At 41.1% G+C, this 72089-nt stretch overlaps 1 protein-coding gene across 2 annotated transcripts; it reads right to left on the bottom strand.

Annotated features, from left to right (window-relative positions):
* Nucleotides 1–11737: 11737 nt before the first annotated feature.
* WFDC1 (WAP four-disulfide core domain 1) lies at nucleotides 11738–62517 on the bottom strand. 2 transcript variants are annotated; one of them, XM_036751806.1, is made up of 6 exons: nucleotides 62053–62517; nucleotides 34794–34989; nucleotides 29458–29541; nucleotides 24422–24562; nucleotides 15217–15258; nucleotides 11738–12094 (listed from the first exon to the last, which is right to left on the bottom strand). In XM_036751806.1, exons 1-6 carry the CDS (start codon nucleotides 62206–62208, stop codon nucleotides 12036–12038), a joined length of 678 nt encoding a protein of 225 aa, XP_036607701.1. In that variant the 5' UTR covers nucleotides 62209–62517; the 3' UTR covers nucleotides 11738–12035. The 2 variants fall into 2 exon arrangements, with proteins under 2 accessions (XP_036607701.1, XP_036607702.1); XM_036751807.1 differs by having other exon boundaries at nucleotides 11800–12094; nucleotides 24422–24559.
* Between the last annotated feature and the right edge of the window lie 9572 nt (nucleotides 62518–72089).

The following is a 72089-nucleotide window of genomic DNA, read 5'->3' as shown; positions in this document are numbered from 1 at the left end:
TTGTTATGTATTTCAAGGAGTCTTGTATAATTTTTACATATGTATGAGAATCACCTTGGAGGAAGAAGGGCCAGATGGTGTATTGCACTACCGAATCAAATGTCTTTTATGGTAAACAAACTAAAAAGAGAGGGATCTTGTACTCTGCAACTTACAGTCCATTGTGTGATGATAAAAAAATAATGCTATAGGATATTACTTTTAGAGTAGTCTGAATTTCTTTATTGTTTGTTCTAAACAAGCAGATATTCAGATCTTTTCCATCTTTCATTTACTTGTTGTCCTTCATTTCCACCCTTAAATGCCCTTAGGATGACTTTGCTTATTTCTGTCTCTTGCCAAGTTCTCTTCAAATTGGACTTTTCCTCCACTGCCATATAACTTCCTCCTATAAAGCTTCTCATTATGTTTTATGATGTAGTGTTACCTATAATCTTGCACCATCCCATCCATTAGATTTTACAAACAAGTTTACATTTTAAACAAATGTTGTCCTTGGCTATATTTAGTCACATTATGAAAGAAGAATCAGAACAAAAGGGAAAAACCATGAGAAAGAAAAAAACAACAAAAAAGAGAAAATAGTATACTTTGATCTGCATTCAGACTCCATAGTTTTTTCTCTGGAGGTGGATAGCATTTTCCATCATGAGTCTTTTAGAATTGTCTTAGATCATTATACTGTTGAGAAAAGCTAAGTCTATCCAAGTTGGTCATCACACAATATTGCTGCTACTATGTACATCATTCTCTTGGTTCTGCTCACTTCGTTCAGTACTAGCTCACGTAGGGCTTTCCAGATTCTTCTGAAATATGTCTGCTCATCATTTCTTATAGAAAATATGTCTGCTTAGTCAAGTATTTGCTGACTTAGGTGGCTTTTAGTTTCTTTTGGTCTTCTTGTGGAATATGTGTAATTACCAGTGATATATAATTAAATCTATTGGATTACATCTGTATAAATCCCCATTGAGATAACTTTATTGCTTTCAATCGAGTTCTTTGTTCTAAGAGGAAGCTATCTTTCTCACAGAAACAAAATTCCCTGTCCTTTTTAGCCAGTCATGAATTTTAGCATTCCAAATATTTGAAAATTATTGATTATATTTTCTATTGTTTCATGAGTTTTAAACACAGTTCTCTGTATTAGGCTGTCAGAAAAAGTGATACTATGAAGGTTAAATTTAATGCATGTAACAGCAACCACACTGGCAAATTCAGGATGACTGCTACTGCAGGTTCTAAGATTTGCTTTACTAGGAAAGATAGCTGTTTCAGGGGTTAACAATTTTCTTTAATCACACAAAATACAAACAGAGAAAATACAGAGAAGAGAAATGAAGACCAATAGATAGGGCTCTACTGTCTGAATCAAAACAAAATTGCTATATGTACTTTACATTCACCACTGGATTGAGAGAGCCTTTACCTCTGAGCAGTTGGAGAGCTCTGAACAGATGGCCACTCAGATTCTTGACCAGGGAATCACAAGGTCCTTCTTGTAAGCAAGCCCTCAAAGCAAAAAGCTCACCTCTCAGAATATATACTCTTTCAGCTAATAGGCTCAGTGCCTAATTAGAAATTAGCAAAAAGTGTGTAAGCCTTCCTGCAAGTAAGCAAGCTTCCCTTAATGGACTCCACATGAGGCCTATTGATGGGCAGGGAATATCTTATTCCCCATTGACCTTGCAATGCATTGAATCACAGCTTTAGGAAGTAATGTCTGCCATAGAGTTTGTTTTAAATGCTTTGGTTTGAATTTATTCCAATAAGATGTAGAATTTGTCTTTTAAAAAAAATGAATGCTTGTGAGTGCAGTGGAAGAGTCTGAGATAGTTTTGCAGATAATAGCACAATGTGTTCTTCTCACAAACTATCACAATCTTTCAATAAATCTGTGATGTCATTGATGGTGATGCTCCTTCTAAGCTTCTTGCTCATCCCTTGCAATTCTTAACCATGTTCTTCCATAAGCTCTTCATATATAGTATCTCCTCAATGTGTTAGTACTTCTAATCTTGTACATATTACCAGTATAGTACTCAAGCTTTCTATTTTTGCACAATGTATGGCCAGCCCACCTCATTTTCTGAGCATATATGCCATAAATAATACATTTTACACCACTTCTTGTCTGGCCATGTCATTGCTCTCCCCTATTCAGTAAACTCCAGAGGCTCCTTATCACCTTCAAGAACAAATACAAAATCCTCTGACATTCAAAACCCTTCTTAACCTGACCCCTTCCTACCTTTCTGATCTTCTTACAACACAACCCACCCTGTACCTTTGATTCAGTGACACTGACTTCCTTGATATTCCTCAAACAAGACATTCCATCTTTTGCCTCTGGGCATTTTCTTTGGCTGTCCCCCATGCCTGGAATGCTCTCCCTCCTCTGCTCCTATCTTCTATAGGAAGCTTTTCCCAACCCCTCCCCTCTTTTAATTATTTTGTATTTGTATATATTTGTTTGTTGTCTCCCCCATTTGACTTGAGAGCAGGGACTATCTTTTACCTCTTTTGTACTTCTAGTGCTTAAAACAGTGCCTGTCTCATAGTAGGTGCTTAATAAAAGTTTACTGATTAATCGGGAAGAGGCTAGGGCCATATATAGTGGGTGTAAGTAGGCAGCAGCATATTATTAATGACTGTATTCTAATTTAAATTATATGTATTTGTGTAATCATCTTGACCTTACTGTAAGCTCCTTGAGAAAAGGATTAATGTCTTTTTAAAAAATCTTTGTATCTCCTCAGCTCCAGAAGAGTGCTTGACATGTTAATTAGGACTTAATAAAGGTGTTCTGAAATAACGAATGTCATTAGAAGGTAGTAAGCTAAATTTCAAATGGGTTGTTTTTAAAAGGATTGACTGAATTTAATCTTTTTCATCCCCAAACCAGTTTTATATGTGTCAACCCCACCTGACAGTGAGGGAAGGATTTTCAGGGACTATATGTGCCTGAATCCCATAAAGCAGCAAATTTATGTCTAAATCATGACAACATCTAATTTTTAAGCACACTTTAGATGGATACTTGGCCATGTTAAATGATATTTGTTAGTAATCAGAGACCTTCTTGTTTGTTGTTTAGTCATTTCAGTTAAGTCTGACTCTCTGTGACCCCACGTGGTGTTTTCTTGGCAAAGGTTTTGGAGTGGCTTGCCATTTCCTTCTCCAGCTAATTCTACAGATGAGGAAACTGAGGCAAACAGGGTTAAGTGACTTGCCCAGGGTAACACAGATAGTAAGTATCTGAGGACAGATTTGAACTCATGAAGGTCAGTCTTCCTGAGTCCAAGCCCAGTCCTCTATCCACTGTGCTACCTAGCTGCCCCAAGACCTACTACAAAGCTGTAAATCATTAATATACCCAAGACTAGATATAGCCATACATTAACTAGATATCAGGATCATAGATTTAGAGCTGGAAGGAACCTTAGAGGTTATTTAATCCAGCCCTCTCATTTTACAGATAAGGAAACTGAGGCACATAATAAGTAACTTGTCTAGAGTATGCTGCTAGTGGGTCTTTGAGGCAGGATTCAAACTCAGGTTTTCCTGATTCTTTTTTTTAATTTTAATTTAATTTTTTTAAATTTTTTGAGGTGGGGAAGGCAGAGCAATTGGGGTTGAGTGACTTGCCCAAGGTCACATAGCTAGTGTGTGAAGTGTCGGAGACCAGATTTGAACTCAGGTCCTCCTGATTCCAGGGCCAGTACTCAACTCACTGGGCCATCTAGCTGCCCCAGGTTTTCCTGATTCTAAGCCCAGTACCCCATCCAATATACCACTTAGTTCTCTATCATGGCAATGGTTACTCCCAAACATGAAAGTATCTGAAGATATCAGATGTAGAAGGGACTTAGAGGTGATCGAGTCCAATTTCATTTCATAGATGAGGAAACGGAGGCCTGGAATAGGAGAAGTGATTTATCCAAGGGCACACAACTACTCCTCCCAGAGTATTTTCCAGCTCTCATGACCTCATGTTCAGTTCTGCCTTGTGGACCCACTGTTATGCAGTGGAACCCTCAGTGGGGCTGGAGTTCAAGAGATATCTGGTTTCACATCATAACTGGAGCATTCTTTTTGTGGTGGAAAAGAGTTGGAAATTAAGGAAATGCCCATCAGCTGGGGAATGGCTGAACAAGTTGTGGTATACGATTGCGATGGAATACTATTGTGCCATCAGAAATGAAAAACAGGATGGTTTCAGAAAAAGCTGAGAAGACTTATATGAACTGATGCAAAGTGAAGTGAGCAGAACCAGGAGAACAATGCACAGAGTAACAAGAATATTGTCAGGACTATCAACTGTGAAAGACAGCTACTCTGATCAAGACCATGATCTAAGACAATTCCAAAGGAGCCTTGAGAAAAATGCTGTCCAACCTCCAGAGAGAGAGAAATGATGATCTCTAAGTACAGACAGAAGTATGCTTTTTAAACTTTCTTTATTCTTCTTGGATTTTTTCCTGTGTTTTCTTTTGCAACATGTCTAATATGGAGATATGCTTTGCATGACTTCATATGTATAATCAATATCAAATTGTTTGCCTTCTTAAAGAGAGGGGGAGGGATGGGAGGAAGGAGATAACTTGATATATTAGGAAGGCAGAATTTATGATTTCAAAGAGAATCTCATATGTGCCTAAAAGGTCCGGAACCTCAGGATATAAGGAATTCTCTAGGCAGAAGGCAGGAGAACTAAAGCATGTATTTACACTCCACAGTAACAAGCCCACAAACCAGCGTCCCCATTTTGATATTTTCATCAAAAGCTTCCAGGCCCAACAAGTCCGCCTCACAAGGGTAACCAGGAGGCCACAGAGAAGCGAGATGGTATAAGGCAAAATCATATACATGCTTCCCCTCTATGGTAAGAAGATTACCCACTAGCCTCCAGTCAGCTCTGCCACCCACAGCTCAGCTTCGGCTGTAGGCGTCTCTGGCTCCAAATGGAAAAGGAAGAGAGAGTCTTCAAGCTGTCCTCTCCCCTCTTATAGAGTTTTCGACATCATCAAGTGCCACCTGAATGACCAGGGCCAATTGGTTCTTGACTTGGTCCCTCCCCCTAGTGTAGACCAGCTTAACACACCTCCCCTCAGCCAGCCCCATGACTCATCACACAGGAAGTTCTCTGATTCCTGGCATGGTCGCTGGGCTTCCTGCCCCGGAAGAGCAAGCCCCAGTGTCCAGGGAAGCTCAATGAGGTAAGCTGAGTCATTCAAAGAAAACAAAGTCCATTCTGGTTACACTTGAAACTCAAAATTTGTGAAAATGAATGTTAAAATTATTAATGTAATTGGGAAATATTTAACAATATATTGGAAAAAATAACTTGGACATTTACTATCTGTGTAACCTTCATTAATTCACTTACCCTACTTCGTGATCAGTTTTCTTTTCTCTCAAATAGAGATAGTAATCCTTGTACTACCTACCTACCCCAAAGGGTTGTTGTGAGGAAATGGATTTTTTTTTCAAATGGACATTCTATGAAAAGATAAGTTACTAATTATTGTTAATCATAAATTTGTAAGGTATAAGAGGATGCTTCAGGGAAGGCAGGGAAGTTACAAGGCTATTATTTGTAATGCTGCAGAAATGGACAACTTTGAAAGCCACATATTAGCTGTGCTCTCTTGGTTTGAAGTTAAGGTGGGGGTGGGGGTGAGCATTAAAACACTTCAGGGCCTGTATAAAACTTACAATTACATACATGCCTTATACAAGTGCCCCTCCTTTCGGAGGCATACTAGGAAGGTCTCCATTTCAGGAAAAATTAAATTCTAAAATTTCTTTTTAGGACTTATTCATTAAAATGTTTCTTTTTGAATCACTGCCTGATCACATTAGCCCTTGGAAACACATTCTTTAAAGTATATTGAAAACATATTTTAAAAGTCAAAAATTTGTCAAAACAGTCAACAAAATTTCAATGATAGTCAAATCAAATGCATCTGAAGAGAATTCATGAATCTTATACCTTCGTTTTCTTTTAATTGGCAGAGTCAGCTGTGGTATAGTAAAAATTGTGCTTATACTCAAGAGCCCTGAATTTGAATACTAGCTCTGCCAGTGTTTCACTTTGTGGTCCTGGAAATATGAATCACTTGTCTTATCCATGACAGTTTCTCATCTGTAAAAGAGGGATAATAATGGTTTTACTTACAACACAGGTTTCTGAAAGGACTTTTATGTTTTGAGTATTACTTTTGCATTTTTGTCTAGTAAATATTTCACATTTAAGAGTTAATGGTGTCATTATGACTGATTTGTATAAATGGGAAGAACACTGGTGGGGGCTAAGAAGTTACAGTTTTTAGTGTAGATATGTAATTGTCTTAGACCAGGATTATCCCCAGGAACCTGAGAATGAGTTATAACCAAATAATAGCCATGCCAAAGCTTTCCAAATGAGAAAATCTCCCATACTTAGCATTTTGAATATAGGTTGGAGTGAGTAAGCCAGTCCATAGAGAGAGAAAAGGGGAATGTGAGTGTGTGTATAAGGGAAAAGATAAAAATCCCATCCATTTTCTGTAAACCGCCTGAAGATGTACAACATTCTAAAATAAGACTTTCAGAAAGCAATTGGAATCTGATTAGCATGACTTTCACAAAAGAAAAGAAGACATTACATAGAATTAAATGTCAATTAAATTATTAGATTATTAGAAATAAATTGGAAAGAAAAGCTATTTAAAACATTATAGACAGCTCGAGATGAGAACTAAAGGAGGAGTCAGTGACCAAAGAAACAGAGTCTAGGAGATAGATTAAAGAAGCCAGGACATAAGAAGGCAGAAGAGAAAACACTTTAGCCTACACAGCTGTGAAGCCAAGGAGCTGAGAGGCTGACCAGGAGGTGCTGCTGTTGAGACAGGGAGCTGATCTGATTGGAGCTCTGCTGTTTGAAAGAAATGGTTGGAAGGAGGGCAAACTTTCTGGGATGAATGAAGAGCTGTCTGGAGGAAAGGATTACTTGTTCTCTAGCATCTTCAGCTTGAGAGAAGCTAAATCCCTCAAAGACTTGTCTCTTTCACCATTTTCTACATTCCATGGCTTGAGAAAGCCTCAAAAGCCTATAGAAAACAAAAACCTGAATAGCTTCACAGATCCCAGATGTAAAGGGTCCCCCTTTTCACTGAATGAAGGTCACACTCCCTCATGACCTAGCCAAAGGAGCAGACCTTGAAAACTCTGAAAACCCCAGGTCCAAGGCTGCCGTTAGCTAAAGAGTGTAATGCTACTTTAGTGGTCCAAGAATAGTAAAGAAGTGTCTTCAGCCAGCTAGATAGTGGAGAAGCCCAAAAGAGGACTGGTCCCAACCAACAAGTGACACATGGTGCAGACCATTCCCTAAAGAGACCCAGGCTCACAATCTAGAGTTATGAGTTGCCTGGGGCTTGTGGGTTTCCCTATTCATGTATCTCCCTGCTAGATTTCTGTAAGTTTTGTCCACTTCTACCTCCTGTGCCCTGACATTGTGTGCGTTGGTGGAAAAAGTATGAGCCAGGTTTTTGGGGAGAATGCTATCTTTGAGTAGTCTTGATTTTGTCTTCTATTGTAATTTTTATGATTATTTTTGCTTTTGTCTTCTCATGTAGCAAATGTTTGTGACTGATTTAAGTAAATGGGAGCTATGCCTATGAGTGCAGACATGTAATTCCCCCACACCAGAATTACCCCTAAGAGTGAGTTGCAGCTGCAAAATGACCATGGTATGCCTCCTCCCCGCCAAAAAACTTTTTATACCTGGCATCATGAAAATAGGTTAGAGAGAGTGAGCCAGTACAGAAAGTGTTCAAAGGGCAGTGTGGGGGCCATGTGGGGCACATGCTACCTCCTTTATGGGGCTGCTTTAAGGGAAGCATTCTGCAAACTTCATTAAATTATAGGAATGTGAGCTATTATTAGATATGGGATTAATATTTCTTCCAGGTGGCATGGTGTAGTTGAAAGACAATCGACATGGTGCCAGGGGATCTGGGCTCATGATATAATGAAGAGAGTAATGGATCTGGAATTATAGAGGTGAGAAGTGGGAGTGCCCCCTCATTGGAGGCCTGGAAGCTGAGGCTGGACTGGATGATAACATGCTGGGTGTGATACAGTGAAGATTTCTTTCATGTCTGGTGTGGGTTAAATGGCACCTGAGGTCCCTTCCAATTCTCTGTGAAACTGAACAGGGGTTGAGTCCAAGCTCTGTAGTTACTCCCTGTAGGGTTTGGAACACGTCACTGGATGACCACCCACCAGGCATATTGTAGAGGGCGACATGTTCAGGAATGGGTTGAACCAGGTGACTTTTATAGTTTAGTCTTTTCATCAGATGTTAATAACTAACCAGAAAAGGAAAAAAAAAACCTTTAATCTCCAAGTGCTGTTGATTTTATTAAGATTTTAATAAAAGATACACAAAGAGACATTCTGATGTCCTAAGCCACTCTTTCCCTTCAAGGTCATAGTTGAAAGAGTCAGGAGGCTTCATTCACTTTAACTGATTACTTAGTTAGAACGTAAATGGCCCTCGCCTTCCTTCATGATGGTTGGGGAACCAGGTTGATCAAATATTCTGGTTAACTTCAAACCCTACTCTCCTTGCCTTAAATGACCTCTTCTCTACTACATACAGGGATGTCAGGGGAGGGGATCTCAGAGACAGTCTCTGGTGGGGAGCAATGAAAAGAAGACTGGGTCCAGCATTGCAAGAACTGGTTTCAAATGGCAGCTCTGCTATTCATCTTTTTTTTTTACTTTGAAAAAGTAATTTCCACCTTCTGAACCTGAGTTGGTTCTTCCAAAAAAAAAAATAAAAGTATTTGATTAGATGATGATAGGGACAGAGCCAGTGTAACAAAAAGGCAGATTGAGAGACAAACCACACAGTGCGATTTGGGAGGATCCATCTAAAAAGGGTACCCAGTCCTCAAATTATCTTCCCAGTGACCTGAAATTCTACCATTAGAATCATTTCTTAAGATCTGGTAAATGCCTTATTATGCTAGAACTTTGGAGAAAGGTTATTTATTGCTACCCATTCGCTTTTCAGTTATGTCCGATTCTTTGTGCCCCTTTTATGGGGGTTTTCTTGACAAAGATACTAGAGTGCTTTGCCATTTCCTACTTCAGCTCATTTTACAGATGGGGAAACTGAGGCAAACAGGATTAAGTGAAAGGTCATACTTGGAGGCTAACACAGGAACTAGCTGAATGAGGAGACTCAAGATGAGTAACAGGAAAGGCAGGGACACTCTGACGGAAAAAAAGAGACAGGAGGGAATGTCTCCTTCACCATCATGTTGAGGGCCAGCATTCAAAATGGCATATAAGTATGTGTGTATCCCTAGTGCCCATAGGGCACACGTAACCTGAATGACAAATTTAGGTATTCATCGATAGGAAAGTGGTTTAAATGCTGGGTTTTTTGGGGGGGGATTTTCCTTTTATAAATTCATTGTTTCCTCAAACAAAGCCTGAGCCTTCCTAACATGCCTTTGTTCATGATGTACCCCCTACCTGCAATCCCTTCTTCCCTATTTCCTACTTATTGAAATTCTGCTCATCCTTCAGACTCAGATCAATCCCCCCCACCCCCTCCTCCATGACTCCTTGCCTGACGACTTCACCCTCAGGTATTCTCTCCTGTTTGTGCCGTTCTTTGGGCACTTGGTCATACTCCTTTTTACTTTGTGGTATCTTTTCCTGAGTTAGTTTCTGGAGTCCCCCAACTGGACTGCAAACTCCTCAAGGGAAGATACTGTTTCTGATGAAACTTTGTATCTTGCCTCCTATGCCTACTGCCTAAAGCACAAATTCAACTGAGAAGACCATCTGGTGTGAAGGCAAGAACACAGATCTGGAGTCTGGAGTCAAAGGATCTGAGCTCATTTTCCAGTTCTACTATTTGCTATATTTGTGACCTTGGGGAAAATGCCACCTGGGACAAGGTTTCTCCTTGTAAAAAATTGGGGCTGGACTAATTCTAAATCTTACAGTCTGATCCATTTTCTATTTCTCTCCTTGCCCTTTCTCGCCTCTCCCCCAGACGAACATCACCCTTTCAATTCACCAGCATTCAATATTCAATTTAATCTGGAACAAACTGTGAAAGTGGAGGAGGCACACAAGAGAGAAAGGGTTGAGTATAAAACGACCTTTCCCCCCTTTTTGTCCAGTGTCTAAGTAGCCACAAGTTAGAAACGGGGTGTTTTCATATATTTGGCCTTAGAAAAATCCAGTCTGGTGGAGTTTGCTCTTTATGAGACAGAGCAACAGCATCCTTAATAAATCATGCTGGGTGGGGCAGAAGGGGAAGGGAATACGTATTTATTAATCCCCTACTGTATGCTAGGCATCATACTAAACACTTTACAAATATTATCACATTGGATTCTCATAACAATCCTGGGAGGGAAGGTGTTATTATGATCCCCATTTTACAGTTGAGGAAACTGAGGCAAACAGAAGTTCTGCCTGAGGCAGAATCTGAGCTTGGGTCTTGTTGACTTCAGGTCCAGTACTCTCTCCACTATACCGTCTAGCTATCTTCTGCTAGAAAGAAGCCTGGGGTCCCACTGACCCTAGAAGAGGTAGGAAGCTTGGTAAAATGAAAAGAACTGTCCTCGGAATCCAAAGATTTAGAAGACTCAAGTTGAGGTCTCAACTCATATTGGGCACATGACTATGGTCAAGTTATATAGCCCCTCTCCCGGCCTCAATCTTCTCAAGCGTAAAATTAAAGACTTGCACCAGATGACCTCTAAGATCCTTTTCTGTCCTAACACCTTGTGGGATGGTCAATCCCCAATCTGGCCCCCAAATCTGAATCAAGGGACTGTTGTTATCCTCTCACATTTGTGACAGTGGGGTCAGTGGTCATCCTATTCAGGAAGGATACAAGGAAAAGGAAGGAAAGAGCCAAGGAGAGTTAGAGAACATCTTGAGATGTAGGTCCAGAAACATAAAGAATCTCTTCATTCTTCAAGACTCAACTCAAGTGCTACCTTGTCCACTCTTTGCCCCAGGGGATTCATGTCTCATCTACACAACCCAAGTGTTTACTTTTCATTATTCATATGAGGGTAATGCATGGTTTGGGGAGGAGTTTAATGTGATGACATTTAAAGGGCTCTTCCATTCTGAGATACTGTGACTACAGCATATGGAATGTCTTATAGCTACCCCATTAACTCCTCTAAGGCAATAATAAAAAGTTGGCCTAACGTAATGGAAAGAATTTAGAGTCAGAAGAGCTGAGTTCAAATCCTGACTATACCACTCTACCATGGAACTAAGTCATTTACCTCTTTAGGGTCTTCATCTGTAAAATGAGAGGGTTGGGCTAACTGGTCTCTAAAGTCTCTTCTGACTTGAAACAGACAATCCTGAGTTTATGGACTGTTAGAACTCAGAGTTGGAAGAACCTAAGAAGATGTTCTAATTTCATCTCTCCTCTTCATGGAAAGAAGAGATTGAGATTCAGAAAGATAAATGAACTTGCCCAAGGATTCAAACCAAGCCCTCTTGTTCCAAATCCTGCGTGATTTCCAGAAACCTCCATCAGGTCTACCTGTATGAAAAGCACCTACTCATTCAGGAATCTCCAAAATGATGACAGACGCCTCTCCTATTCCTCTATTGGACAACGAAGATCTTAGGTTCTCTTTTATTGGCCAAAACTGCCCCACGATGAAAATTCCTTCTTGGTGTTAAAATTCATACCTTTTGATTTTAAAACAATTTTATTAATATCTTTGCTTTTATATCATCTACATTTCTCAATATGCCTTTCCCTCCTCCCCCATCGAGCTATCTTTAGAATAAAGAATTAAAAACTGGGGAAAAAATACTTCAGCAAAGCTAGCCAATGGACAAATCAAGTTCAACGTTGCATGAAGTGCTTTGTACTCATAGTCCCCCGCCTCTACAAAGCAAGGAGGGTCTTGCATTCTCATATCTCTTCTTTGGGACCAAGCTTGCATAACTTCATTTGTTCACTCATTTTCAATTCGTCTGTCAGATTAATGCAAACGCTTCTGTTGTTCTTTCTCATAGCCGACCACATGATTTGAATTACCTCCTGCAAAATAAACCATACTTGTAACAAAATAATTGCATCAACTTTCCCCTCTCTCCCTTCAGTCTCCCTTCAAAACAAACAAACAAAGCCTTCAATATCTCCCTACGACCTACAGAACAGTACAGCGAAAAGAGCACTGGGTTTTATACTGGAAAGACCTCATTTTGAATCGGTTCTGATATTAGTTGTATGGCCCTAGGTGAGTCACTTCATAGGCTTCGTGCCTCAGTTTTATCATCTGAAAAATGGTATAATACTAATAACTAGCATTTACACAGCATTTAAAGATTCGCAAAGCACTTTGCATAGGTTAAGCCCCTCGATGCACACAGCAGCCCACGATTTAAGTGTTACTGTCCACATTTAACAGATAAGTAGTGGGTAGATTGTAGAGAGACCCCGGATCAAATATCACTTCTGATATTTAGTGGCTGTGTAACCAAGGATAAGTCATTTGTAAAAGATCTGTAAGCCTCATTCCAAAAGTAGAAGAATATCTATTCTACCGGCACCTTTTAGGGCAGTTGTGAAGTTCAAATGAGAAAATGCATGTGAAGCATCTTGGAAACTTTAAAATGCCATACAAATATCAGATAATTATTATCAACAACATCATGGGGCGGTTTTGAGAAAATTCCTTTTGCAAACCATAAAATACTACAGAATGGGAACTATTTTTGTTACTATCACCAAAATAACTCCTGTTCTTGGCCTTCAATGCCCTCAGTGCCCCGGCCTCATTCTGCCTTTTCTGTTCTCTGTTGCGCTCTACGCTCTATACAACCCAGCCTTTCTAGACTAATGACATTCCTTATTCCTCCCTGACTTGTCATTCTCATCACTGGAATATCCCTCCAATGTCCTCCCAAATCTCTGCCTATTAAACTCCTTTGAGGCTTAGCTCAAATGCCACCACTTCCAAGAAGCCTTCCTTTATTGATGTCCTCCTTCTCCCTTACCTACATGCATTCCTATAGTTTCTGGTGCTAATGCAGGCCACATCACAGTCTGCTTTGTATCCATGTACTAGTCTTTATATATATATATATATATATATGTGTGTGTGTGTGTGTGTGTGTGTGTATGTATGTATGTATATGTATATATGTACATATGTATATGTGCACGTATATATATACTTCCCTATTAGACTGTCTCAATGAACCCCAGATGCTCTGAGCTGCAAGAGCCCATTTCTAATATTCTATTCTCTAACTGATGCACTGTGATTGGGAGTCATGGAACACTGTAATCCCTGAGGAATCCCAATGACAGACAATACAACGGACAAGAGAAAGGAATGGGGTGTGTGTAAGTAGGAGGGAACCTGTCCCTAGGACCATGGCATCCTAGATTTAGAGCTAAAAGGGGCCTCAAAGCTCATCTAGTCCACATCTTCATTTTGCAGGGGAAGAAACTGAGGCCCAACAGTTGTGACTTTCCCAAATGTTCTGATACCAAGTAGCAGTGAGGAAATTTGAGTCCAAATCTTAAGACCTCAAATCTAATGCCATTTCCACTGTACTTGGTGGAAAAGGTATCCTGAAGGACAGCGATTTCTGGGAAAGGAGGTAGGATGGGCCCAATCAATGATTAGCAGATTGAAAGCCCAAATGCCATGCCGGTAGCCATGAAATATTAAAAGAACTAAGGCCTTTTGGAGCCTTGGATCAGTCATCCAGGGAGGACTTATGGAAAGGCATGGATGAGAATCACTCACAGTAAGACATGGAGAGATTCTGATCTGCACTGGGGTAAGGAGTGCCCACACTGAAGCACTTAAATAAATGGCAGACTCTAAGTTCTGTGAGGACACAGCACCCAGCACAATGCCTTGGGTACAGTTGGAACAACACAGATAGTGGCTGAATGAACAGAAGGAAGGAAGGAAGGAAGAAAGGAAGGAAGGAAGGAAGGAAGGGAGGGAGGAAGGAAGAAAGGGAGGAGAAAGGAAGAAAAGAAGGAAGGAGGAAGAAAGGAAGGAAGGAGGAAGGAAGGAAGGAAGGAAGGAAGGAAGGAAGGAAGGAAGGAAGGAAGGAAGAAGGAAGGAATGCATGTAGGAATGGAGTGAGGGAGGGATGGAGGAGGGAAGGAGGGAAGGAAAGAAAGAGAGAAGAAAGGATGAAGAAATGAAGGAAGACTGACTAGAAGACACAAATGTAAATAGAAAGGCACTGTGGTCTGATGCCAAGAGCAATGGACTGGATGGGAGAAGACTTGAATTTTCTTCTTGTTTCTGCCACACATTAGCTGTGAGGCCTGGGCTAAGTGATCTCTATATATTGAAGGAGGTGGACTAGATTAGCTCTAAAATTCCTGTCCCTTTTCACACTCAGTTAAAATTATGGGATTAAATTTAATCACAGATCTTTAAAAAATTGTGTTTTCATTTCATTCTAGCAGTATCAATTCACACAGGCTTTCCATTAATCTTAAGAAAACTGGCTATATAAGAGCAGTTTCCAAAAATAGGTTAGCTGGTGAATTTCATTATTTCAGAGGCTTCTTCCCCCTATGAGAGGGAAAGGGAAGACGAGTGAGGATGGAGGAAGAGAGGAAGATGAGAGGGATAGTGAGAAGGAGAAGAAGAGTCAGTTGGTTGATAAGAGCACATATTAAGCCCCTAAGCATTAGGATCATATAGAAAGACACAAACATGGTCCTCAGGTGACAGCTGTAATGTCATTCTCTGGGCAGTAATTAAATCCCTCCTAGCCTGGCAGGACCTTATAAGGTTATGCCTAACTGATATTGCCTTCCAGAGCCCAGGGTCACTCCCATGTCATAATGGGATATCAGAGGAGGACTTTAAGAGCAGGTTGGTGACACACATTATCCTAATTGATTCTTCAAACAACCCAGTGAAGGAGGTTTTGTAAGTATTACCACCACTTTATAAGTGAAAAAAGGGAGGTAGGGGTCAGACAAATTTAATAACTGATCAAAGGACCAGAGCTGGTCAGAGACAGCCCTGGGACTCAAACCCAGATCTGTTTGACTTCAAGTCTTTTTTTTTTCACTTTGGCAATGGTCATTTCATTCTCTAGCCAAAACAAGTCACTCTGCCTCCTTTCATGTGCTCACAACACAGGAATAAATAAAAGAACACACTCTTATCTTACCCACAACTTCCTTGTAAGATTTATGTTTGAGGTTTTGTCCATCTGGAAAATCAACAAGAAAGACTTCTGGTTAGAATGGTAACTTGAAAGGTCCTAAAGAAACCTAGCTCCCCCATAAACACCCCAAAAAGATCTAAAAGGGCACCAGATGGAATAAAGATAAAGGGGAACAAAGAGAAACATCAATAAACTCCTCCATGTAGCCTAGGAAGACACACGAATATGGCCAAAAGCCTGCAGGCACTTGGAGAGGGGATGGTGATTGGGGTTGGGGGTGGGAGTGGGGAGACAGCATGGGTGCTGGCCAACAGGGCCTGAGGCCAGACACATAGGAGAAGGGGGGGTTTGGGGAGGAAGCATGAAGCTAGGACAATCTCCCATAAACAGGATCTTAAACCGGTGGGATCTTGGCCCTCATCTCTTAGAACAGTTGTGTTGGTACAGCCCTCAGTAGATTATTGTACAGGGAGTCAAGGCTAAGCAGAATATGCTTTGGAGCACTCATTGCTATGAGCAGGAAACAGGGAAAGTTCAAAGACCAGGTATATGCTCCAGGAGACCTTCCAGGAAACCGGAGAAATCTGTGACATTATATTGTAGCTTATCGAAGCAGAGCAAGGGATGAAGCCCACTACAGATGATGGATTGTACAAGGATAAAGAGACAGAGACAGGTCAAAGTAAGCAGCTGCCTTTGACCAAGAGGAGATAAAGGCAGAAGCCTAGGATTGTGGCAGAGGGTGTTGCATTATCCCAGCCACCAAATCCAGAGGTAGACTGGTGGCAGCACCCAGACTAGGGAAGGAAACAGGACCTGAAGAGGCCTGTCCACCACCTTCAACTGCTCAGGATGGAGTAGAGCCTGGAGTCTTAGAGACCCAGAGGCTGGAAATATGAGGAAGTGGAGTAAAATTCTGAATACATTATAGAAACACTAGAGACTAAGAGAAGTCTGAGAGTCGACCAAGAAGAAAAGTCACTCTAAAAGAAGCTGCTAGCAGAGTCTCAGAGAAATGAATAGCTTAACCACAAGGGCTTTAAGAGTGATTAGAAGAAATGAAACAAAAGAAAAAGTAAAATTAGAGTACTTGTGGAAAAAACTGGAAGGAGAATAAAATGGTTTAGAAGAGAAGGTGGGAAAGCTTATCCAAGTAGTAGATTCCCTGAAAAATAGAATGGAGCAAACAGAAAATGATTTCATGAGACAATAAAAAAATAGAAGAAAGTCAAAAGATAGAAAAATTAGAACACACAAGGTATCTACTATTAAAAACAACTGACCTATCAAAAAGTCAAAGAAAGATAATTTAAAAATTACCGTACTAGTATTAGTATTAGTGTATGTTTTCACATAACCAAAGGAAAAAAAACATGATGCTATATTTCAGAAGAGTCATAAAATAAATTGCCCAATTCTATTAAAAGGCAAAATGAACAGAGTGAAAATAGAAAGAATTTACCACTCACCCCCGAAAGAAAACAAAATAGAAAGAATTTACTAGTCAAACAGGGTGCAGTGACTTACCCAGGGTCACACAGCTCGTAAGTATCTGAGGCCAGATTTGAACTCAGGAAGAAGAGTTTTCCTGGCTCCAGGCCCATCATTCTATCCACTGAACCACCTAGCTGAGTAAAGCTAGGTACAGCAAGGTCAGTATTAGCGAGAACTCTAATAAGGCAAAATTTAATTTGATGTGAATTATAAAATGATACCAGGTCACGTTTAATGTGACACAGTTGATGTGAACCAAAATTCAATAAATGCAATCTGTGTAAGCTTGTCCCATCAGATGTTGTGCGCTCTTCCATTAGACTGTAAGTTCCTCGAGGTCAGGGACTGTCTTTTGACTCTTTTTGTAGCCTTAGCTCTTAGCATAGTGTGCGGTGCATAATACACTCTTAAATGTTTACCAATTGATAAATTAAGCGTTTTAGTGTTTCCTTAAGTTGTTAGTGCATGCATATTTATCAACTTGTGTGGATGTGTACCATATTTCCAACAGTTATGTTATTTTTTTAAAGAGCCCTTAACAAAATAGACAAAAAGAAGAATACTTCAGAGGGAAACATTGCCAGTGTAAAGAGGAAGAGGCTTGTTATCACATTAAAACAGGAATGTGATGCCATTGAATAGCATGAACATGATCATAGTAACTCTAATAGAGAATGAGATGTAAGCATGCCTAAATCTAGGGGACAGAATATTTAAAAACATGCAAAGAAACAAAAAGGAAAAGGCAGAATTGCACCTGCTTTTTGTGGTTTGCAAACAATTATAAGGAAGAGAAATGGAGCTTCTTTTACCAGTGTGGATTGTCATAAAAAATGAATTCCTCTTAGCAGAGTGGCTTTTCAGACTAAAGTTTGGAGTATATTTAAGGTAGTGAAAGAAAAGGGAAATTAAATGGACGGTGAAGAAACTTTACTGCAAGTGTTGATTGGTTTGGTCACTTTAAAAATCGAGTTCTATTGTATAATGCTAAAATTACTGGAGAGGTGTCTGGTGCAGATGAGGACACAGCAACCAAATATCCTGACGTTTTAAAGACAGTAATCAAAGAAGGGGGATACACTGAACAACAAAATTTTAATGCTGATGAAACAGGTTTATTCTGGAAAAAGATGCCTTCGAGAACTCACATTTTGAAGAAAGAAAAAACTCAACCTAGATATTAAATGTCTCAGGATGATCTAACGTTTTTATTGGGAGGTAGGCCTCAGACATTTCTTAGCTGTGTGATGCTGGGCAAGTCACTTAACCCTGTTTGCCTTCAGTTTCCTCATTTGTAAAATGAACTGGAGAAAAAAATGGCAAACCACTCCAGCATCTCTGCCAAGGAAACCCCAAATGAGGTCACGAGGAGTCAGATACAGCTGAACAACTGACTGAAATGCAGAAGGGGATCTTGAAATCAACTGGTTTTGAAATCCTTGCTTTGAGAGGCTATAGCCCATAACCCTTTCTGTAATTTGGTGGTCAAATAAGAAAGCACGGGTGACCAAAGCTGTTTTTAATGACTGGGTTACAAGTATTTTAGCCCAGCTACTGGAAAACATTTCAAGGACAATGACATCATATTTAAGGTATTTCTGATTTGAGATAAAACCCCAGGTCATCTGATTATACTTGGTTCATTATATGAGAATGTGAACGTGTAAATTCCCTTTGATGTATATAAAACTCTCTGCACTGTTCAGTGTATCTGAAGATTTCAAGAAAGAGAAGACAGTTCAGTCTATACTGTTAAAATATTTTAAACAAAAAAGCTGTTTGTGCCATATCATCAGTGTAGGCTTATCTTCAAGTACAATATTCAATCATTTTTAATTTTGCTTTCCATTACTCCTCTATTACTTTGTAATAAGACTGGACCAAAGATACATTGTTCTTTTCTTTTGCTGTTATATCATATTAATAAACATTAAAACATTCTTTAAAATATTCATGGCATATTTTCATTGGGCTGGAACCAATGATCACATTTTATACATAATCATAACTTCAAATAGTGGAAATTTAAATAATGTAGCTACTTCAGAAGATTCATTATCTTACTAATTGGGACCTAGCTATACAAATTATATTCTTGGTAGGACAAAAATAGTAAAATTGAAGCATATTGAACATACCATCTTTATGTGAAGTAATAGAAATAGTAAATCCTCACTCACAAAAGATATATTTTGGATAATTATATTTCCCTGTCATTTTGGTCTCTTTGCCTTAAAGTGTTCATGATGACCCACAATAGATATAATTGTAGCTTATGACTGAACATCCATGACAAAGAACAAATAACAAATCGCATGAAGAATGTGTCGCTGTTATTCCATCGTGTTCAACTCTTGGTGACCCCATTGGGGTTTTCTTGGCATAGATACTGGAGTGGTTTGCTATTTTCTTCTTCGGCTCATTTGACAGATGAGGAAACTGAGGCAAACAGGGTTAAATGACTTGCCCAAGGTCACACAATTAGTAAATGTCTGAAGCTGAAAATTTGAACTCAGTTCTTCTTGACTCTAGGTTCAGGGTTCCACTCTGCTGTGTCAAGGTTCTCCAAATCAGTGTAGATATGGGGAGGATGGTAAATATTATGTTGGAAAAAAGGATTTAGAACTAACAAACGAAAGAAAGTGGAAGCTTGTAAACTGGGCTGGAAACTCAAGTGTATATATTGTAGAATCTCCGAGCTGAGAGGGGCCATGGAGCCATCAAGTCCAACCTATACCTGGATAAGAATGCTCTAAGACACACTGGAAGATTATCACAAATATTTCCTTTATGAGAGAGCCAGAGTGCACTGGACATGGCAAGCAATGAACACCCTGACAAAATATTATTATAGTCAACGTAACTGCCCATATCTCATTGGACAAGTACAAATGGTCACTGGTAAGAAATTCTGAATCGGCTATTATTATTAATTATTATTATTATTAATCTACATCTAGAAGGGCCATCACGCAATTTCCTCAGGTTATCAACAAGCACGCCAGAAAAGGCCCTAAAGATCCAGCATTCTGAACTTCAGAGATCTAAAAAGGCCCAACCCTGGGAGGAGTAAGAGGTCGGTGTAAGAACCAGTGTGAGACCGAGCAGGGCCAACCATCTGATCCAAAAGGGTAGCTGATGCTGAGCCTGGTCCTTACACGAAACCCCAATTCAGGAACTAAAGCTGAAGAGATGAGTAAATCAAAGATGACACTAGGAGATATTAAAAAAATATTCTGAATTAGAGGTTCTCCAAAATGAGATAACTCATCAACAACCGTAAACAGATACCCAAGGGAAAGAAATGGATTTTCTACAAGGACTACACCAAATAACTAGAAGAAAGGAAGCAATAAATAAAAAATAAAAGTTCTGGAGGAAAGAAATAGAAGGAGAATCAATAGTTTAGAAGAGGAAATGGTAAATGTGAACCATGAAATGGACTCCCTGAAAATCAGAACAGACCAAAAGAAATCATTGGCTCCATCATATAACAAAAAGAAAATATTAAAAGATAGGAAAAAAAATTTAAGATCTGACATAAGAAATAATTGACCTGGAAAACTAGTCAAGGAGAGACAATTTAAGAATTAGTGGACTTCCTGAAAACCACTTTTTAAAAAAGTCTGGATACTACATATCAAGAAAGTAAAAAATGAAAATTGCTCAGCTCTGTTAGAACCAAAGGACAAAGTGAAGATAAAGATCCCTGATCACTTCTTGTTATGAAACAAGAACCAAGAACAAGGAAGGTCCCAGGAATGTTATAGCTAAAATCCAGAGGTCCCACATTTTAAAAAATGCTACGTATACCCTGAAATAAATAATTCAAGTACCAAGGAACCACAGTCAGAATCGCTCAAGACCAGTCAACTTCTACTATAAAACAGAGGAGATCTTGTAATTCAATCTTCCAAAAAGCAAAAGAGAGGCTTACAGCCAAGATTAATTTACCCTGCAAAACTGAATATAATCCTATGGGGGGCAGGGGAAAATAGACTTTTAATGGAACAGTGCACTTTTAAACATTTATGACAAAAAGACCAGAGCTGTGGAGGAACTTTGAAATACAAATATGAATGCAGAGAAACCTACAAAAGTGTTTTTTTTTTAATTTGAGCAACGATAATGTATTCTTCAAAGAGCATTGAAAGAGTTAAATTAGAAAAACAGAAGTCCTGATACTGGTGTGAGGGTTTGGAGAGGGAAAGGGGGGCAGGGGCAATGGGAAGGAATACATTAGTATAGAAAGAAGGAAGAAGGGGGTGGACTTTGTTATTTCTCATAACTGGGGCATATGAGAAGAAAAACATACAAACATGGAGGAAGGAGTGGGAGAGTAACCATCAGGTAAAATGGACAAAGGAGAGTTGAACATACTTATACACATTCAGGCAAACAGTTTAATATAGAAATACATCAGTCTCAACAGAAAACAAGCAAGGGTGAGGAAAGGGTCAAGAGGGAGCATAATGGCAAGGAGGGAGCAGTCACAAGCAAAGCAAACTTCTTGATCCTAAGGGAGGGATTATAAAGGGAAAGAGAAAGAAAAGAACAAGAATCTAAGGAGGCAACTTAGGTCATCTGTGTACTAGCAATTTAGATTTGAAGATCTTTCCCACCCATTAATAGGCTATACGACCTGCTTACATCACAGAAAGCCTAAGTCACATGTGACGGGGAGAGCTTCCTGATAGGAAAAGGAAGTTATGTCACAGGAAATGATGGGAGAGGGAGAGGGAGAAGAGGGAGAGGAAGAGGAGGGAGAGGGAGAGGAAGAGGAGGGAGAGAGAGAGGGAGAAGAGGGAGAGGAGGGAGAGGGAGAGGAGGGAGAGGGAGAGGAAGAGGAGGGGGAGGGAGAGGGAGAGGAAGAGGAGGGGGAGGGAGAGGGAGAGGAAGAGGAGGGAGAGAGAGAGGGAGAAGAGGGAGAGAAGGGAGAGGAAGAGGAGGGAGAGGAGGGAGAGGGAGAAGAGGGAGAGGAGGGAGAGGGAGAGGGAGAGTAGTTATGGCTGCTAATGGCTGCTGATGGCTGCCGTTGTGATACTTAGAGCTGAGCAGGCTGACTTAGCCGCACTGTGAGTTTGTTTTTGGGAAGACCCCAGCAGGGGGGTCCAAGAGGTTTGGGGATGATGAGGCTCCATGTTGTGATATTGTGTATTGAGTGTTTTACCACTCTGATAGACCGGATAAGTGGCTTGTGGGATACGGTTCTCTGGTGTCTTAATAAATGGTTCTCCTCTTCTGCCTTCTATGTGGAGAGTCTCATACTTTGCAATACAGAACTACATAGACATTTTGACAATTATCATCTACATTGTTTTTATTGCCTTACTGATACAATCTCTTAGACACCGGGGGAGTGGCCGAACAAATTGCAGCAAGCCAATGAAATGGAATACTGTCGCACCATTAGAAATGATAAAAGAGACGATTTCAGAGAATCCTGGGTAGTATGAACTGAAACAGTGAAGCGATCAGAACCAGGAGAATCATTTACACAAACACAGAGACATTCTAAAAAAAAGCAACTGCGAAAGACTTAAGAACTCGAATCAACGCAATGACCTGCCATGTCTGCGGGGGACCAGTGATGAAGCATGTTGTCCATCCCCTGACAGAAAGGGGACGGACAGAAGGTACATTAAAAGGTCTATATTTTTGGACATGGCTACTGTGTGGCCTGATTATGTTCATTTGTTACAAGGGTGTTTTTATTTTTCCTTTTCTTTTAGCTGGAGAGGAGGAACTTGAGGGGGCAAGGGGGCAAAAGTGATTTTTAAAAAAGGAGGGCCACAGAAATATTTTTTTAAATGCACAGAAAAGAACAGAAGGAAATTAAGAAGGATGTGCAGACAAGCAAGACAGTTTTGAAAGTTATGTGTAAAATTTATTATATGTTTTTTTAAAAGCACCTAACACCCAAAGTTATATGTAAAATTTATTATATGTTTTTTTAAAAGGGTACACAGTGAGCACTCAATTAATGCTTGTTCATTGGTTGATTGTTCCATAGAACCAAGGAAACAAAAGCAAGACAAATTTTTAATGGGCTTTTACATAATTTTTAAAGATTCCTTATTTCCAAGGTATCACACTTGACTTTTCAAAGGAGTTATGGTGGCACAGAGAGAGAGAATATTTGGCTTGGAGTCAGGAAGTCCTGAATTTAAGTCCATCCTTAGACTCATACTAGCTGTGTGACCCTGAAAAAGTCACTAACTTGCTCTCAGACTTAGTTTCCTCATCTGTAAAACAGGGATAATAAGAACATCTACTTCACAGTGTTGTTGTGAGGATCAAATGAGGTGCTATATGTAAAGCGCTTTTGAATCTTTGAGGAGCTATTGTAATTAATAATTAATCAAATTAATTGTTAATAAGAAGGTTGAATGACCTGCATTATAAAATGCAAGTAATAAAAAAGTATCATTCATCTGCAAAGGGCTCCCATATCACTTGACTCTGGTCCTGCCGTCAGGGAGCTTCCAGTCTATCTGAGAGGTGGCTGATGGGAGGGTGTCTGGATTCATACAGGGAACAATTGGAGAACAGGTACTTGATCTTTGGCTAAGGTCTAGAGGAGTTCAGGAGTGTGGGGCAGAATAGAAGGATTGGGAACTCTTCACAGGGAAGGTAGAACCCTAAATCCTCTGATCCTGTGAGTTTAGTAGAGCTGTGAAGGATGGAAAGAATTTACAAGAAACAAAGGTGGGGGCCAGCTGGGTGGAGCAGTGCATAGAGCACCAGCCGTGGAGTGAGGAAGACCTGAGTTCAAATTTGGACTCAGACACTGACTAGTTGTGTGACCCTGGGCAAGTCACTTAACCCTGATTATCTCTGAAAGAAAGGAAGGAAGGAAGGAAAGAAGGAAGGAAAGAAAGAAGGAAGGAAGGAGGAAAGAAAAAAGAAAGGGAGGAAGGAAGGCAGGAAGGAAGAAAGAAAGAAAGAAGAAGAAGAAGGAAGGAAGAGAAGAAAGAAAGGAAGAAAGGAAGGAAGGAAGAAGAAGGAAGGAAGAAAGAAAGGAAGAGAGAAAGAAGAGAAGGAGAAGAAAGGAAGAGAGAAAGAAGAAGGAAGGAAGAAAGAAAGAAAGAGAGAAAGGAAGGAAAGAGAGAAAGAGGAAGGAAGGAAGGAAGGAGAGAAAGAAAGGTGGAAAGGTTTGGGCTAATGAATATTGGAATTAGAAAAGGGCTGGAGTAGAAACAGATCAGTGTTTTCTGACCTGCCTTAGGAACTAGAACTTCAGTAATGGTCAAGTAAAAGGTCTTTGAAATCATTGAAAGGGAAATTAAACAGGCCAGGTTGAATGTCCTTCTGTCCCCGATCACCCATTCTCCTTTTTCACCCAACTCTGTGCCTTTCCCAAGCCATCCTCATTCCTGGAATAGCCTCCTTTCTCCATCCCTCTGTCCTCCTATGTTCCAATTCCTTCTTTTCTTAAAGGCCCAGCTCAGATGCTTTCCCATCCATGAAGCCTTCTCCAGTCCTCCCAGTGTGAGAGTGTTCTCCTCCATTTCCCTTCGACACTTTGTCTGGATCTTTCTTTTGCCCCATCACATTCTACCTTATATACTGGCTATCTGAGTGTGGCCTGCACCTGCCTCCTTTCCCTCATCAGACTGGAAACTCTTTTAGGGCAGGAACTGGGCCAACTCTGTCTCCTCTGTGCTGAGCTCAATGCCCCTCATGTGGGAGACGCCATTGTTGATGAACTGACCGGAAGCCTTCCGCTGCTTGATGCACTGCCCTCTGTTGGGGATGCCCTCCGCAGAGTTGCCAGGGTTTAGGATGTGACATTCATAGCCTGTGGGGCAGTGGAGAGGCTCTGCCCCATCCTCTGTGGTGCTGCAGGCCTCTGCTGGAAGAGACACAGAGAGAAGCCCCAGCTTATTGTACAATGCAAGGTGATTCTGGTGAGGTCTGCCATGCCTCCCCTTTCTGCAGAGGTTGGCTTCACCTCATTCAGCCAGTCCCTCAGGCTCCCATGGACAGCACAAAAAACTGGGAGGGCACTCAGGGTCATCCAGACCAGAGGTTCTTAACCATTTTTTGTGTCCTGGACCCCTTGGTAAAGCCTGAGGACCCCTTCTCAGAATCATGTTTTTTAAATGCATAAAATAAAACACATGGGATTACCAAGGAAGCCAATTCTATTGAAATACAATTCTCAAAATATATTTTTAAAATTAACCCAAGTTCACAGACCTCATGCCAAGGACCCATGATTTCTAGTCCAACCCATACCTAAGCAGGAATTCCCACTACAACATTCCCAAAGAGCGAACATTGAGCTTCCACTTGAATACCTCCAACGATGGGGAACTCATTATCTACCAAGGTAACACATTTCACTTTTAGATAGCACTAAATGTTAGGAAGTTTTTCTTCACAAAGAAGGCTAATGCCTCCTTTCAATTTCAACGCAGTGTTCTTGTGTCCGCTTAGAACAAGTCTATTCCTTTTTTCCCATAAGAAGATAGGGATTTGGACCTATGATTTCATTGATACATGTAGGGAACACCCAGATGAACAAACTCCCTTTGACCATGCAGACTGGCACCTTCTCTGCAGTTTATAGACTCGGTTGTCTGGGTACACCAAGTGGTTAAGTGACTTGCCCAGGGTCACACAGTCTGCCAGGGGCAGGATTTGAACCCAGATCTTTCCAACTGTGAAGCCAACTCTCTATTCACTGTGCCACTTTGGCTCTCATGATATCCTTTCAAATACCTGAAGACATTTCTCATCTGCCTCCCAGCTTCCTTGGCTTCCTTCAAGTCTCAGATGAAGTTCTACCATCTATAAGAAGACATTCATAAGAAGACATTCCCTATCCCTTTTGAGGCCATCTTCTCTCTAATTATCTCCAATTATCCTATCTGTATCTTGTTTGTACACAGTTGTTTTCATATTGCGTCCCTGCTCCAGGAAAGGTGCTGTCTTTGGTCTTTCTTTGTATCCTTACTGCTTAGCACAGCACCTGGCACCTAATTGGTGCTTAGTAAATGCTTGTTGACCAACTGATCTGCTGCGGCCTGAAATTCCACCATTAGAGCCTCAGTCCTCTGGCTTAAGATTTTGACCCCTATTACAGTGAAGTGTTTCCAGCTCCCCTACCCCAAGAATCTCTCTCCTTTATCATCCATTTACACATTTAAGGTAATAAATTTATCAACTGCTTTCCAGAGGATGGCTTCTGAGGAGGCCCTGGAATCCCATGACTCTGGAGGAGAGAGTGAGGCAGACGACTTTGCCCAGCCCTGCCTCAGTTAAATCCAATTCACCGCAGGTCAAGACATCCCCTGGTGCTGGGTCCTCTTCAAGCATAAAGGATGAGCAGGAACAATAGCCAGGCGCCGTGCTAAGCTCTTTACAATCATTGTCTCATTTGGCCCTCACAACAACCTGGGAGGGTGGGTGTGATCATTATGTTTATTTTACAGGTGAGGAAACTGAGGCAAACAGAGGCTTGCCAATGGTCACACAGCTAGGTCGGATTTGAATTTAGGTCTTCCTGACTGCAGGTTTCTATCAGAGGATGCTGACCCCCCTGTGGATGAAGGAGAAAGAAGGGGAGAAGACAGAGAATTGTCCAAATCACAGAATGCTAAGGACCTCAGTACATAACCTGTCAGAGAAGGAAAAGGACCTGAGAACATAGTCAGTGCTCTTACAGATGGTGCAAGGGACCCATTGTATAGATGATGAAACTGAGGGAAGTGAAGGCAAGCTTCCTCCTCTGAACACTTACCACCTAGGAGGAAAAATCCCGAGTTAAAACAGACACCAGAGAGAAGAGAAATGTTTCTCTCCTTAAGAGCAAGGTCTGGGGTGTGTGTGTGTGTGTGTGTGTGTGTGTGTGTTAGTGTTATGCTTAACAGATTTTGATGTAAGTGTTCAAGAAGTGCACATGAGGACCAAAAGGGGGCATCAGCTTCCCATCTTCTCTTCCCTGGTCTCTCTGCAGTGTCTGGGTGAAGGCAGCCTGATAGGGACGGGCATCCCAGGACTCTTTTTTTAAAGCACCAGCCCCTTGAACAATTTCTCCCTCCCCACTGGCTGCCCCACTCCCTCAGCCCAGTTACCAGTCGCCAGGATGGGGAAGAGAGAGGAAGGAAGGCAGCAGAGCAGCCCGCCCCACCCACCTCAATAGAGATGGTTTTGAGTTCAGAAAGTAATCCAAGGCAGGCTTCAATTCCTATCATTCATGTACATCAGAAAAATCAGGGGCCAGCAGAGGCTGGCTTAGACTGGAAACTAAGACCGGAGCTGGAACTAGGAATTTCGAAACCAAATTTAAATTCAGTTTAGCAGGGTTGGAGGGGCACAGAGAACAGTTTGACCAGGGGTGCAATTGTGCTGGAATGGGGGCATCCCATTCCCCAAAGGCAGCCAGGTGGAGCACTGGGTCTGGAGTCAGGAAGATCTGAGTACAAATCTGACCTTAGAGACTTATTTACTAGCTGTGTGACCCTGGGTACGTCATCTAACCTGTTTGCCTCAGTTTCCCTAACTGTAAAATGAAGATAATAATAGCATCTATTAATGCCTACTATTAAGCAGCTAGAATGGATGGAGTACCGGGTCTGGAGTCAGGAAGACCCGCCTTCCTGAGTTCAAATCTCGCCTCAGACACTTACAATCTGGATGACCCTGGACGAGTCGCTTAACTCTGTTTGTCTCAGTTTGCTCATCTGGAAAATGAGCTGGAGAAGGAAACGGCAAATCGCTCCAGTGTTTTTGCCAAGAAAACTCCCTAGATGGCATCATGAAGAGTCAGACATGACTGAAAAACAAATGAACAGCAACGCTGACACCTTAGGCAAAACACCAGGCAGGGAGGTGAGTGAACTGTGCCAGATGAGTAAATAACGCCACTGAATCCTACGCCAATTGTTTGTTTGGCATTTCAACCTTTGCCCTAAGAGGGCGCTGCTCATTTATAACAGGTAAGTGCCATGGGCCACATGTCTGTATTATCTCCCCTATGTTCCTTGATACCAAGGCCACGAGTGCCATCAGTGAATTGTAGACTTAGAGCTCATTTAGCCACTACCGGAGGGTGGGGAGAGGGGGGTGGCGATCCAGCAATATCTCTAACAGGTGGCCATCCAGTCCCTGCTTGAATACGTCCAACAACAGGGAACTCACTAACTAATGTGGCAGCCCGGTTCCATGTTCCTAGGACAAGTAAGATGTAGTGGAAAGTTCTCTGGACCTGTGTCCAAATCCCAGCTCCACCAATTACTGGTTGGGCAAATTTGGGCTAGTCATCTGAAGTCCAAACCTCAGTTTCCTCATGCAAAAAAAAAAAAAAATAGATTAGGTGAAGTCTAAGATCCCTTCCAGTTTCAAATCTAATGTCTTTTCACTTTTAGAGGCAATCGGGGTTAAGTGACTTGTTTAGGGTCACACAGCTAGCAAGGGTCTGAGGCTGGATTTGAACTCAGGTCCTCCTGACTCCAGGGCCAGTGCTCTATCCACTGTACCACCCAGCTGCCTCCTCAAATCTGATGTCACTGTAGGACAGCTCCATTTAAGGAAGGTGCCCACACCAGCTGTGCCTTCATTTCCCACCATGCTGTGATCATCTGGACTTCTCCATCATATCACACACCAGATCCCTCCCCTCTCCCCCACCTCAGCTTCCACATTAGAATGTAAGCTCCTCGAGGGCAGGAGCTGATTTTTTTTTTGCTTATATTTGCATTCCCAGCGTTTGGCTCGGTGTCTGCCTCATTTAGTTGTTCAGTCCTTTTGCAGTCATGTCTGACTCTTCATGGCTGCATTCAGGGTTTTCATGGCAAAGATACTGGACTGGTTTGCCATTTCCCTCTCCAGCTCATTTGACAGATGAGGAAACTGAGGCAAACAGGGTAAGTGACTTGCCCAGGGTCATACAGCTACCAAGTGTCTGAGGCTGGATTTGAACTCAGGAACAGGAGTCTCTCTGATTCTAAGCCTGGCATTCTATCCACAATGCCACCCCGTCTGTCATATAATAAGCACTGAATAAATGTTTGTTGACTGACTGATTGAGCTGTATTGAGTTGAAATCTACCTCCCCACAGCTCCATACACTGTAGCTCTTTCTGCACTCTGGGATTAAGCAGAATAAATTTAGGTCTTTTTTCAACTCAGCTCTTCAGATAACTTGAAGACAGCTGTCATATCCCCTCCCCCAAATGGTTTCCTCTCCAGGCTAAGCATCCCTTCAGTGGATCCTCATGAAGCACGATCTGAAGGCTCCTTACCAATTTGGTATAAGTAGCACCCAAGGATATCTGCAAGCTTCCAGCAAAGAACAGTTTTCTTTCTGTTTACTGAGATGACTAGATGGCTCGGTGGTAGAGTGCTGGGCCTGGGTTCAAATTCAGCCTCAGACACTTACAAGCTGTGTGGTCCTAGACAAGTCATTTAACCCCTGCTTGCCTCAGTTTCCACTTCAGTAAAATGAGGATAATAAAAGCACCCACTTCCTAGGATTGTTGTGAGGATCAAATGCGATAATATGCACAAAGTGCTAAGCAAGTACCTGACACATAGTAGGTGCTTCATAAATATATCTTGCTCCCTTCCTTCTTTCCTTCCTTCCTTGCTGGAGATGTACTTTACAATGGCTTCCCAAGGGTTGCCAGGTCCATTCTGCAATTTTCACTTGGCAGGCCCAGAATCTCTACATACGATCAGTGACATATAAGCTACGGACAAGCCTGATTGGTTACACCATGGAAGACCACACATTCATTGTACCTTGTAAAACCTCCTCTGGTCCATCAAGCAGCCAGCCATTGCCTCCCAGCCAGCGTGGTTTGGGCTGCACCAGCCAGTCTAGAACTAATAAAACACATGGTCATGTTAGTAACTTGTCATATCATGGCAATTCCAATGAAGAAGCCTTCTTTGTTGGCTCAGCCCTGAAGTCATTTCCAGGAGCACCCCCCAATAACCCCTAGTGGACTTAGAGAATGGGAAGGACCTTTGGCTGGAGGGCAAACAGGGTCTATGGGGCACAGGGGCTGGGCCGAAGTGATGGGATGCAAGGGCCCTTGGGAAGGTACACTGCCACTAACCAGCACGTTTGACCACTGAGACCCAGAATACAGGGCTAGGGATTCAAATGAACACCTTCGACAAGTCACTAGACTTCTCTGAAATTTGGTTCACTTAACAAATAAATGTGTTCATATAACCTATATCAAATTGCTTACTGTCTCAGGAAAGGGGAAGGTGAGGGAGGGAAAAAAAAACTGAAATTCAATTTTTAAAAAATGAATGTTAAAAATTATCTTTATATGTAAGTGGGGAAAAATAAAATAATATTTTAAAAAACATATAAATGTGTTGAACTAAAATTTGGTGAGTCATTGCTTTGAGTTAAACACACTCCCTTCTCACTCCTCTTTTTAAAAATACAAATAACTCTAGAGTCCTAACACATGAAATTCCCCACATCTTAGTAGGGAGGCACACAGCACACAACAGGGGCAAGATATGTTTGCTGAACTGAACAGAATGAATTTATCAGAAGCAACAGCTCACTTTTATGGCTCTATAAGCTTTGAAAAATGCTTTACATATTGTTTCACCTGAGCCTCACAACAACCCTGGGAGGTAGGTGCTATTATCATCATCCCGATTTAAAGATGGGGAAACCGAGGCAGGCAGGGGTTCAGTGACTTGGCCAATATCACGCAGCTAGTAATCGTTCGAGGTGTGATTTTGAGCTCAGGTAGTGAGATGATCTACTTGGTAACAAACACATTTGTGTGGATATGTGCACATCCATATATACACGTATATACACGTGTGTATACATACATACATATATTATATACATACATACATATATATATATACAGAGAGAGAGAGAGAGAGAGAGAGAGAGTGTGTGTGTGCTGGCTGTGAAATCAGGAAGATTCGAATTCAAATCCTGCCTCAGGAATGTGGCCCGGGGCAAGTCACCTAACCTAGCCCGGCCTCAGCTTCTTCATTGACAAAATGGGATGAGAGTATCTACTTCACAGGGCTGTTGTGAGATAGCACATGACAACATATTGTGGTGCTTTGTACACCTTAATGAGCCACATAAGTGCTGGGTGTTCTTATAATTGGGTCTTGCTGGCTCTAAATCTAGCCCTCTAGTCCCTGGACTGCCTAGTTTTATATACACACAAGTATGTGTGTATACACGCACACACACAAGCATGTATATATATATATGCATATATATATGCATACGGTATGTGCATGCCTACACATGTGATTATATACATGTGTATATGCGATATGTGCCTATATTTATATACACATGTGTATATGTATGTGTATTATATATGTGTGTATACATACACACACTCATTTGATCCTAACAACAAACCTATTAGTTCCATTTTATAGAAGAGAAAAAGTGAGGCAAAGAGAGAAGTTGTTTCTTATCCAGAATCTCATAATTAGTGTTTAAAGCAGGATTTGAATTTGGGTCTTACTGACTCAAAATCCAACCCTCTATTTCACTACACTACCTAACTGCCTCCCAAGGCACTGAACATCCCAGAAAGGAGAGCGGAGGATTGAACTTTGCCCGGTTCCTCATTTTGCCAACGTCTGGTCCTACTCAAGTCCTCTTTCTGATATAAACTAGTCCTCATGGCACCTCTAGCCTGCCGCCTCACATCTTAGGTCCCGAGGTTATTTTGGGTGTCCCAAAAGTGTTGGTGCGGTAATGTTCAGGACACCCTAAACAGTCCAGGTCTCGCTAGGCAGGGGAGGACAGTAAGACCTAGAGGAGGGAAGAATTTGCTCGTTCAAAGGAATCAGGAAGGAAAGAGAAAACTAGATGGTCTCTAAGGGCTTTTCCAGCCTTACAATCCCATGACTCTCCTTTGGTTTAAACATTGCCCTTTCTCGCTCCTCTTAAAATGTGAACATGTCCAAGGTCTAACAAGGAAGTCCTAACACTTTAGTAAGAATGTACCCAACATGATGGCCTCCCCATAATAAATGTTTCTTCCAGCACTCTCCCTCCTGAAGCTTTTCTCCCAGACTTTGTGGCACAAAGTCTGTGTATCTCAGGTGGAAACATTCTTAGCCTTTGAGTGCAAGGAAGTGACCCATGAAGTAAAAATGCCAATGGAGTAATGCCAATATTCAGAGCTGATTCCACCACCAGGCACCACTTCCAAGAAGACTTCCCTGGTCAAACACTTACTGTGAAACCCGTTCCAACAAGCTTTGTTTACTGAGGATTTACACATGTGTCTTGGTGCTATCCTAATTTGTATCCCCCATTCACAATATGAATCATATCCATATTTATCCAGTCCCTGAGGCATGAAGTGTCTTCTTCAAGGAACAGCCACTAGACCCGTGTACCTAAAAGGGAAGGAGCTTTCAGGAGAGGGAAGAATAAGAAGAAAGACAAGACTGGAAGTAGCCAAGTTAATGGGACTTTAAATGCTGAGTAAAAGACTTTATATTTGATCCTCAAGGTAATAGGGAGCCATTGGAGTTGAGAGTGAGGTGTGACTTGATCAGACCTCTTAGAAACATTACTTTGGAAACAAAGTGGAGGATTGATTGGCATTGGGAAGAGATGAGGTAGGGAGGCCATTTAGAAAACCACTGCAATCATCCAGGTGACAGGAGATAAGGGACTGCTCTAGGGTTGTGGTTGTGTGAGTGTAGACACCACAGATGAGGAAGTCATGAAGGAAGGTATGACAAGGTTGGACAACAGACTGGATATGTGGAGTGAGTGAGGAGCCGGCGGAACAGCAACATTGAGAGGCTGGATGAATGCATGAGAGTGGCACCTTAGGCTAGAATGTCATGAACCTCAAATGAGATAATGGATAATAAGCCACTCTGCCACCTTTAAAGTGCTATGTAAATGTTAGTTATCATCAACATCATCATCCTCACCATTGTTGTTGTTAGTAATAACTAGCAAAGTCTTTCTAGGAGCACTGCCCTGCTTAGAGGTGGAACTAGAGGCAACTGAAAATCCACTCTGGTTCCCAGGCTTCCACTCTGGGGATGATCCCTTCCCCAAGCCTTCCACTGGACTCCCATTGAATTCTTAGGGCAATGTTCATGGAGCAACACAGAGATGTGTGGGAAAACAATGAATAGCTGGGCTTTTGGGAGAAAAAAGTATAAAGTGTATGGACACACACTTTGAAGTTTACTATGCATTGCTCACACTTTCTTAAGTCTAGTAGATTACAAAACAATAACCCAAACCCTGATTTATCACAATTGCTGATTTCTAAGGTATAAAGGCTCTCACTGAAAATCTGACAATTGGCTCTTGCAAGCTGTTTAGAGCTGGTTCCAGTGCACCCCTGCCATCTACAATAATTGGAAAGTTAGGAAGAAGCAGGGCAGGGAAGAGAAAAGTTCTGTTTAGGAAATGTTCAGTTTGAGATGCCTAGGGGACATCTAGTTCAAGATGTCCAAGAGGCAACAGGTGGTGAGGGACTGGAAGTCAGGTGACAGGTAGGGTTGGCTCTACAGACCTAGGAATCATGCACATAGAGATGATATCTAGACCCATGGGAGCTGATGTGATCACCAAGAGAGATGGTATAGAAGGAGAAGAGAAGAAGGTCTGGGACAGTCCATGAGGAATAGGCACAGCCAATGCAAATATTATGTCAATTTTATAGATGGGGAAACTGAGTCTTGGGGAGGGTGAAAAGACTAGCTCATGATTGCACAGTTAGTGAGAAAGAGAGGTGTGACTAGAATCTGGGTCTTCTGACTTAAGGTGTATTTGTTTCTTTGTTCTTCCTCTCTATACTATACACTAGGCAGAAAAGAATAGGGGTTATGAAGGGGGAAGAATTCTACATAGGGGATACTTGTGAATATATAGAAATAAATTTATTTGACATCCCTTTGAGCATGAACAATAAAAATGGCTCACATTTACATATGTCTTTAAGTTTTGGAGAATGCATTACACATATCTCATTTGATCCTCAAAACTACCCTGTGAGATAGGGGGCTATTAGCCTCCATTTTACAGATGAGGAAAGTGAGGAAAACAGGGTTAAATGAGTTGCCCAGGGGCACATAGCTAGTAAGTGTCTGCTACCCTATATACCTTGCAGGAATTTCTCAATAATTTTTAAAACATACTTAGAGAACCAGTATATCCTAGTAGGCAGGGGACTGGCCAAAAATTGGCAATGGGAGAAGGGAATAAGGGAACCACGTCCAAACAGCCCGCCATCTTGTAAAGCCAAGAACACCTGCTTGCTGTAGTCTTGGCTTACAGACCTTGTTGCCCATGTGGGAAACATGATATAGTGAAAAGGGGGCTGGACAGGAATCAGGAGAGCCAGGTTCTAGCATCTGGCTCTGTCACTTCTTAGCTGGGGAATTTGGACAGTTCAATTTTCCTTTTAGAACTCAAGTTTCCTCCACTGTACGATGAGGGGGTCAAATTACATGATCTATAAGGACCCTTCCAGTTCTCTAAAAATTATATTCTAGGAAAAAACAAAGGCATCAAGGGAAAATGTCCATCTCACATGGCCATGGGAAGCCTTGGGCGCTCATTTGTAGCAGTAGGAAGCTCTTATTCTACCTTGGCCCTCTGTAGGTCTAGACAGAGCTTCATTCAACATTAATTCATGATAGAATGACCCAATAATGATGACAATGGTGATGCTGATGATGGTGATGGTGATGATGATGATGCTGATGATGATGATGAAGATGGTGATGATGGTAAGGGTGATGGTGATGATGGTGAAAGTTCAAAAATGATGTGCCCTCGCCCTGGGTTTAAAAAGTTTACTTCTCAAATACAGTTTATTTCCCTAGGCTTTGAGCTTCCATTTCAAAACATGGGATTTGGCTTCATTCATGCATGTATGCATCATTCATTCATTTATTCATTTATTCATTCACTGCCAGATGTATCACGGAGGGTGGTATTTTCAGGCATTAAAAATACTGCAGCTACAGAAAGATATATTAAAGGCTTCGGGCTTCTCCCTTTGCCTCATTCCCCACCCTCCAACCCCATTATGGAGCTGAAGGAAACTGCTCCCCTTGACCCTAGCTCTGACCCTTACCTGGTGGAGGCTGCACTGATTCCAGACAGGCGTAGGTACACCCATTAAAGCAGCAACGTTTGTGCCTTTCACACACTGAATCTGAACGGCAGCTGGTCACTTCACAAGCCCCTTTAGGTAATGTTTGGGGGGGTGGGGGACAGCGCTCATTCCGGGGATGGTGGCCACCATGAGAATGGAGAGGGTATTCATAATCCTTGATTCCGAGAGAGAGAGAGAGAGAGAGAGAGAGAGAGAGAGAGATTCATTTTAAGTAAAATAGAATTAAATGTGTATCCAGAAATAGTTAATACCTCTTCATACTATCATTTATGTGGGTATGGACCACCCTACTGCAGCTATCTCAATATCTCAATTTAGGCTCTCATTCCTCCCTCTTCTCCCCAGTCTATTATGATGGATTCCCAACTGTTCTTACTGCCTCCAATCTCTCCTTTTTGTAATCTATCCTTCACGCCGGTAGCATTGAAGAAATCCTCCTAAATCATAAAAGTCTGAATTCCTGATCTTGGCATTCAAGACTTTCTAGAATATGGTTCCAACTTACCTTTCCATATTTCTCTCATTTGACTTCTCTTCACGTACTTTATATCACAGCCATTCTGGACTATGGCAGGTAGGTAACAGTGGACTTAAAATCCCAGAGATAAATTCAAAGTCTGCCTCAGATACTAGTTATGTGACCATGGGCAAGTGACTTTTAACCACTCAGTCTCAATTTCCTCATTTGTAAAATGGGGGTATTAACAGCACCTGCTTCATTAGGATGTTGTGAAGATCAAATAACATGGAATAATACTTTGCAAATCTTAAGAAGTTAAATAAGTGTTAGCTCTCATCATTACTATTTTCAGTCTCTGGTATCCATCCTGCCTTATCCTGTTTCTTTGCTCATACTGTCCTGATTATAATGGTTTCTCTGTTTCTCAAAGTCCCTCTCTTTTTCTCAATGCTCAAGGCAGATGTCACATCCTCTCTAAAGTCTTTGCTAAGCCTTCCTAAAATGAATGTGATTTCTTCCTTATTATATAAATAAGCACTTTGCCTGTACTTCTCATTCACACTTAGGTCTATGCTCATGTGCTCATTAATGCATCAATCTGTTTGTATCATAGTAGAAACATTCTTGTGACTTAGAGTTTAAAGAAAACTTAGGGATAATCTTGTATAATTTCTTCATTTACAGATAGGAAAACCAAGGCCTAGAAAAGCTAGGTGACTTTTCTGTATGAATATATATCTTTCTCCTTTTTTAAAACATAAACTCCTTGAGGAGAGGATCTGTGTCAAATCTATCTTTATAGCCCTCATGCTAAACACAAGGACCTTATGGACCAGAGGTATCAATCACAGGGCCATATGCACCCCCATTCCTATTTGAGTTTGACATCACTGTTGTAGACAGAGTTGTTCAATGAGGATTTGTGGGTTGCTTTAAAAAAAACTCAATTTATCTTCACCATTAGGGAAGGCTATGTTTTTTTTTTTGTTGTTCTTGGAAAGGAATAATAGAAACATCACTCCTTCCTCTGGCTCTAAATCAGGGGTTCTTACCTTTTTTTGTGTCATGGATACTTTTGGTAGTCTGGTCAAGCCAATGGACCGCTTCTCAGAATAAAGCTTTTAATGCACAAAATAAAATGCATAAGATTACAAAGGAAACCACTTTCACCAGTTCACAGACCTTTCAGCTCAAGAATTTCTACTCTTAAGCTAGGGTCCTACAAGAAAAACAAAGCCCCAGGCAAGAAACTTACATGAAAATAGTTGTAGAGCATATAAGGAATTAGGGATCTGGGTATCCCCAAGCAGGGCAATGTCCTAAATGTTCCAGTATGGCTATAGCCCTGGACTGAAACATTGCTTACTTTATTTATTTGTTTGTTTATTTATCTATTCATTCATCTATTTATTTACTTGTTTATTTATTTATTGAAGCAATCAGGGTTAAGTGACTTGCCCAGGGTCACACAGCTAGGAATGTCTGAGGACAAATTTGAACTCAAGTCCCCCTGACTCCAGGGCTGGTGCTCTGTCCACTGAACCACCTAGCTGCCCCTCCTTTATTTTTTAAAATTGTTTTTTTCTCAAACAAATTCATTACAGAGTCATCAGATGGCAGAATTGATTGAGACCTTTGGAGACCCTCCAGTTTACAGGTTCTAAAACTGGGATCCATGAATTCAGTTTTTAAAAATTCTATATATTTTGATGACTATATTTTAATAAAATTGATTTGCTTTGTAATCCCATGCATTTTATTTTATGCCTTTGAAAATATTATTTTGAGAAGGGGTCTATTGGCTGCAACAGACTGGCAAGGGTGTCCAGGACATATGAAAAAAAAGCATACGAACCCCTGATCCATTCCAACCATCTCCTACGAGGATACTGAGTCCCAGGCAGTTAAGCATATTGTTACTTTTTAAAGTAATGAATTGTGACCTATTTTCTTTCTCTTCCCTTTTCTCTCCTCTGAGGCCTTCACTCTCATCTCCGGTAATGTCCTGAGAAGTCAGCAGATCTAGCCCCATTCTACTGTTTAAAGGACAGGATGAGGAGTCCGTGTCCTCTGAGTATCCTCTGACCCTGGAATCCATTCCAAGATGACAGAAGGAGGTGCCATGAATGGGGTCTGGCTTCCTCCCTGGGGAGCCTCTAGGGAGCTGAGACCTGCTCTGATTCCAAGTTTGCTCCCAAACCTTCCCTCTCTGAGGAAACCAGCACAATGCTTGTCTGAGCTCATCTGGCTTGGTGGTTATTAATAGCAAGCAAAATTCTTTCAGAGAATTTCTGAACCCCAGCCACCAGGAACTGAGGGAAAGTGCCTGCTCCTATCTTGTTACAAGAAAGAGAAATCTGAAACTGTTCCCTTCACTTACCTACCTAAGCTTTATTCTAGCTACTTTGTTCCTGTGTGCTGGTCCTTCAATAAACGTTTATTAATCACCAGGCACTATGCTAAACTCTGGGGGAACAAAAAGAGCAGAAAGATAATCCCTGCCCTCAAGGAGCTTACAATCTAATGAATGTACTTGGAGGAATTGGTTCCTCTGATGGGGATTGCATTGCAGTGAAACCTTTCCACCATAGAAATGTAGGATTTCAGGTACCCCTACCAGCCAAGCGAACAGCTCTCAGCTGGTATCTATCTCCACATCAGAAAGGGTCTGGTTCCTTTAGTGACTGTGTCATCTAAACCTACAAACTCTTCTACCTTCTGGCCATTTGTAGCCTGTGACTGACTGGCTAAGAGACTGGAAGAACTCAGAGAGAAACTCAAGAGTTGAGGTTTTATCACTCTGTGGAGTGAATTTTGAAAAACCTGGGGCAGTATGGACACATTTGGGATCAGACAGGACCTCGTTTAATAGATGAAGAAATTGATGGCTGGAAAGGTTAAGCGCTTTACCCAAGGAGTCATAAGTAATAAGAAGGAGAGCCTAGAATCTGAACCTAGGACCTCCAAGCAGTAGACTTGTTTTTTTCAGAATGTACCCAGGTTTGAATACTGCCTCTGAAAGTGCGTGTCCTAGAGAAGGTCACTACTACCACCTCCACCCCCATTTTATAGATAGAGAAACTGAGGTCCAGGATAGTGTAATGGAAGAAGCACCTGACATAAAATCAGAGGACCTAAGTTTGAATTCTGACCGTTGCTACTTGTGTAAATTATTTGACCTCTCTGGGCCTCAGTTTCCCTATTTTTCAAATGAGGGAGTCAGAATAAATGTCCCTTCTAGCTTTAAGCGCATGATCCTTTGGTCTGGATGTGAACCCTCTCATCTCCAGGGTCCCTTTAAGATCTAAATCTCGTGATCCTGCTTCCTATTATCTCTGAGCCCCCACCAACATAAACTTGGGAGATCCAGATAGCAATCGGAAGACCTGGGTGGGGAAACACCCAGGAAATTAAGCAAGAAGAAAAAAAAATATTTTTTTTCCTGAAACTTAAATAACTTTTAAACTAAATAAAACTTAGACTTTTATTTCCTGGAAATATTTAAATATCCCAAAGAAAAGTTCATCTGTATAACGCAGGATGATAGGACTTGGGAGTTGAAAGGGACCTGGTTCTTTATTTTATAAATGGGCAGAGCAATGAATTATCCCAGGTTATAGAGGTGGCAAGCAAAAGAACCACAATTCAAACTCAGGTCCTCCGACTCCAAATTTGGTGTTCTTGCCCTCCAGCTAGGGGACAGCTGTGGCCCAGCAGAAAGAGCAGTGCAGTCAGAGTATCTGAGTTCAAATTACTACCTCTAGTGACTTCGGCCACTATTGACTGGATCCTCAATTTCCTGGAGGTTGGACTAGATGGCCCTTGAGGTCCCTTGAGTTTGCCAATATTTCTTTTTCTTCCAAGTTTTTCCTTCCCACCCCTTTACCCCTCCTCCCTCCCTGCCCCCAGCATGATATAATGGGAAGAATGCTGGATATGGAACCAGAGGAGCTGAGTTCAAAAACTGGCCTTGACTAGCCATATGACTGTGGGTAAGTCATTTCATCCTTCTCCCTCTGCAAAATGAAAGGTTTGGACTAGATTAGTTCAAAAGTTCTTTCTAACTCTAAATACCTGATCCTTCCCTTCTGTAGGTACCAGCGCTAGGATAATTTTAGCTGACATTTATGCAACATATAATAACATATATAATAATGGCAGTAGCTAGTATTTATGTAACAATTTAAAGTTTGCGAAGCACTTCCTATGTGTTCTCTCCTTTGATCCTCACAATAATGCTGGAAGTGGGGTGCTATTATTGTTCCCACTTTACAAATGAGAAAACCAAAGTGCAGGGATGTTAAATGACTTGCCCAGGGTTACACAGCTAGTAAGCGTCGGAGGCAGGATTCAAACTCAGGTCCTTCTGACTCTGTGCACAGAGCTCTATCCACTGTGCCACCTCGCTGCCAAAGTTTTTGGTACAGTGCTTATGTTTTTTGCAAAACACTCCACGCACATTATCTCGAGTACCCCAAAAGTCACGTTACATGTATTATGAGCCTCGTTTTACAGAGAAGTTAAGTGATTTGCCCAGTCACATAATTCTGGTCAGCTTCAGACACAGGTTCCTCCTGATTCCAGGTCCAGGATTCCACCCACCATAGCAGAGAAAAAAAAAAAGACAAATAACTCGATGCTTGTCAGAAAAAGACAATGTTGATATCAGGGGAAAGATTGGCTTATGAGTCCAGGCAGAGGTGAAGGTGGTGATGGAGAAGGGACAGGATGGGAGGAGATGGGAGAAGGGTGCAGCCAGCCACCTGATTCAGGAAGGGATCCCTAGCCAATCTGTGGCAAAGGACCGCTTTCTGCATTTTAAAGGAGGCTTGTCTGACTATCCAAAGAGAGGATTAACTGACCCTCTCCTATCACCTTTAAAAACAAGTAGTGTCTGAGAGGTAGGGCTGCCAACAAAGCTGGGGGATTGCTCTCAATGCTCTGCAGATGACTTCAGTTCACAGCCAAGGAGGGTTTGGGCAACTGCGATTTTGTCAATGACTAAAAACAGACTTATACAACGGAAACGGAATTTCTACCTAGTCCAAAACCAAGATTTTGCAGGAAATTATTGAGGTCATCGTGGGCTCAATAGAAGGGAAAAGATTCTAACAATCAGAGCTCTCCCAGCATGGAATGGACTGCCGCTGGAGGCTGTGGGCTCCTCCTCATTGGAGGTCATCAAGCAGAGGATTATTGATACATTGAGCGAGAGTCTTACAGACAGCTCGCTGGTACCGCGGACAGAGCATTCAGCTTTGTGGCAAGAAGAATTAATTTCAAAGCCTGCGGGTGACACCAACAAGCTGGGGAACCCTAAGAAAGTCACTCAACTTTCCTGTTTCTGCCCTATAAAATGGGCATAACAAATAATAGCATTTTACGACCCAGGGACATTGTGAGGCTCAAACGGGATAATACATGTAACGTGCTGTATGAGTGTTCGTTATTATTTATCAAGATTCAAGTTGCATTTAGTTCCTTCTCAATTACGAAATTCTAGGATCCTACGGATTCTGTGTCTTGTCTATAATCACACAGGTAATGAATGAGGAGAAGATACAGGATTTGAATCCAGGCCTTCGGCTCCTATAGCCATTGCTTCCCTGTGCTCATTTCGATGAATCGAACTGATTTCCTCAAGGTCATTGGCTAACCAGTGACAAAGCAGGGATACGATGACCTTGAATCCCTCCTAGACCCTAAACTCCAGAAAAGGAAGGGCTGGGTCTTATCTGAACTTTGTATTTCTGCTCCATCCCCCGTGCCTGGCAAAATGCTCTACATTTCATTTTGTTGCTGTTGTTGAGTCGTTTTAGTCTTGTCCGACTCTTCATGACCCCATTTGGGGTTTTCTTGGCAAAGATGCTGGAGTGGTTTGCCGTTTGCTTTTCCAGCTCCTTTTACAGATGAAGAAACTGAGGCAAACAGGGTTAAGTGACTTGCCCAGGGTCACATGGCTAGTTAGTGTCTGAAGCCGGATTTGAACTCAGGAAGATGAGTCTTCCTGTCTCTAGGCCCATATAAAGTCCATAAAGTTGAGGAACTTTATGCACTGCACCACCTAGCTGCCCATATACATCATAGCCACTTAATAAAATTTTGTTGAATGATTTACAGAGTGTACGCATACCCACTTTTTGAAAATTATTTATTTTTTTCTGAACATATTGCAAGCACTAAAGCAAATGGGCTTTAATACAAGATAAAAGAGGGCTGTTCATGGCCATCAGCCATTCTTAGAGTTAACTGACAACAATCTCACCCTTTCTTTAAAAACTGTCACCAGAACATTACCTCACAGGATATGAAACAGCAAGAAATACTCAACCCTTTCCTCATACCTCCCTGGACCACAGTACTTCTTGGTCATTCATCACCATCCATTGTCATAGTAAATAAGTGGTAGAGATTTTATTTTTAAGATGCTAACCTCATCTGTGCCATAAAGTCAGAGGAGACGCATTGGATCTTTCCCCTAAAGGACCAGGGATAATATTCACAGGCTCATTTTTGCTGTTCTTGCACAGAAAAACCATCTCACAACATTTTAGCAAATTAAAAACCGTTTTAGCTTCTAATCTTCATTTACTTGGAACTTCCAAGAGATAAAGCTTGATAAAAACACACCAAGCGGAAACCTTAGCCTCTCCCTCCTCGATACATATAGGCAATGCGCTCTTTAATCGTCTTCAAAGCAGGGCGCTTAGCCTGTCAGATTAACATGCAAATAATATTGTGATGATCTTGTTTGAGCCCCGTTTCATTAATTCTGTAGGAAATGAGCTAACAGGGAAAGGAATTGAGTTGTTTCTCCTATTCATACTTCGGAAATTACCGACTGCAACCTAGCAATTAGGCAGTCAATGACTAGTTCTCCAAGCCTTGGAAAGTGTGGTAGATAAAATGCCGGGCTGGAGTCAAGAAGAGTCATCTTCATGAGTTCAAATCTGGCTTCAGACTAGCTGTGTGACCTTGGGCAAGTCACTTCACCCTGTTTTCCTTAGTTTTCTCATCTGTAAAATGAGCTGGAGAAGGAAATAGCAAAGCACTCCAGTATCTTTGCCAAGAAAACCCTAAATGGGGTCGTGAAGAGTCAGACGTGACTGAACAACAACCGATGAACCCATGTGGTTTCAAGGAGTTTCACATCATGTGTTCTCATGTCATCCTCCAAACAGTCTTCTGAGGTGGGGCAGGACGGCTTATCATATTCATGGCATACAGGAGAAAATGGAGGCTAAGAGAGGTTAATGACTTCCTTCAGATCATACAACTTACAATTGGTGAAGCCCAGACTTGGCCTTAGGTCTGTCTCCTCTGCCTGTGCTTTTTTCTATTATCCACTGAATTCCAATGAACAAATGGGTTTTTGCATCTGAAGACTAAAATCACAGATTATTTATTACAGGTGAAAGGACCCTTCGAACTTGGAATGTTAAAGCTGAAAGGAGCCTTAGAACACAGAATGTCAGAGCTGGGAGTGCCCTTACGGGACTGAAGGTTAGAGCTGCGAGAGGCCTTAGAACACAGAATGTCAGGGCTGGGAGGGACCTTAGAATACAGAATGTCAGGGCTGGGAGGGACCTTAGAACACAGAATGTCAGGGCTGGGAGGGGCCTTAGAATACAGAATGTCAGGGCTGGGAGGGACCTTAGAATACAGAATGTCAGGGCTGGGAGAGGCCTTAGAACACAGAATGTCAGAGCTGGCAGGGCCTTAGAACACAGAATGTCAGGGCTGGGAGGGATCTTAGAACACAGAATGTCAGAGCTAAGAGAGGCCTTAGAACACAGAATGTCAGAGCTGGCAGGGCCTTAGAACACAGAACATCAGGGATGGGAGGGATCTTAGAACACAGAATGTCAGAGCTGAGAGGCCTTAGAACACAGAATGTCAGAGCTTGGAAGGGAGCTTAGAACATAGAATATTGGATCTGGGAGGAGCTTTGGGCTATAGAATCTCAAAACTGGAAAGAATCTTAGAACATAGAAGGAAGAGCCCTTCAAATTCAGAATATCAGAGCTGAATAAAGAATGTCAGAGCTGGGATGAATCTTCACCCATAGAGCACTGGGACCGGCATCAGCAAGACCTGAATTCAAATTTGTCCTCAGACACTTAGCAGCTGTATGGCCCTGGGCAAGTCACTTAACCTTTGTGGGACTCAGTGCTTCAACTATGTAACAGGGATAATAATGGCACCTCCCACCTAGGGTTGTTGTGAGGATCAAATGAGATCATATTTATAAAATGCTTAATACAAGACAAAAGAGGGCTGTTCGTGGCCATTAGCCATCCTTAGAGTTAACTGACAACAATCTCACCCTTTCTTTAAAAACTGTCACCAGAACATTACCTCGCAGGACATGAAATAGCAAGAAATACTTGACCCTTTCCTCATACCTCCCTGGACTACAGTACTTCTTGGTCATTCATCACCATCCATTGTCATAGTAAATAAGTGGTAAAGATTTTATTTTTAAGATGCTAACCTCATCTGTGCCATAAAGTCAGAGGAGACGCATTGGATCTTTCCTCTAAAGGACCAGGGATAATATTCACAGGCTCATTTTTGCTGTTCTTGCACAGAAAACCATCTTACAGCATTTTAGCAAATTAAAAACCGTTTTAGCTTCTAATCTTAATTTACTTGGAACTTTCGAGCGATAAGGCTTGATAAAAACACACCAAGAGGAAATGTTAGCTTCTCCCTCCTCGATACATATAACACTGATCTGTTTCTACTCCAGCCCTTTTCTAATTCCAATATTCGTTAGCCCAAACCTTCCCACCTTTCTTTTCTCTCCTTCCTTCCTTCCTTCTTTCCTTCCTTCCTTCCTTCCTTCCTTCCTTCCTTCATTCCTCCTCTCTCTCTTTCTTCCTCTCGTCCTCTATCTCTCCCTTTCTTCCTCTATTTCCTCTCTCCCCCTCCCTCCATCCCTTCCTTCTTTCCTTCCTTCCTCCTTTTCTCCCTCCTTCCCTGTCTTCTTTTTTCCTCCCTTCCTTACTCCCTCCCTCCCTTCTTCCTTCCCTTTCTTCCTTCTTTCCTTCCTTATTTCCTTTCTTCCTTCTTTTTTTCTTTCCTCAATCAAAAGAAGGAAGAAACTGGAAAAGGTCCTAAAAGTGTGTGGAAAAAGCAAACCACCCTCAAATAGAAAGATGAGGGCACATTGCACCCTGTGATGACAGCGACCACAAACTAGAAACACAACATTCTCATAGGATCCTAGGCTCTGGGTCCGAAAGGGAATTTAATGATTATCTTCTCCAACTTCATCCTTTGATGGATCAGGCTGGCTTAAGCTCTTTGCTTGATGGGACAGCTTCCTGAAGTTTATGTAACGCCTAGACAGTTTCACCTCTGGGAAATTAGGTAGAGGATGCCATATTTTTCCATGGGCAATTAAATATGATTACTCAGTAATTTTATAAATTCAAAGGTTTGTTAGATTTCAAATTGGATGGAGCTGAGTATCAGTCAGATCTTCTGACTCCTATCCATTGATTTTTCACTCTACCACCTATTTCTTATGTACAACTTGGAAACCGTGCTCTTCAACTGACTTCATTTTTATATGTAGTTGTGATACCCCCTTTGGAATATTCCCTCCACCCTGCACTCAAGAGTTGAATCTCCAAAGGGTGGCTTCTATCTCTGGTTCTAGGAATAGTCTTGTGGGTGACTACTCCTATTCCCATAGTTCATGAGCCCCCACTGGTGCTTTTCCCATTAACAATTACCCAGGAGGATTAATTAATTCTTAGCAAAGGCATTTACTCAAGGGACATAGTAAAAAAAAAAAAACATGCCCTCTCCATAATCTGGAATATACACTTCCATCAATATACATTATGTCTGTAGGAAAAGTGAACACAAAGTAGTGAAGCAGACATGTAAGAAGCACATATGGACCAAACAATTCATGACTCTTGGTACTGCAAAGCATAGTCTGCTTCCAGAATTTTTACATAACTCCCCTTGGGTATACCAGCTCTGTTGGGGGGGGGGCACAGCTGGGCTTCCAGCATCCATTTCTTTCTTAAATGCATAGCTGTTTCTCTTCTCTGCTGCAAAGGGTGACATTCTTTGAATCCACTTCTTACCTTGGGTGACTCTCTCTCTGTCTCTATATTTGTCCTCAGGTATGTGTTGCTGCTCCCAGTTAGATGCATTATTTGCCGTGGGCCCAGTAGTTCTGGTGACAAGGTCAATATGGGGTGCAGGAAGGGAAGGGAAGGAGAGAAAGTCCTCTCCTCTGCCCATATTGTGGTTTCTTCTACAAAGCCCCCGAGCCAAGACTCTTCAAGGGCTAAACGACTTGTTTCTTTTTTATATATGGCCAAGGGGCATGGCATATTTCCTGTGTGGTGTCAACTGCTTTAATCCAATGGCCAACCTTCTAGAATCCTCTTGAGTTGAAAAAGGAATTTATTCCCACATTGTTGTGAGATTATAGACAGGCTCTTTAATATCTCCTTTCTGCTTTATGATTACATTCTAGAGCTTCATTGATCTCATCAATTGGATAGGGTCCCCTCCATGTTACAACCATGCTACAACAATGCCTCCCTGTCTTGTAGGATGATCACCTGGCATCTAGGTGATGCAGTGGCTAGAGTACTGGGCCAGGAGCTCTGTGTTCAAATCCAGCCTCAGATACTTACTAGCTGCGTGATCCTGGATGAGTCACTTGGCCTGGGCTTGCCTTAGTTTTCCTCAACTGGAAAATGAGGATAATAGTACCTGCTTTATAGGGTTGTTGCGAGACTCTATTCGTAGACTCCCAAATATTTTATAGTGTCTACAGTAACTTTAAATGGAATTTCTCTTTCTCTCTCTCACTGTCGGGCTTTGTTAGTAATATACAGGAATGCCGAGGATTTAAGTGGGTTTATTTTATATCCTGCAACTTGGCTAAAGTTGTTTATTATTTCAAGTAGTTTTTTATTTGATTCTCTAGGATTCTCTAAGTAAATCATCATATCATCTGCAAAGAGTGACAGCTTAGTTTCTTCTCTGCCTTTTCTTATTCTACCTGCCAAGACAAACCCAAGGCCTATATGAACACAACCACAAAATACTTTTCACACAAATAAAGTCAGATCTAAATAAATGGAAAAACTTCAGTTGTTCGTGGTTAGGCTGAGCTAATATAATAAAAATGACAATTTACCTAAATTATTTTACTTATTCAGTGCCATACCAATCAAACTACCAAAAATTCATTTTACAGAGCTGGATAAAATAATAACAAAATTCATCTGGAAGAACAAGAGGTCTAGAATACCTAGGGAATTAATGAAAAGAAAGGCTAGAGAAGGTGGCCTAGCCATACCAGATATTAAACTGTACTACACAGCAGCAGTCATCAAAACTACTTGGCACTGGCTAAGAAACAGAGCTGTGGATCGGTAGAATAGGTTAGGTACACAAGACACAGTAGTCAACGACTATAGCAATCTACTCTTTGATAAACCCAAAGAATCCAGCTTCTGGGCAAAGAATTCACTATTTCACAAAACCTGCTGGGAAAATTGGAAATGGCAATGTATGGCAGAAACTGGGCATAGACCCATATCTTATACCGTTTACCAAAATAAAGTCATAAGGGGTTCATAATTTAGGAATAAAGGCTATAAGCAATTTGGGAGAACAAGGAATAGTTTACCTGTCAGATTTATGGGAAAGGAAAGAATTCATGACTCATCAAGAGATAGAGAGCATTACAAAATGAAAAATGGAAAACTTTGATTATGTTAAACTGAAAAGTTTTTGTACAAACAAAGCCAATGCAATAAAGATTAGGGAAGCAGAAAATTGGGAAAGAATCTTTACAACCAGTGTCTCTGATAAAGGCCTCATCTCTAAAATATACAAAGAACTGAGCCAAATTCATAGGAATACAAGTCATTCCACAACTGAGGATTGGTCAAAGGGTATGAACAGGCAGCTTTCAGAGGAAGAAATTAAAGATATCTGCAGTCATATGAAAAAATGCTCTAAATCACTATTGATTAGAGAAATGCAAATCAAAACAACTCTTAGGTACCACATCTCTCCTGTCAGATTGGCTAACATGACAAAACAGGAAAATGATAAATGTTGGAGAGGATGTGGGAAAATCGGAACATTGTTATATTGTTGGTGGAGTTGTGAACTGATCCAGACATCCTGGAGAGCAATTTGGAACTATGCCCAAAAAGCTATTAAAATGTGCATGCCCTTTGATCCAGCAATACCACTTCTGAGGCTATACCCAAAGAGATCATACAAGTGGGAAATGGACCAGTATATACAAAAATATTTATAGCAGCTCTCTTTGTGGTGGCAAAGAATTGGAAATAAAGGGGGATGCCCATCAATTGGGGAATGGCTAAACAAGTTGTGGTATATGAATGTAATGGAATACTATTGTGCTACAAGAAATGAGGAGCAGATGGACTTCATTATAACCTGGAAAGACTTATATGAATTGATGCTGAGTGAGGGGAGCAGAACCAGGAGATCAATATACATGATTACAGACACACGGTATCTGTAAGGACTAACTCTGATAGACTTCTCATCAATACAAGTTTCAAAGACAGCTCCAAAAGACTCATGACTGAAAAAGCTATGCGCATCCAGAGAAAGAATTACGGAATCTGAATGCAGATTGAGGCAAACTATTTGCTCCCTTTTTTTCCTTCTTTTTTGGTTTCGTTTCTTCTTTCTCATGATTCATTCTGTTGGTTATAATTCTTCTTTACAACTGGACTATTATGTAAATAAGTTCAACGTGAGGGTATATGTAGAACTTAGATTGGATTACATGCCATCTAGGGGGGTGGTAGGAGAGGGAGAGAGAGAACATTTGGAACCCAAAAACTTGTGAAAACTGTGTGTTGCAAACTAAAAATAAAAAATAAACATAATTTTTTTAAAAAAGACTCTATTTGTAAACTGCTTAACACAGTGCCTGGTACATAGCATATAGATACTTTTTCCCTTCCCTTCTTTCTCCTCCTCCTCCTTTCCTTCCCCCTGTTCAACTCTCATCCATATCCTCCCAGAAGCTCACCACAGGGATCCACCCAACATAGCCGAGGCTTTCCTCCTTCCATGACTAAGTACATAGAGTTATCCTCTGATTTTTGCTCCTCTCAAAAATCACATTATCTCTTCTTGTACCTTGTACTGGATTTTAGAAGGAAATGTAGTCTTATAATGATCTAATCTCAAGTTTACCTTTCCCTATATATCTCAGATTCAATTCAGAAAATAAGTATGGGGGACCTATTAAGTGTAAGATATTGTGCAAAAATGAGCGTAACATACAAAACCTGGGCTCTGCCTTCATAGAATTTACAGTTTGACAGGCAAGATAAAACAAGCTTACAATAAACTATAGTGTGGCAAAATGTGAGAAATACATAAGAGATGGAAAATAAAGAGTGAAAAAGGTTCAGAGAAGACACTGAGGGTGAAAAATCTGGTTGGGGGTAGCAGAGAATGATCAGGAAAGACTCTTGGGAAGTGGGGATTTTAAATCCCAGCTCTGCTGTTTAGCCGCTTGTGTGGTCTGTGGGGGGGATGGGATTACTTCCCTTCTCTAGACCCTGGTTTCTACTTCTGTAAAATGAAGGGGTTAGATCAGATGAGTCTGGGGAATGTTCTAGCTCTATATCCCGTGAAATCTATGAGATGGGCCCTGAAGAAAGGATGGGGAAGAGCATTAGAAACAGAGGGTTGGAATGAGCAAAGGTGCAGACACAGGTTATGTGGGAATAATTAAACTTGATGAGAAAACCAGGAAGGGGAGCTAAGGCGATATTGTTCAGAGCCTTTGGTGCCATGTTGGAGAGTCTGGACTTCATCTTACCTACTTGAGGTGAGGAAAATACTCACATCCAGGTCAAGTCTACTAATTGTGGGTGTCCCTCAGGGCACTGTCCTCAGCTCCCTTCTCTTCTCCCTTAATATTATTTCACCTGGCAATCTTATCAGCTCCAGTGGATTCAATTATCATCTCTATGCTAATGATTCCCAATTTACCCCTCCAGCCCTAAACTCTCACCTAACTCCAGACTTACATATCCAATTGCCTAGTGGACATCTCAAACTGGATGCCCCAGACATCTTAAACTCAACATTTCCCAAACTAAGCTCATTATCTTCCCCCTAAAACTTGACCTCTTCCTAGCTTCCCTATGATTGTTGAGGGGAGCACAATCCTCTCCATCACTCAGACTCAGCCTTGAAACCTCTCTCTCACCCTACCCTACCCCATATCCAATCTGTTGCCAAGTTCTACCATGTCTACTTTATAGCTTCTCTCATATATGTCCCCTTCTCTCCTCTGATGATGTCACCACTCTGGTGCAGGTTCTCATCACCTCACGCCTGGACAATTACAACAGCATGCTGGTGGTCTGCCTCTCCCCATCACAGCCCATCTTCTACTCAGCTGTCAAACTGGTCCTCCTAAAGTCTGACCATATCAATGCCTAATAAGCTCTAATGTCTCCCAACTATCTCCAGGATCTAATATAAAACTTTCTGTTTGGCTTTTCAAGCTCTTCACAACCTGACCCCTCCCCCATTTTTCCAGTGTTCTTACACCTTACTCACCCCACGTGATCAGCAATACAACAAGTCATGGCAAATCTGCCATGATTGGCAAAGTGAGACTTATCGCCTTGCTGTTTCTTGAACAGGATACTCCTCCTAATTCCATACCTTTTCTCTGTCTGTCCCTCATGCCTGGAACTCCCTCCCTCCCCAACACCACTTCTTGGCTTCCTTGAAGTCCCAGCCAAAATCTTACCTTCTACAAGAAACCTTTGCCCAACCCTCTTAATGGTAGCATCTCTCTGAGCTCATCTCTAGTTCTGCCTGTCTGTACATAATTGTTTGAATGTTGTTTCCTCCATTAGATTATGAACTCCCTGAGAGCAAGGTCTGTCTTTTCCCTTCCTTGTATCTCCAGTGTTTAGCATAGTGACTGGCATATAGTAAGTGCTTAATAAATGCAGTGTAAGGAAAATCTACTGACTAAAGAAAGACAGCTCATAATGAAAGGGGTTCTGATGGGAAGGAGGTTCCCCTCACTTGAGGTCCTCAAATAAAAGTCAGATGACAGCTTTCTGGGATTGTTGTAGAAAGGATTCTTGGTAAGGTACAGGGTGGACTGGAGAGCTTCCAAAGTCTCTTGTAACTCAGATATTCCATGACTTGATAATGTACAAAGAAAAGGAACAAGGGAAGAGGATGAGCTGGCTCATAGAGTACAGGAAGGGGAGTAACACAGAAGAAGACTAGGAGAGTAGGAAGGAGTTAAGTTTGTGAAGAGCTTTGAATGCCAACCAGAGTGTGTTAGGGAAAAGCTGGTTATTTCTCACTCTTATTACTGTTTATCCAATGATAGTTATCTATGAAGACATCCTTTTTTGTTTTTCCTCCTGGACAATTCATTGTTCGTTCATTTGTCCCTTGTTACAGCCTGCACACACCTACCACGGGCCTCTTCATTGCCCTTTTGGTAACCCTCAACTTAAATTTTTCAGAGACTCTACTATAATAGGGCTTGAAGCCACCCAGCATCAACATTGGTGTTGAACAGATGGACCTTTGTTTTAAAGAGAAGCTTGAAGTAGTTAAAAACCCATTTGGAATTATGCAAATAAAATGACTAAAATACCCCTACTCTTTGACTCAGAGGTTCCACTGTTAAGCATGGAACTGAAGGAAGTTACTGACAAAAAGAACATGAAAATATTTATAGCCACACTTTTTGTGGGAGCAAAGAACTGGAAGCAAAGTAGATACCCAAAGATTGGGGATGTCTAAATAAATTGCGATACATGAATGGAATGGATTGTTTTTGAGGGACAGCTTGGTGACTTAGTTTTAAAAGATAATATAATCTATGTTTTATTGCATCTTCATTTATTTTAAAAAATATTTCCCAATTACATTTTAACCTGATTATGCCAAACTCAAGAGGGTTTCGGGTGCATATGGTCATGTGTTTAACATCTTTGCCCTTCACTTCTACTTCTATCGTTGGCAAAATCCTGCCTGTTCCCTTCCTGAATTTTCATTCAGAACATTCTCAGGGCATGTGAACATCATCCTCATAAGAATCTGAGAAGATGGCCACTCTGAAATGTCTCACTCTGTGGGTGGATTTGTTGCTGTTGAGCTTTCTTCTCCAAAGGAGCCAGTATTCTTCATTCTAGGGCTAAGAAATTCTACATTTTATTCTCTAGTGTGCTGAGGGTATTACTTAAGGACCCAGTTCTAGCCTGAACATAACTGCTACTGACATCTTTTTATGAGCTTTGTACTCTTCCTTCTTTGAACCTCAAGATTTGAGATGAGGGGCTGCTAAGGGGGGGGAGGTCCATTGAGACAGAAAGTGGGGACTCCACTGTTTGCTATAGTTTGATCTCTCCTGAGAATCCCAGAAAATCCAGGAGAAAAGGAATGTGGGATCAACAATTTGGCTTGGAAGCCTTAGAGTAAATGGATCATTAGGGCTGGAAGGCGCCTTGGAGATTATCTAGGACACAGCTGAAAGAGCCTTGGCCTTGAGTTCGGATTCCAATTTCTGCTCTTTGCTAGCATTTCCTCATTTCCCACTCAGCTTCACTCATTTTGAACTTCTTTCTTTGACCTCTGCATCAGGCACCCTCACTGGGTACCTCTTTCCTCCATCCCTTTTTAACTTCCTTTTGTGTGTTGTTTTCTGCCATTAGATTGTAAGCTCCTTGAGGGCAAGGGCTTTTTCATATTTGTATCCCCAGAGTTAGCACAGCACGTGGCACATGTTGTTCAATCATTTCAGACGTGTCTGATTCTTGGTGACCCCATTTGGGGTTTTCTTGGCAAAGACACTGAAGTAGTTTGCCATTTCCTCCTCCAGCTCATTTTACAGATGAGAAAATCGACAGGGCTAGGTGACTTGCCCGGGATACACAGCTAGTAAGTGTCTGAGGCCAGATTTGAGCTCAGGAAGAGGAGTCTTCCTGATTACAGGCCTGGCCCTCTGCCCACTGCACCACCTAAAATTGTAATTTACAATACTGTAAATGAAAAGAATCCTGAACTAAACTAAATGGGGTATATTCTTGGCCCTGAGGAAAAGAAGAAGAAATATGCTTTCTCTGTTTCACTGGTGAGGTAGGGGAACATGGATGGGTAATGTTACGAGCACAGTCACTGAAGTGGTGACCATTCTTCTTTGTTAAAAGACAATTGTTTTTCTGTTACAAAGAAAAGCTAATTGCTTGTACTGCATAGGTGGCTATATCGAGAAATGACTGAAATGTAAATAAAGGAACCAATAATTTTTAAAAGGAATAAATAAAACTCATTCTGCACATTTAGAGTCACAAAATTCAGTTAGCATGCTTCATGCACTTACATTGCATTTCCCACATCTGTGGGTTTGTACTGACTTCCCTGAGCTTGGAGTCGGCTCCCTCTTCACCTTCACCTTCACCTTCACTTTCTAGGAGCCCTAGTCCCTTAAAACTCAGCTCAAGCATTACCTTTTACACTACGCCCTTTCTGATCCTCCCAAAGGCTGATGGCATTTTTTCCAAAAAATGTATTTTGATTATATCTAAATATGTTTAATGGGGGTTGAACAAGGCATGTACAAAGCTCCTCTTCCTGCTGAGCACATGTTCCATCATGACTTAGGACTGAGAAGGCTACAGATAGCATCCTCTTATTGGCTGCTGAGCAGGAAGAGCCAATGACTCATGGATCTTTAAAAAGGTGATGACTCTGCCTTTGTCTCTCTCTTCTTTCAGCTCCCTCCATGGTGTTGAAACCCTCCGAGGGGTGGGGACAGGCCTGCCCCTTCTCCATTCCAGCAGAAATGTCATTCACAGCTAAAACACGCCTTGCCCAAGTGAGCCTGGGCCTGGGTTTGGGGCTGCCTCTTTCGATTTTGATCTCAGGTAAATGAGAATGGATTCCAATTTGGATGTGTCTAGGCTTCAAGGTCACCTTATGAGTTTGAAAGGTTCAGAGGTCTTGGATCCTTCAAGTGGAGATGACTGGGAGCAGGGGACATTTTATATTAAAGAGGATATCCCAGCATCAGAAAAGATACCACCAGCAGGGGGAGGATTTCAATACCTGGCTGGATGGTTAAAGGACATAAAAGTTGAGGGAAACAGTACAGAGGCGAGGTGAAATGGGAAATACCTATACAGTAGTTTCACAAAGTGCTTCATGTTCTGATGTTTATGACTCAACCTCTGGGCAGATTTTAATAGCAGTTAGATGTTATGTTTAACTCTTAACATTGTTATAGGTAAATCTTTAGCATCTTTTATCACTCCTTTAGTGTATAGGAAATACATTCACCATACCTCTAAGTATCTTTCTACTTTCCTTCTGGGGAGACCCTAGACAGGAGCCCAAATCTCAGCTATAAGTTAGTCTTCCCCGAGGTATCAATGTGGAAGTGTAATGAATACAGTAAGAATGTGAGAAAACATACCCTGCTCTTCTCATTAGAATCCAGGTTCCCCAAAGACTGAACCTGGTCTGAACTGTGTGCATGGGTCCAGACCGAAGAGGGGACCATTAGTAGAAAGGGGATAGGTCTGGTGCCTCAGCTCCCTGGACCCACCAGTTGTTATCAGTATTCAACACATACAGTCATCCCCTCAGATAGAATGTAAACTCCCTGCAGGCAAGGACTATTTTTCTTTTTTCTTTATATTGACAGCACCTAGAGATCATTTAGTCCAGGGGGTCTTAACTGTTTTGTGTTCTAGAGCCCTTTGGTAGCCTGGTAAAGTCTATGGACTTCATCTCAGAATCATATTTTTAAATGCATAACAAAAAATACACAGGATTACAAAGAAAATCAATTCTAATGAAATACGGCTATCAAAATATTTAAAAGAAAAAATGTTCATGGACCCCTGTGTTAAGAATCTCTAATCTAATCCAACTCTGTCATCTTACAAAGGAGGAGCAGACTGGGTACAGACTGGGAAGTGGTTTGCCTAACATCACACATCTAACAAGGAGCAGGGCCCAGTGCCAAGATTCTAACCCAAGTCCTCAGATTTCCAAATCCAGGGCTCCTATAACTGGTTCACTCCATTCACACTCCCTAGAAGGATTTGCCTTGAGAGTTTATTTTCAAAATGCCTTGTGAACATAAAACACTGCTTGTTTTTGACTGGATTTCCTAGCCTCAAATTCTGGGCTCAGGTTTACTTGGGATTTGGAACCTTCTGGATATTTTTCATTGGTTGGAGGTCTTTGAGCTTGGGGAAGGACCAATCTCAAATTCCAAGGAGACTTCCAAAGTGAGTTCTTTATAGGAGGAAGAATTCAGCCAGGGAAGGTCTAATTCAGTTACTTAACTCTTAGGCTAATAAGGAGGGCACATTTGGATAAAACCACAGGAAATGACAATCTGCCCTCCCCAGCCTCTTTACCTCCCCTGAAGGAGGCCCTTGACCTTCTTTGGAAGAGTATAACAGACCTAACAATCCATCTAATAAAAACACAACCCACAACAATCTTTCCTGATTGTGAAAGCAAGCCAGTTTTCCTTCAAACGTTATTTACTCTTGTTCTGGAATTCAGACGTCAAATGCCTGAATACATTTCTCCACAGAACAAAAGTCTCACGGGTCAGGACAAATTCACAAACAACTACTGTGCTATTTTCCAAAGACCAGGATTTACCAAGGGGCTGATGGAGGTTGGAGCCCACATAAGGCGAAATTCTGTACTCACTACTGTGAAACAAAAACCATGAAAGACTGGGAATCTGGAGAGATGGTTCTTGCCCAGGTCCCTACCTAAATAGCTGTGTGACCTTGGGTAAATCATTCCCCTTCTCTGGGACTCCCTCAGTTTCCCCATTTGCAAAATGAAGAGGTTGAACTATTTGACATAAGATCCCATGTAGCTCTAATAGGCTATGATTGAGTGAGTGTTCTCATTTTCAAGTTCCCAAGTCAGGCTGTGCTCCTAACTCTCCAGAGTCCCTCTGCCAAGCCACAGAAATCTTTTCACCCTGACTTTTCACCCTGGAAGTACCTTCTGCCCCTGCAGCCCCTTTCTCTGATTGGCTGGTTCCTCCCAGAACCTCCATATTATGGATAGCCCTGGCCAGCCATGTCTTCATTTTTCTCCAGGCTGAACTCCCAACCCTTTACACTTTCTCTTATCACTGGGTACCCTCCTTCTCCTTTCCAGCTTCCTTTTAATATTGGCATCTTTCTACTTGTATTTATATTCTCAGCACTTACCACAGTGCCAGGGAAAATAGTAAGTGCTTTATAAATGCTTGTGGTTGACTTGATGGAATGAGCATAGGAGATAGCATTATAGTAAGATTCAACCTACATATTACATAGATAACAGGATTCTGTGCTGGAAGGGATCTTAGAGGTCACCTAATCCAAAGCTCTTTATTTTACAGATAAGGAGACTGAGTTATAGAGGGGTTAAGTGATTTACTCATTTACAGAATTATTAAGTAACAGAACTGGGATTTGAATCCTGGCCTTATGACTCCAAACCCCAGGGTTTGGATTCAGCACCATGTTGACTTCTATCATACCATGTTTAAGGGGATGAGCTGCCAGTCATCTGACTTTTGTCTATGAATACCTTTTAAAAAGAGCTTTACTTATGTTATTTCAGTTATTTCTCACAACTCTATGGGGTAAGATCATAGAGAGCAATATTATTATTTGTATTTATAATTATATTATAATTATCATTATTGTAACAAGAGCTCATATTTATATAGAGCTTATATATTATTTAAATATATTGTAACTATAACAATAATAGTAGCATTTATAAAGAGCTTATATATGATATTATTTAAAATATTATACTATGATTATTGTTATAACAATAATAGCTAGCATTTATAGAGTCATATAATATTATTTTCTTTTGTTGTTTAATATCTATTTAATATTTATAATACTAGTTAATTACATTATAATTATTTTTATTACAATAGCTAACATTTACAGAGGGCTTGTATATTATTTAGAATATATTATAATTATTATTTATAACAATAATGGTGAACATTTATAAAGAGCTTATGTATATATTATTTAAATATTACACTATAATTATTGTTATTTACATGTATTTACATTTATTATAACAATAACAACAAATACAATAAAATAATAATAGCCAGTATTTACATGGGGTTATATAATATTATTTTCATTTGTTGGTTAATATCTATTTATTTGATATTTGTAATACTATTTAATTATATTATAATTATTTTTATTATAACAGCTAACATTTACTTAGGGCTTATATATTTTAAAAATATATTGTGATTATTATTTATAACAATCATGGTGAGCACTTATAAAAAGCTTATATCTGATAGTATTTAAAATATTATACCATAGTATTTACATGGGGTCATATACAATATTATTTTCATTTGTTGTTTAACATCTGTTTATTTAATATTTATCATACTATTTAATTGTATTATGATTATTGTTATTATAACAATGCTATCCAGTATTTGTATAGAGCGTTAAGGTTTACAAAGTACTGTATACATGTTAACTCATTTGATATTCACAATCACCCTGTGAAGGAGGTGCTAGCATTATGCCCATTTCAAGATGAGGAAGCACACAGTTAGGAAGTATCCAGGCAGGATTTGAACTCAGGGCTTCTGGACTCCAGGTCTAGGTCTGAACCACTATATCACATAGCTGCCTTTTGGAAAGCCTCTTAGAGGTACTCTAGTCCAGGCCTTTCATTTTACTGTTAGAAGGCTGGAGCCACAGAGAGTTAAGCGATTTGCCCAGTTGGTAAGTAGCAGAACTGGAATTTGAACCCAGACCTTCAGACTCCAGATCCAGTATCTTTCCTCAATACCACAGTGATTCTTTTCATAAGATCCGGTGATTCCATGTTCATTGTTCTGAGTGTACACATCGCATAAAGGTACAGGATTTTAGTTTTGATTTAGGCCATGATTATAATCAAATTTGGTTGTCGCTCGTTCAGTCGTTTTCCAGTCATGTCTGACTCTCTGTGACTCCACTTGAGATAATGGGGTGGTTTGCCATTTCTTCTCCAGTCCATTTTACAGATGAGGAAACTGAGGCAAAGAAGGTTAAGTGACTTGCCCAAGGTCACATAGCTAGTAAGTGTATGAAACTGGATTTGAACTCAGGTCTTCCTGACTCCAAACCCAATACTCTATCCACTGTGCCATCTAGACTTCTTTTTAAACTGAGCATTTTCCCCTAGATTGTCCAGGGTCCCCTTTATTCTAACAAAGATGGTATCAGGAGACAGATCACTATCGGTCTTGGTGATCTCTTAGGTCCCTCCCAGTTCTAATTCCATTGAAACGGAGAAAAACCTCCCATTTTACAGATGAGGAAACTGCTCAAGGAGAGAACGTGAGAGGGATTAAATCCAGGCAGTGACACAGAGAGGGAATCAGGACTCCTGAATTTTTTACTTCTCTTTCCCTCCTAACTTTTCACATCTGGGTTTGCCTGATGTTGCCTAGCGCACTATGCAAGATATTAAGCTTAGGCCTAGAAATCTCTGCCCATTCCTCTCCAATGAAAGCACTTGAAGAAATGGAAGCATCTTCAAGACCATGCCTACATGACAGAGACACACATGCACCATGAGAAGCCTCAGGATGCTGGCCACATCTGCAGAAAGTCATCCGACCATTTACAAACACACAGCTTCCTGCTTTATTCCAAGACACCCTCAAGTATTTGGTTTACATTGTAATCAGGAGAGGCCAAATGTGAAGATGTCGGCATTCTGGAGCTCAGGGAGGTGGCAGGGAAAACGCCAGAGCTTTTCTTCCTGTCCCCTGCTAGGGTCCTGCTTTGTGGTCCTGGCCTGGGCCAGGACCTGAGCATCATGAAAGTACAAACTCGGAGACTTTCAGGAAATTAACTGGCACCAGAATGTAGACGGCTGTGCCAAATTCACTAAAGCCTAGCAAGATTTCCCATTGGGCATCACAGCCTCCCAACAAGGCAGTGGAACTTTGGGAGCCTCTGCCAAGTTCTCACAGAAGCTTTGAAGAGTGAACATAAACTCATAAGGCTGCAAGGACCAGGGAGGGGGCAGTCACTCTCAGGGATCCTTCTGCAACTGTGATTACATCATCCCTTAGAAGGCTGCTCTGGTGAATCCAGAGCACTATCTCTCTGGCTCTCTCCCTTTTCCTTCCCTTCCTCTCTCCCCCTTCTCTTTCTTTCTTTTTTTCTTCCTCCCTTCCTCTATCCTTCTCTATCTTCCTCTCTCCTCTATTTCTCCTTTCTTTCCTTCCTTTCTTCTTTCTTTTTTTCTTCCTTTCTTTTCCCTACCTTCCTTCTGTTTTTTCTCTCTTTCTTTCTCTCTTTCTTTCTTCTTCCCTTCCTGTCTCCCCCTCTCTTTTTCTCTTCCCTCCTTCCTTTCTTTCTTCCTTTCTTCTTTCCTTCCTTCCTTCCTTTTCCTTCCTTCCTTCCTTCCTTTCTTTCTTTCTTTCTTTCTTTCTTTCTTTCTTTCTTTCCTTTCTAACATCCTCTCTTCCTCCCTTCCTGTCTCCTCTCTCCCCCTTTCCTTTCCTTTCCTTTCCTTTCCTTTCCTTTCCTTTCCTTTCCTTTCCTTTCCTTTCCTTTCCTTTCCTTTCCTTTCCTTTCATTTCCTTTCCTTTCCCTTCCCTTCCTTTCCTTTCTTCCTTTCTTTCTTTCTTTCCTTCCTTCCTTTCCTTCCTTCCTTCCCTCTTCCCTTTGCATGGATCCCAGGCCAAGCACAGTAGGGTGAGCCGATGGGATAGGAGGTTGGTATGGGGTAAGGTAGGTCAGGTCTGTGTCACCAAACATGAAAGCATAAGACCACACTGCAAAGGCTAACAAGTCAGTCCTTCAGTTACAGATACAGCACTGGATTTGGAGCTAGAGAACCTGGGCTCAAAGCCCACCCGTGTGACCTTGGGTAAATCCCTTAACCACCTAGATCTCAGTCTCCTCATCTGTAGAAGTAGTAGTCCAGATGCATGACCTCTAAGGTCCATTCCAGTTCTAAATCCATGCTCCTATGACATTATCTACAGTGCGTTAGCATAGAATTAGCCAGAGATCTGGCCTTCGGGGTCAGAAAACCCCTGAAGTTCAAAGTTCTATGTCTGACACATACTGGCCATACAACCTTCAATCTCTCGGCACCCCAGGAAATTCTCAACAACTCCATATCGCAGAGAAAATACCAGGACCTTTAAATAGATGAAATCAAAGGTCTCCAGAAAAAATTAATTACCCATAGCTCTACTCTCCGCCATTATTATTCTTATTTGGGGCCAGTCCTATCAGTGGAGGGATCTCCCACTTTGGAAGGAAGGAAGCAAACAATCTTTATTACTATCACCCATCTAGGAAGTGTCTAAGGCCAAATTTGAACTCAGGTCTTCCTGACTCCAGGCCCCGCACTGCACCACCTACCAGCCCGCGACAGCTTTGGGAACTCCCTCTACCTATAAAGATTGGTAGCTCATGAAACTTTTGATCAAAAAGTTCAAGTTGGAAGGGAATTTAGAGGTCAGCTATTTTACACATGGGGCCACTGAGGCCCAGGAAAGAGAATCAACTTGCCCCAAGTCACAGAGCTAGCAAATGGTGGAGGCTGAGCAAAACTCTAGGTCTCTGAGCTCCCAACTTGGCCTTTTTCCAGCGTATCTCGCAATTAATTTGGGTACCCGGTTTTACATTGGTCATTTCCAAATGTTATCTCCTTCCTTGTGGATATTGGCACCTCCTTCCAATGAGGATAATAAAATCTGTTACATTGGAGATATCTTGGGGATATCATCAGATGATATATGAGAAAGTCCTTTGAGTTCTTAGGAATAAAGGGCTCTATATAAATCGCAGAAATAAATCTTGTCAGGAGAGAAAGAGGAAAGGGCACAGAGGAGACTCAGACTGGAGAACAGACCCTCCACTCCATCAGACTGGCCTCACCATCGCATTCCCAACTTTTTTCCTTTGTACCTTGCCACTTTCAGGGACGCTCTCTCTTCTTCTCCCCTTAATTGCTGTCCATCTCAGGTGCCATTCCCTGACCACAATGGTCTTTCTCCCCTCTTAATTTGTTTTCTAACCCCCTCGTTTGGCATGGATCACCTACTATCTTGTACTGGTAGTCCTTTTTCTGTATATAGGTCTCATTTCCTTTATGGAATTACAAGCTCCTCTAGAGCATTAGAGGCATCTGATGCATCTCTACAACCCCACGGCACCTGGAAGAATGCTTTACACATTGTAGAACTCAGAAACGTTAGTTGATTCTTTGAGTAAGACAAAGCACTCAGTTTCAATACACTCTGGTCCTTCAGATAAACCTCCATACTTTGGGACCTCTTCGTAGTTTTATACATATAAAAGATACTTTTCCTTTCACATATCTACTTCAGTTCCTTCCTTTTTCCCTGGGTAGCCAAAACCTTTCATATGTGTATGTATATTATACATGTATACATATGCATATATACACAGACATGTGTGTATATGTGTGTATATAACACAGAGATACATATATATATATATATAAAAATATATATCAATTCATATCAACTCTCAGCTCAAAAAATCTTCAGGGGCTCTCCATTGCTTCCCTGGGGGGCAGCTAAGTGTTTCAGTGTATAGAGTGTGAGTCCTGGAGTCAGGAAGACTCATGGTCCTGAGTTGAAATCTGGCCTCAGACACTTCCTTACTCTGTGACCCTGGGCAAGTCACTTAACCCTCTTTGCCTCAGTTTCCTCATCTGTAAAAGTGAGTTGAAGAAGGAAATGGCAAACCATCGGCGTATCTCTGCCAAGAAAACCCCAAATGGGGTCAGACACGACTGAAAATGACTGAACAACAATTGCTTACTGGGTCGATCTCAAATTCCTCTTCTGAGTTTCATAATGTCATTCTACCCTACCCTTCCAGCTTAATCCCATATTACTTCCTTCTATAAAATCCCTGCACCAACCCATCTGGACTATTCCCTGTCCCAAAAATCCACCTTTCCCAACAAAGGCTTTGGCTCACATTATTCCCTATCCCTGAAATGCCCTTCCCTCCCCTTTGCTTATTGAAGTTTCATCCATTATTTCTCGATCATTTAGTCCAGTCACCCCATTTTGTAGAAGACAAAACAGATTCAAAGAGGTTACTCATACACACAGGTCTAAGCAGCTGTTGTGATTTGAACCCAGGTCTTCAGATTCCATGTCTTTTCCACTAAAGCCCATCTCAAAGTCTACCTCCTCCAGGAAGACTTTCCTGATTTGTTTGCTAACAGCCATCCCGACTGGATCTCACAGTCTTTCGTTGTGTATCTCTCTAATAGTCTTCTGTGTAATATGGTATAGCAAAGCTGTCTGTGTTATCTCCACGAGTTTGCTGGTCAATGTTTAACACCTGGCTGCAGGACACACTTTTAAATTTAATCTGCATTTTCAACATTTTCTCCATCACGTTCTCTTAAGTCTAGACAATCAATAAAGCAATAAATCGAGCTCTGGTTTGCAGCGTGTGGATTTCTCAGGTGTAAATGTTCACACTGAAAATTTAACAATCGACTTTCCAGAGCCTCTATCACTGGCTCCAGCTCCTGCTTATCCTCCCTTTTCACGGCTTGGGAATTCATACCTCACGGCCAGTTCCCCCAGACACCAGCCCACCCAGGGCCAGGTAACGTAGCCTCCCTCACCCAGGTACTTACTTGGGATTTCTCCGCCAACTTCAGGTGCACCGCCCGTTTCCATAAACCTCTGGCAGAGCCCGTATCTAATAGCAACAAGAAGATGCACAGAGTCTGGGGAAAGAAGATTACCCCGCCCCGGGGTTGTCTTCCTCGTCTGTAACTTCTGGGGACCATTTTTTTCACAGGCAATGGAAAAGGCAGAGCCCAAGTTGTGAAGGCTTCAGAGTGGAGTCAGGCAGCCTGGACTGGGGTGGGCGGGGTGCAAGCCTGGGAGGACCAGCTCCCACCCTGTGCGTTCTGCCCAGAGCTCGGCTTTGGGACCACACGCTGGGCGACTTTCTCGGCTCCACTTGGATCGGGGTCCTTGGATCCTGGGCTCACCCTAAGCACGTGTTTCTCTCTCAGTGATAGCCTGGGAGATTATTTTTAGTCTTCCTCCACATCTGGCACGCAAGAGAGCTACGTTCAAAGCTCCAGCGTCAGATCAGACGACAGCTGCGGGGGGAAGGGGGGTGGGGGGAATGTCTTGCTTGCAGACAGACGTGGGCAGGGCAGCCTCTAATAAGCGGCCTTCCCAGGCTTTCCAAGATAATAAGCACTTCCCATGGACATTCCGTCCCCTCCCAGGAGGTGTGCTGTTCAGTGGGTTTGTACAAGGAGGGGAAATGTCCCGAACCCATAAGCATTCATTTCCACAAAATGTAAAAACACATGTATTAACTTAACTGTTGCTAATAAAATCCAGTTAGTCTTTTACAATTGGAAAACCCCAAATGAAGAAAAAGCAATAAAGGAGAAAGAAACCACCCTTATTCGTGACAATATTAACTCCTATTTCTATAGCACTTTTAGGTCTACAGGACACTTTTTAGATGAGTTTCACCCAATCTATATTCTATTTATTCATTTGCTTGCATCATTCCTCCCCGTTCCTTCCATTTCCATCTGGTGAAGTCCCTTCCTTCCTCCAAAATCGTCCCCTCCGTGAAACCTTCCCTCCCTCTCCCAGTTCTTGTATCTAACTCTCCCTGACCCCATTTTGGAGTTTTCTTAGCAAAGATACTGGGGTGGTTTTGCCATTTGCTTTTCCAGCTCACTTTTACAGATGAGGAAACTGAAGCAAAGAGGGTTAATTTAAGTGACTTGCCCAGGGTCACACAGCTAGTGTCTGAGGCCAGATTTGAACTCACAAAGATGAGTCTTCTGACTCCAGGGTCAGTGCTCTATCCAACATATCCCCTAGCTGCCCCCCTCACTCTCCCTAGAGAGCTCTAACTGGGAATTTTTGCACCTAGGGCAAACACTACAAAGAAAATCCAGGACAACTGGCTTAGAAGTTGTTGGTGGCAGGATACAGTGATTCCAGGAAACCTCAATTGAGTGAGGACTCCTTCTGACCCCAGGAATCAGATTCTTATTTAAATTAATAATTCTTGATAACTGAATCAATTCTCTGTCTATAGTTAGACTACCTGCTTGTTAGACCAAAGGTCAAAATTAGCACAAACCTAGAAGGAAGAATAAAAATGAGGAAAATATATGGTGTGCAATTAAAACAACTCTATTCTGAACTCTTTAAACAAATCATTGATTTTTTTAAAAATGGGATATGGACAGAAGAAAGGACATTGACTTGGACTACAAAAGTTTAACTGGCATAGGTTTAAAAACAAATTGAACAGATAAAGATGAATTGTCATAATAAAATCATCAAAAGAGTTGAAAAAACACTAGACAGAAAATACATAACTTACTCATCAAGCAGCAGAAAGATATGGCAACTAAGGATGACACTAATTTAAAATATAAACCCATTTGCAAAATATTATGGAGATAGATGACCAATCACTCAATAAACATTGATTAAGCACCTATCATATGCCAGGCACTGTGCTAAGTGCTAGGGATAAAAAAAGGCAAAAGATAGTCCCTACCATCAAGGAATTCACAATCTAATGGGTAGATCCATATCGAGAATGATAGAAAAATCATAGGCTGTATCATCTCAAAAAGAAAAGAGAAGCAATGGAAGGTCAAGCTACTTTAAAGAGAGTTTAGTGAAGGACCCAACTAAGCAATCACTCTAAAAGTATTTAAGGAGGAAAATGGAAGCATGCCCAACAAACATAGAAGAGAAATGGAAAATATCTACAAGAGTTTTTCATGCAAACTCTTTTCACCAACAAGTGTAATAAAGCCTTGAATGCTTGAACTCCAACATCACAATCCCAGAAATGCTTATAGAAAAAGCAGAAACAATGCTAAAGAGAACAATGATCAGAAACCCAACTGGATCCATGCTGGAACTGGTGATACAGTTTTGAGGGCATTGAGGATTCTATTCATAAAGTAGATGAAGGAATAGGAAAGATCAAAGACTTGGAGAATCTCTCAGACCACATTCATATAGTCTATATGCTATGTGACCTGTTTAGAATCAAATTTGTAGGTCTATTGTATGGTATATAATAATACCCAAAAAAGACAACCAAGAAAATTTATCAACTACCAACCTATATGCTTATTTTTATCTTTTTAGAAATTTTATGAGAATGATCTACACACACATGAAGGCATCTCCAATGAGAAGATTAAGAAGTAATAGTAAAGTGTTTGCCAGCAATATTGCACAGTATAGCCACACATATTTATCATTACACAATTGGATGAAAGATGCAGAGAATTCAGTATCCCACTGATCCCACTGTACTTATCATCTGTTGATTATTTTTTAAAAATCATTCATTTTGATAGAGCCAAATGCCCTTTTAATGTTCCTTCTCCAACAAGGTGTCTCCCACTCATAGATCAAAATTATTCAAGATTCTGTGAAAGATGGAATGATAGAGATCACTGGTTTGATGACCATTGATTAATTAATGTGATTAATATCATTAATATTATTATTAATTAATATCAGGCAAGGCATAAAATCAGGGAGACATGCTCAACAAAAATATTCACCACTATCATGGAGGAAATCCAGCCCAGAATCCAACTTGAAGAGGTATTGCATATAAATGGTTCAGTCCTCCAGATGATCCTATTTGCAAATACCATTATGCTGATTCCTTCAAATGTTAGACTTGCAGAGCCATCTGGAAGAGCTCTGAAAAGAGATTGACCTAATGATCCATAAAGGATCCATAAAGGAAAAAATAACTGGGTGAAGAATGCCTATTGTCCAGATTATGACACACAAATCCATTAGCTGAGTCTGTAGAGCTTGTCCATCAATACACACACACACACACACACACACACACACACACACACACACACGCAATATCACATGGTAAGCACTTTAGAGGGCTGCTAAATGAAGAGCTTTGACATATTGGGGTTTTTTTTTGTCTTATCCCCCCTACTAGATTGTAAGCTCTTTGAAGGTACACACTGTATCTTATATAAATTTTATGTCTTTCCTGGCTCCTAGAAAGGTGATCTATACACAGTAGATGTTTAATAAATGGTTATTGTATTTTCTGCATTCCAATTTTATCTGTAGTGTATGGGGTCATGGTAGAAAGAACACTAAAGGTGGAATCAAAAGAAATCTGGGTTTGTGTCTCATTTCTCACTCTCGTTAGCATGTAATCATGGTCAGATCATTTATTCTGAGTTGCAATTTCCTTATCTATTATTCCTTATCTATTGAGTGGAGGTAATAACTATAATATCTATCTCAGATTATTATGTTGATTAAATAACTTATACATAAACATCAGCTATTTTGATAATTATATGTATCTATCTTCCCTAATAAAGTATAAGGAAAAGATCCCATTTTCAACTCTTTTTGAGGGATCTTAGCATTGTCCAGTACAAAGTCTTGCAACATGGTAGGCACTCAATAAATGTTTAATTTAATCATAGAGAGATACATTGCTCTATTTGGGAAATGGTGGGACGTGGGGACAGGGAGGGAAGGGTAGGGAAGGACAGGGTTAATCCCTGGTCTATAATGCCAAGTGACATTGACTCTGACCAGATCAGGGTCAGCAACACAGAGATCAAATCTGGGTGAAGATGTTGTGGCCAACAGGAAGTGGCAAGGACATAAGGGATTAGAATCAGGTTACTAAGCCTGGGAAATCTGGAATGCGGGAGGAGTCAGGTTGCTTAACTGAGCTTGGAAGCAAAAGGGAGAAGTGTCTTTTCAGACTAAGAATGAGAGAAGATAAGTATAAGGTGGGCAAAAAATGCAAGACATAGACATTCCTTTAGCCTAGGATATTCACAGGATTGGGGGCTGGAATGGTCTTTGGAACATAAAATGTCAAAGCTGGAAGGAACCTTAAAGATCATTTAGTCCATGGTTCCCAACCTGTTGGTACATGGACCCCCAAGGGGCAGGAATAGATTTCAAGGAGTTCATGAGAAAAAGCATCACTTCTGCATTTTCACTAACTTCTAACTGAAGTTTAGAATTTCCTTCACTTTAATTCTCAGCATTCTGAGAAAGGGGCATATGCTTTGCCAGTTTGCCAAAGGAGTCCATGAAATGAAATAGTTTAACAACCCTGATCTAATCCAATCAAGCCATTTTACAGATAAAGAAACAGGCCTGGGGATGGAGAAGATCTGTGTCCATGTCCTGTCTTTACCATCTATTAGTTATGTGACTGTAAATAAGTCGCTACCTACATAGGCCTCCATTTTCTCATCTATAAAATGGAGGGACAGGTCTGATCATACTTTCTACTCACCTCACATGTTGCTTTGTAAATCAGAAAGCCCTCTATGAGTGTACACACTTCTATCTCTCCATATAGATATAGGTATATAGTGATATAGATATAGATATAAGTATATAGATAGAGAGGTTGACATAGATGATTTAGATAACTACTGAGATAGAGAGTTACATAAACAGATGATAGAACTACATATACAGACAGATGATAGAGAACTATGTAGAGAAACTGATGATAGAGAGCTAAATATAGACAGACATAATACACAGATAGACAGGTGGATAGTAGATAGACAGAGAGATAGATGGATAAACAGATAGACAAACTGATAGACAGAGATATGGATAAATAGATAGATGATAGATGGATAGATAGATATTTAGATAGAGAGACATACAGATGGATAGATTGATAGACAAATAGATAGAGAGATAGATAGATAAACAGATGGCTAGATAGACAGACAGGCAAATAGGTAGATAGACAGAGAGATAGATATATAGATGGTTAGGTAAATAGATAGATAGATAGATAGATAGATAGATAGATAGATAGATAGATAGATAGATAATGGATGGGTAGATACATATTATTATTCTGGGAAATTGCTCTTAGCTGAGTATTGAGAGAATAAGCCCAGGGACTATCTTTTCCAGCTTTATAATTTCCATTTTAGTATATCGAGCCTTCGAAGGTTTGACCAAAGCATCAAAGAAAGACTTTGGTGGAGATTGGTACTAAGACTAATAATGCTCCCTTCTCCACTAACATCCTCATCTGAAGCCTAATCATGGCATGGAGGTGATTCTGGGTTATTGAAGGCTGTTTAATGGGATGTGAGCTCTGGCAAACCCTGCCTGCTAAAAAGCTGTCCAGGAGGTGACAGATCATGGGCCTGACATTTGAGGATGAACTAAATGTGGAGAGAGTCATCACCAGGTTGGCCACAGGTGATGAATATTTTGACCCTAGTAATTTGCTGGAAAATGGTACACTAGGGCATGGGTGTGGGGGAGGATGGAGGGAGTGCCATCTGCCTTGGGAGTGGTGCCAAAGAAATCCTGGTTTCCTGTAGTATTAAAGCCCTTTCTCCTCAAGATGAAAGGGAGAAGATAGAGGGGAAGAGTATAGTAGGTAACTAGCACCTCTAATTTAGCATGAACCTACAAAAATGCTGTTATTCCCTCTTAACTGTAGGGTCTTCCTTCTGTTGGTCATCTCCAATTTATCCTGTATAAAGTTTGTTCATACATAGTTATTTGCCGTTGCCTCACCCATTAGTTTGTGAGCTCTTACAGGGCAGGGACTGTCCTTTACTTTTCTTTGTATTTTCAGCACTTAGCACAGTGCCTGGCACATTTTGGGGGTCTTCTTGGCCAAGATACTGGAGTGGTTTGCCATTTCCTTCTCCGGTTCATTTTACAGATGAGGAAACTGAGGCAAACAGGGTTAAGTGACTTGCCCAGGGTCATACAGCTAGTCAGTGTCAGAGGCCAGATTTGAACTCATGAAGAGGAATATTCCTGATTCTAAGTCCAGTGCTCTATCCACTATGGCACCAATTACCTGCCTACCTGGCAATACAGTAAACACTTAATGTTTATTGACTGGTTGATTTACCATTTTCTCCTTTGTAGTTTAGTCAGTGTCACTATCTTATCTCTCTTACTAGAATGTAAACTCCATGAGAGCAGGGGCCATATTTTTCTTATATAAAGGGAGATTGCTTGCTTGATTCAATCCAGTGAGGTCCCAATCATCTTGATTTCATGTTTCAGCCCAAATCTCACCTCTGCAAAGGGCCTTTCTTTCTCTGTCCCTCCCTCACCTCCTTCCCCTTTCTCTTCACCCCCTTCACTACTAGTACCTTCCCTTAGAAATTCCCTTCCATTTACCCTGTATATATTTTATAAGTAAAATTGTTTAGCATGTTGTCTCCCCCACAAGAGCGAGCACTTCTGGAGAGCAAGAACTATGTTTTTGTTTTTCTTTCTAACGCTGGTGTTTAATATGGTCCCCGGCACATAGTGCATCATAAATGCTTGTTGACTGAATGCTGACTGATTAAAGGCACTACCGTTTTATTTAGAGACATCTGAGGGGTCCCTCCCTATGGACATGATCACTGGTGCCTTGCTGAGAGGACATAGGGAATTATTGAGTGGGTCTCAGTGACTGGGGCTACCTCCAAGCTGATTGGCTGAATAGGATTCAGGAGGACCGATTCTTGTTGGAGGTTCTTGGAAGCAAGTTTAGACGCCCATTTGGACTTCTTACCTGTCTTTCTCCCCAGGAACTAGAAATTTGTTAAGTTGGGACACAAAGGAGTTTACAAGTATTTGCAAATGACCCATAAGCAGAACTCTTGAGAATGGCTCCCAGTCCAAGAGATGGCATCGGCTAGGGCCCTGATAGACTTCCTGTAGATGTACATGGCAGAAGAAGGCATGTGTGTGCTCATTTGGACCACAAGCTGAGTTCATGAACTACACTCACAAAGTCCAATCTCCTGGGCAGAGAAAGGGAGATTTTGAATTCTGAGGCAACATGAGCCTGGAATCTAGCCCACAAGTCAGTGAAGGGAGATTTCCTGGGCATTGATAGACTTGGGGAGAGCCTCATAGGGTAATCCCAAGTTAAAAAGTTAGGAGTTTGGGAACTGGACCATCTGCAAAGATTCCTAACCTGTGGCTCATGAACCAGTTCTTTAAAAATTCAATTTTATTGAAGCTATATTTCAATATAATTATTTTCCCATGCATTTATGTATTATTATATTTTTGCCATTATTCTGAGAAGACTTCCATAGGTTTCATCAGACCACCAATGGGGTCCAAGACACAACCAAGGTCAAGAACCCCTGAGAATAAGGAGCTTTCCTGATCCAGAGTGTTCCGTGAAAAAAGAGAATCATCCATATGGTCCCCACAGCTGAAAGAACAATGAAAGGGACCTGAGACTTAGAAGAAAAATTGATTCTGAGGAAAGAATCATGATTTGTTGTGGATCAGAGAGAAATATCTCATGTTTCCTACCAAAGGCTTTTTCAAGGGGAGAAAAGAGGGGCATTATTTCTATATTTTGAATATAAACCACAGTAAAATATTAATTAGCCTGGACCTTACCATTCCTAGATATTCCAGTGAGTTCTCTGGACAATGCAGGTCCGATGGGAAGGGGATTGCTCATTCAGCGTCGCCACTTCCTGGAGGAGTCTGGGGTGGGGCAGGGGGAGATTATATAAAATGTCACAGTTTGCCCTGATGAAAACCTCAAATTCATTTCCCTTCTGAAGGAGCTTGTGGACTATTCAAATGCTTTATGTGTTTCTATATCTGTTTGTGAGCTTTTATGGATCCTTTGGATCTTCTTTATTTTCTGTTTTATTCTATTCTCTATTTTTGTTTTATTCCTGAATTACATTCATTACCTTCAATGCATGTAGGCAAGCTAGAAGCCTGTTTTAACCACAGTTGAGGAAACCTAGACATGAACTGAACCAAAGCTTTATTTTGGAGATTTTCCTGGAATAACTGCAGGTGGGGGTAATGAACCAGGGAAAGGAAATACCCTTTAGGGTCAGATCCCTAGGATGGGTTCTAGTCTGTGTGAATTTAGAGGGGTGGGGTGGGGTTGGGAGGGAGCCATTGGTCATGGATTTATGCTTGTATTCCACTGAGCCTAATATAGTATACTTCACAGATGTAGGCCCTCAATAAATCCCTCTAGGATTCTCGAACTCATTTTCCTGGATAAGCTATGCGGCACGATGGGAAACGGCTAGATCTCAAGTCAGGGGATGTCGGCCTACTACATGTATGGCTTTGGGCAAGTCATTTAACTCTGGTTGAATTTTCCTCATGTGTAAAAAAGAGGAGGCTGGGCTGGAGCCTTCTAGCTCTAAATCTCTGATCCTCCTGAGTTTTTAACATCCTGAATAGCAGCAAATACGAAAGTTGGCTCGTGGTCTTTAGAGAGTATTTCAAGAATAAGAATGCCTACAGGCTGTTTTCTTTAGGGGAAATAAAAGACAAGGAGCATCCTTCTGCTCTCTTGTCCTGGTAGTAAACCTCTAAGTGCTCAGTATTCCCAGAGGATTTAGAAGAAGAGATAGAAACTAAACAGGAAAAGTCAAGTGGAAACTTTGAAGTATATTTGTACACTTCATATATATGTATGTGCATATATACATATATGTGGATAGATATCTATCTAGATAGATGTATATTGAGATAGCTGTATCTATAGTTCTGTACATCTCTATCTACCTACATGTATCTATATGTATATGTGTATGTATATATAGCACATATGTGCTATAAGAAAACATAGTGTATAGATGTACTATATAGAGAGAGTATATATAGTATATATAAAACATACCTTATATATAATTATGTTTATATGTATATGCACATATATATATTGTGTGAAAATGCATATATGTATACATATATTGCTGTTCAATCATTTCAGCTGTGTCTAACTCTTTGTGACCCCATTTGGGGTTTTCTTGGCAGAGATGCTGGAGTGCTTTGCCATTTTCTTCTCCAGCTCATTTTACAGATGAGGAAACTGAGGCAAACAGGATTAAATGACTTGCCCAGGGTAACCACAGCTAGTAAGTATCCGAAACCAGATTTGAACTCAGGAAGATGAATCTTCTTTACTTCAGGAGGGGACAATCTATCCACTGAGTCACCCAATTTAAGATAATATCTATCTATCTATCTATCTATCTATATTATATATATATATATTATATATATAATAAGATATAAGATACATATATATCTTCACTGAGTCACCCAATTTAAGATTATATATATATATATACATATATATATATATATCTTCACTGAGTCACCCAATTTAAGATAATCTATCTATCTATCTTTCTATCTATATCTATTCACCGAGCCACCAATATTTAAAATAATGGTAGGCAGAACTCTGGGCCTGAAATCAGGAAGACCTGAGGACCTGAATTCAAATGTGGCCTCAGACACTTACTAGCTGTACAATCCTGAGGAAATCGTTTAACTTCTCCACTTCAGTTTTCTCACCTGTAAAATGGGGATGATGATTATAGTAGCTCCCCGTGGGCCTGTCATGGGCATAAAAATAAGACAGTATCTGTAAAGTGCTTTGCAAACCTTAAAGCATGATATAAATGCTAGCTGCTATTATCATTCCAGTTTGTTTGTATAGACTGGGTCTTCCCGTTGCAACCATGGTGAAGGAGCAAAGGCCCCTCTTGGCCCAGTCCCACTACCGATGGGCTTGGAAGTTTTGATTAGCTCCATTTCTAACCGAGGCTGGTTCATCCCTCAGGCCCCACTGCGTTTAAGGGCCTGC

The sequence above is a fragment of the Trichosurus vulpecula genome, chromosome 3, assembly GCF_011100635.1.
Source record: "Trichosurus vulpecula isolate mTriVul1 chromosome 3, mTriVul1.pri, whole genome shotgun sequence".
Lineage (NCBI taxonomy): Eukaryota > Metazoa > Chordata > Mammalia > Diprotodontia > Phalangeridae > Trichosurus > Trichosurus vulpecula.
The sequence above is the reverse complement of the archived record's forward strand: the minus strand, read 5'-3'. Positions and strand labels throughout refer to the sequence as shown.

Coding starts and splice junctions, on each gene's coding strand:
- WFDC1 (XM_036751806.1), bottom strand. CDS start 62,208: ATGGTCCCCAGAAGTTACAGACGAGGAAGACAACCCCGGGGCGGGGTA. Junction 29,542..34,793: donor ATCAGTGCAGCCTCCACCAG/GTAAGGGTCAGA, acceptor GTGTTTTATTAG/TTCTAGACTGGCTGGTGCAG. Junction 24,563..29,457: donor ACCAGAGGAGGTTTTACAAG/GTACAATGAATG, acceptor TGTCTCTTCCAG/CAGAGGCCTGCAGCACCACA.